At 32.9% G+C, this 72,089-nt stretch overlaps 2 protein-coding genes and 1 non-coding gene across 3 annotated transcripts; all 3 read left to right on the top strand.

Moving 5' to 3' along the window:
* Positions 1 to 8,876: 8,876 nt before the first annotated feature.
* On the top strand, positions 8,877 to 8,948 carry TRNAD-GUC (transfer RNA aspartic acid (anticodon GUC)). Its single transcript has one exon. It is a non-coding gene; the product is annotated as a tRNA-Asp (tRNA).
* A 3,780-nt stretch (positions 8,949 to 12,728) lies between these two features.
* Positions 12,729 to 49,639, top strand: LOC143239791 (retinoid-inducible serine carboxypeptidase-like). Its single transcript, XM_076481305.1, has 13 exons — positions 12,729 to 12,982; positions 23,383 to 23,519; positions 26,258 to 26,347; positions 30,740 to 30,895; positions 33,405 to 33,479; positions 34,716 to 34,826; positions 36,199 to 36,327; positions 37,813 to 37,906; positions 39,657 to 39,770; positions 42,725 to 42,787; positions 44,471 to 44,548; positions 46,514 to 46,671; positions 48,742 to 49,639. Exons 1-13 carry the CDS (start codon positions 12,931 to 12,933, stop codon positions 48,802 to 48,804), a joined length of 1,320 nt encoding a protein of 439 aa, XP_076337420.1. The 5' UTR covers positions 12,729 to 12,930; the 3' UTR covers positions 48,805 to 49,639.
* Positions 49,640 to 57,619: 7,980 nt separating this feature from the next.
* Positions 57,620 to 61,516, top strand: LOC143236957 (suppressor of cytokine signaling 2-like). The gene is made up of 2 exons (XM_076475691.1): positions 57,620 to 57,971; positions 58,477 to 61,516. The coding sequence occupies exon 2, from the start codon at positions 58,879 to 58,881 to the stop codon at positions 59,701 to 59,703; it is 825 nt and encodes a 274-aa protein (XP_076331806.1). The 5' UTR covers positions 57,620 to 57,971; positions 58,477 to 58,878; the 3' UTR covers positions 59,704 to 61,516.
* Positions 61,517 to 72,089: the final 10,573 nt, after the last annotated feature.

Genomic DNA, 72,089 nt, shown 5'->3' with positions numbered 1-72,089 from the left:
AGGGAAGGCAGCTTGTCATAACTACCTTCCGCCAACTCTTAAGCTACTCTTTTACCAACGATTTAACATCACTTTATAACGACACCACGGCTGAAAGGGTAAGCATGTTCGGTGTGACAGAGATTCGAACCCGCGACCCTCGGATTTCGAGGCGAGTGCCTTAACTACCTGTCCATGTTACTCCCACAAGGGAAATACACCCTAAATTCACATATTACCTCATACGTAAGGCACATCCTTAAACAATCATAAAAAACCCGCACTCCTTGCAAACCCTAAATCATCGTGTAAACCCAAACTTATGTACATCCTAAATCGTCATGTAAATCCACGCGTTATTGACATTCTAATATGTCATGTACACTCACACGTCATGTACAAGTGTTATTCTACAGGAATTAGGGTTAACATGATCCAGTTTAGGTATTTTAAAATAAATAACCAGTATCATAACTCCTATTACTTACACGAACGAGGTGCACGTGTATTGTTACCTAATTGAATTTAGACAACATGAGGAATACTGTCTAACTCTTCATACTTGAACCAATCCTTATAGCTACGAAAAAGATGTAAGTTGGGTTTGTTTAATTTCGCACAAAGCTACACGAGAGCTATCTGCGTTAGCCGTCCCTAATGTAGCAGTGTAATATTAAAGCGAAGGTCGCTGTTCATCATCACCCACCGCCAAATCTTGGGCTACTCTTTTACCAACGAATAGTGGGATTGACCGTATTGTTATAACGCTCCCACAGCTGAAAGGGCGAGCATATTTGGTGTGATGGGGATTCGAACCCAAGACCCTCATGTTACGAGTCGGGTCACTAGGAAGTATTATGCAATGAAGTACATGCAGAGACCAACCAACAAATATATCTATACTGTACTAGTGGAATTGTTGGTCACATTTTAAGAGTCCCCTGACTGAAAGGAAGAACATGCTCAGTGACTGGGATTCGAATCCGCGAAACTCAGATTGTGGGTCAACTGCCCCTAACCACTTGGCCATGCCGGACAGAGCATAAGCAAGGCTATTCTTTTATGAGATACATAGAATGTTTATTTAAAAGGTCAAGATTAAAGGTCCTTTAGTGGTCTAGCGATAAGTTTACGGATTGACAATGGTAACATCCAGGGTTCGGTTCTCCGTAACAGAGAGCGCAGCTAGCCTATTCTGTAGTTTTGTATCAAAACAAAGAAACGAGCTTAAAGGTCGATATTTTTTGGTAAACAGTGAAGAATTATTATAGATGTGTAACACCTGAACCATCGAAAAAAGACACAGAAAGAAAAAATTAATAAATATACGTTAAGCCATAAGAGCCTTGTTCTACCCAATGATAACGTACTTTAAAAAATGAAACTTTAATCGAGTACATAACAGAAGTGTCAGAAACCTATAGCACGACGTCATAATTCAAGCAACGATTTTCAGTTTAAATGGCATTGAGGATTAATGTAAAACCAGCTGATGCTTAAAAGGCATTGTTAAGTTCGTGTACCATTGTATACTAAATAAGTAGTGAACTAAAAAGTCCTTTGACTTTCTAGAAGACCCTAAAATTTGATGATAACGTACAATAAACTGGTTGATAAGCATATATATGTATAACCATGCTGTTTGTGAATAATTTTATAATATTACGCTACCATTATAAACGTCTATAATCAAGTATTTTGTTGTCTTGCTAATTATAGTACATTATATTGAAATATAACCAGTTTTATTAACCATAGAGCGCCATCTGTTATTGGTTTTAAGTGATATTCCAAACAACTAATTAATTCTAAGTTTTATATAACTTAAATGCATAGAGACTGTTACTCTTACCTATTCATAGGTCTTCCATTTTTTCGCTGAGATTTCAAAATAGCATGAAAATGTAAGAATTCGAATGGATTAATTATAATCTCATTGCAAGAAATAAAGAGCTTCGCGATTATGTTACATAGGTAAATGGTGATTGGAAGTGTGTGTTGTTGTTAACTGACATTGGGTAATACATAATGAATCTGTAATCTATTCGCGTGAAATAAAAAGTCCGAGTTCGAAAACTCAGAAAAGTTTGAGTTACACTGTATATATAATTATTGTTTTGAGGTGAAAATATTCAAATCAGTCGCGGAGATTTAGTTGAATACAAATTAAAATTAAAATCATATGACTAAACAGCAAAAACATAAAATATTAATATCAGTGATTATAATTAAAGGTTTAAAGACATCAGTTGTAGTTTTTAAGATTTTCGTATTTTAAACATACTGTCGTTCTTCAGTTTTTCCTCAGGTCTTCTCTCGTAAATTAAAGAAAAATCGTTTGTGCAACAGATTCTTGTTCTATACACACACACACACCTATATATCTCATACGAAAGAGTTGAAACAGCTTCTAGTAGAGATTATAGCTCTCAAATAACAGGTATAGGTCACACCTTCTATATAATAAATAGGAAGTTTATTATATAGTTTCTAAATAATAAGAGACCACAGTGTATAAACAACAAGTAGAAATTATAGTGTCCAAATAAGAGGTGTAAACCACAATTTCTAAATAATAAGTGGAAACTATAGTATCCAAATAGTACAAATATCATGGTTTCTAGATATATCTAGGTAGCCTTCTCTAATTTTAAATTGTTAAACTAGAGAAGGTAGCTAGTCAACAGCGCACACCACTTGGACTTCTTTTGACTGATGGAATAATGATATAAATGTGACTGTCACTCTTATTTCACATTCAAAGCTCTAAAATGCGGAGAATGCTTTGGCGACAACAGATCACAAACCATAAATCCTCGGATTCACAGTCCACGCTCATTCCCTGAGTCCTTGAATTATCTATCCTATGATGACATATTAATATATATTTCTGATTTGGAATAATTAAACCGGTGAAATATAAACCTAAAAGTTTAACAAAATATGAGTATCTAGGAATATATATAAAAATTACTCAAAACCTATCACGACCACTGTTAATCCATACGATAGTATGTATGTACATATTATTTATACGTGTGTGTGTTTACAAAGAAAACAGAAGATCGAAAGTGAACGCTGTTCGTTTTTGTATTTTATTTGTTTAACTATCCTGTAAAATCTGCTTTTATAGATTTTTTTTTTTAATAACACCCACTTAATCTTGTGTTTCTCATCTCAGTAACTACTAACGGTTAGGCCTATTAACTGTTTTTAAAGGATCAATCCGTGCACCAGGTTGTACGGCTTCCATTCTTAACAGTTTTCCTCTAACCTGAGTACACCTAGGTAAAATAAATCAGCTATAGCTCTGAACATTCTAGCTCCACATCAGACCCTGCCCACATGAATAATAGACATTTGTCGCTGCATATACTTCTCCGATTACCAAAATGCACAATATAACCTAGTTAATACTAAAGAAAAAAATCCCTAACAAAAAGAAATACTAGGCATTGCTCTTTCTTTGTCCACGGAACAAAATGCTGCAAATAAAAGATCTACATTTGAATGGAGACCTTACTTCTTCCTCGCTATTCAGACGGTTGCACGCTAAGAACAGTGGTCTTTTTTCGTTTTTCTAGATTTTTACTTCCATAGTTTGTCGGTACTTAAGATCCCCTTTTTTTATACGGTCCATCTTCATCTCTTGTTTTTTTTGTCCTCTTTCTTCACGGTTCACCTACACAACGAATCTCTTTTATCTTATTCATTGTACTTTTGTAAAAACCTTTCAACGGAAATCTGCACATTCAACACTTTTGTATCCATACGAGCGCGCGTATTTGTATGTTGGTTTTAAAAACGACCTCTACAGAATGGTATTATTTGTTACAGCTAATTTTACTCTTTTTTTTATAATTTATGTTTGTGTTTTCAGTGGGTGGAAGGATTGATAACATACAGAAAGCTCACGAATCTCTTGCATAAATCTTACTATAATAATTTAATAACTTTCAATTTTTCCAATAACAATAGTTATAAACAAATATATTTTTTAATAATTAAATGGTCGTACGTAAAAAAAAAAAAACTTTGACATTTTCACTTCACTTTTATTTGTTGAAGTATTCACCAACAAATATTAATTTTCTTCTCAAATTATCATTCAGTGTTAATAGTCTACTGGCAAAAAAATTTCCCATCACAATAAGGATCCCGGATTTTTCCTTTTGATGTTGTATATTACTGACAACAAACAGCACTCTAAACTGTACAAATTAGTTCTGTTATGAGAAATGTTGTTGTCCCAACAAGCTGTTACTTTACAAATTTATTCTGACTTATTTGTAGTAAAGCACAAAGCTACACAATGGGCTATCTCTGCACTGCCAAACACGGGCATAGAAACTCGGTTTCTAGCGTTGTAAGTCACGAGACATCTGTTCCACTGGGGGTTGGAGCTTCTGTGAATTTAAGAAGCATGACTTTCACTTACTTACTCATCAGTACAGATACTCTCGCTGGCTTTAGGGTGCCTCATAGCCACTATAAGGGTTAAGAACTGGCCTCTCAGAAAAGGGAAGGAAATATGCACTCAGAAAGGCTGTCCGTTGCAGGAGAATTAGCTGTGACCAAAGCAAATTCGATGAAAAATGAAGGAATATACAAAATAAGTTACTTCAACGTGAGCACTAGATAAACACAAAACGTTCAATAATTAAAACAATGACTGACTTATAGATATTTATTTGTTCTAAAGTGCAAAGCTACAAAATGGGTTATCTGTGCTATGCCCACCACTATTATGAAAACCATATTTCAGAATTATAAGCCCTCATCTCTGGAGCCATCCGATGAGTGGAGAGGAAGTGAAATATATTGAAAGATTGAAACGAATAAAACTCATGAGTTTTGTCTTTGTTTATTTGCTGTGAAGCACACAGCAATACAATGAGCTATCTGAGCTGTGCCCAACACGAATATTGAAACCTAGTTTTTGTTTTTAGCAAAGTGAGCCTATTGACTAATCGCTGAGCTTGTTTGTTTTGTTTTTCTTATAGCAAAGCCACATCGGGCGATCTGCTAAGCCCAACGAGAGGAATTGAACCCCTGATTTTAGCGTTGTAAATCCGTAGGCTTACCGCTGCGCTAGCGGTGGGTAATCACTGAGCTACTGAGGGACTAAACTTTGTCAGGGAAATTGTTAATCATGCTTAATATCACCAATTGAGTCGCCACTATTAACATTTATGGCAAATAATAATAATAATAATAATAAAAGAAGAACTTCTAAGTGAACATTTTGTTTAAATTGGTAAAACTCAAACACATACACATTAATAACTGAGTTAGGTTGTAGATGAACACAATTATTTGCTAAATTGGTAATCTCTTTGCACTTTGGCCCAAAATATTTTATTCGCAACTGTTGGCAGCTCCTCTTATACTCTTGTCATTTGTGCCTTCCAGTGATTCAACAGCAAGTTTGAGGGTTTATAACTCTAAATATCGTGATCGATATCCGTGATGGGCATTCAATAGATAGCTCATTTGGGAGTATTATGCTTATCAATACGACGTAACCCTTGCTGTTTCTGTTAGGCGTTGACATTAAGCATGCAAAATAATTTTCTTTCATCAGTTCCCGTCGCACTAAACGTGCTCACCCTTTCAGCCTGGAGGACGTTGTAATAATACGGTCTGTCCCACTATTTGCTGGTAAAAGAGTAGTCCAAGATTTAGCTGTGAGTGATATTGACTAGCTGCCTTTCCTCCAGTCTATCATCGCTAAATTAGGGACAGCTAGTGCAATGATATTTCGTCTAGCCCTAATTTTGAGCAGATAGACTGAAGGGAAAGCAGATACTTAACAATACCATGTGGGAATTCTCACTCTTGGCCTACTTTAATCGAACAGTGGGGTTTGATGGCCACTCTTATAACTATCCCGAAGTGCAGGGAAAGATTGTTTTTTTTTCAAAAATGGGATACAAATCACGATATCTTTAGATCCATGGTTCGGCACTCGAATCATTCCACGTCCAATAACTCTGACGAAAAGTACTGTAATTAAACAGTGTAAAAGTGGATTAGTTGCGGGAATTAGCGACGACCTTGAGCGTTCTTCTTGCGTAGAGGGTGCTGTCTGGACATTCAGGAATGAAACAGACTAGGTAAAGGGGAAAGAGCCTGTGGTCAGTCGCAATTATAAAATAACTATGAATTTTATAGCCTAATTAATAATAATAATAGGTAACCTTATAATCGGGCCAATACAGTCGTTGTAGGCCTACGTTTACAGACAATCATTTAATTTGCATATCATAATGCAAAAATGACATTACTTTTACAAAATGATTCAATATATGTAATAGCTAAGGCTTATCCATAAACTTAAGATATAGCAATTGATTTATGAGCTATAAAACGACTGTTATTGATCTTTCATTGTTTCATTTGCTTAGCAAATTGATTGGTTCATCCGTATTTATAACTTAATTCTTATTCTAGATATTTCGCAAAGCTAGTCATCCATCGATATACCCGAATATTCTTGAACTATCTTGATTTTACACGATGCCCCCTCTAGTCAACGTCAAGCTCACAATATTAAAATATATAGCTCGTGACAAAATGTTTAACGTTTGCACTTGGCAACCCGAAAACACAAATGTGGAACCTTCATTCATTTTTGCCTCCAGTGGCTCAGCGGCATGTCTGCGGACATACAACGCTAAAAACCGGGTTTCGATACCCGTCGTGGGCAGAGCACAGATAGTCCCTTGTGTAGCTTTGTGCTTAATTGAAAATAACATCATTTATTTTTTCTTTCGAGTTAGGGAGTCTTGTGTAAGTAACCTACATTTAAAGTGTTTTATACCATGTTTAGATTATTCACGAGTTTTTGAGTTATTTGTTAATTTTAATCATATTTTAAATTTCAATGTATTTATATCTGATTCGATCTTTCTTCATCAAAGGTCGCAGATAGCCTAGCTGCTTTGCGCTATAAAATGCCAAACCAACAATCTTTCTCAAACATACGCTTCACTTCAAACATACAAAAATCAATTGTTGCACGAAAATAATGCATAGACTATGTGTAATAGGTCTTCAAAAAATGTGATTTTGATTAAAGAAAAAAAAAATCAGATATAGACCCACAAAAACAAATGTGGGATTTTACTTATCTCTAACTTAATTTTAACATAAAACTGTAGCTCCATATTTATTCTGTTATTTAATACTGTGCGTAATTTTAATGACTTCGCATGAACTGTGATGTTATATGATAAGTTACTAGCCAATGGCAAACACTGAAACACTACAACCAAAGTCACGCATCTCCGTGCTACAAAACTGCCACCAGAAACGAAATTCCAGCTACTTTTCATCGTTGCTACTTTATATTATCTCGATATTTCATCATGGCTAGTCGAGACGTAAATACAGACTAGTGCCCTAACTACTTACTCACCGCACGATTTCCGTGGGACAGACAAGCGTTAACTTGGACAAAGCGTTACGTGAAATGCGATCACGCACAAGTGGACGAACATCTGCATATGCGGCCACGGCAACTCATGCAGGCATTACTCACAATGTTTGATTGTCTGTGTCTCTTCACCAAATGATAACTAAAGCGCTACACAAAAATACAATTAAACTTAACTACTTCATTCTTTTCAACTAAAGGAGAGAACTGTTTTCCTATTTTTATAAAGTGTATGGTATTTAATCATAATAACTTGAAACCAACCAACTGTTAATATACTTCGAAAAAAACTGTTCAACAGTTGTTTTTTTCGTGTTGTTATCACGTCAGAGCTATCAGCGTATATTACAAAATTGACAGGAATTTGTAAAATATTGTTTTTTCACTTGTTTGTTTTTGAGCAAAGAAACACGGGGCTAGTTGCTGAGTCCACCACGGAGAATCAAACCCTGGGTTTTAGCGTTGAATGTCCGTAAACTTGCCGCCGTCCCTTTGATGAAGAAAATATCATCCGTGTGATTTCATGTTAGACAACAGGCATTTCATAAAGTCCCAGGAACACCAAACAAATTTGTTTTACATCGTTATCACATAAATCTGGGTTCCAACATGCAGGTTAAAATTAGCTGATTAAATAAAAATCGTCCCTCAGTGGCAGAGTGGTATGTCTGCGGAATTACACTGCTTGAAACCTGGTTTCGATAGCCGTGGTGGTCATAGCACAGACAGAGTTTTGGGTAGCTTTGTGCTTAATAACAAACAACAACAAAAATGAGAGGCGTCCTTTTTACGAAGAAACCGACTGCTACTGATTAAAATAAACTGTACATATTTCTCACGGTTTGTTTTTTTATATATTATAGTATAATATAAGTAAGTAAACAACTTGTTTATATAAACAAGTGTAAACAAAAAAACGTTGGTTGATAACAGAAGTTAGTTTCGAATTTTAAAAGTTTAGAAAATCTAAAGAATAAATACAAAACATTTACTGTGAGAGATAAACTTAATTTGAAATGGTTAAAAATGCTTAACATTTAATTTGTCAAAAATCATTTACTTTGTAATAACAAAATGACATGTCTCTTCAATTCTATTCTCGAAAAGCACAAGAAGCACATGTTGCATGGTTTTAAGTGCCTGACGAAGGAATTTTGCTCGAAACATTGCATATAAATATAAAGTATTTTGACCCGAGTTCGAACACTTTTTTTTCATTTGTTCAAAACAATGCAGATTTGTGTGACAACAGAGTTATTCAGCATACGAAACTTTGGTTTAGAATACATTTTGTAGACCTAGAAGATAGTGTGTTGTATGATAATGCAATATATTTGTTAAAAATATAATAATTAAAATTTTAACATATAAAACAATGATATTTTCTCAATAAAAATAAAAGAAAATTAATTCAAAATTATTTTTAAAGATATATTAACATAAGGTAATTTTGTCATAATCCTCGGTAGTATAGTGGTAAGTATCCCCGCCTGTCACGCGGGAGACCGGGGTTCGATTCCCCGCCGGGGAGAAAATTGGTTTTTTACGACAACATTGTTTCGAATCAAAATTACTGGATCTAGTTTTTCAAAAAATATCTTTAATTATTTTCTATTACATTCTGCCAACGAATTCTGCTGTACATTATAGAACCACACATGACAATCGCAATATGTAAATATACATATAAATAAACGTAATCTGAAGTTACTGTGTTTGCATAGGATAATCTGATGAAAAATTAAAAAAAATAATATTTCAGTATCAATCGGTATTTATAACAGTCAATAACTTCTGTAAAAAAAGTTCTTTTCTTTAAAAAGTACTTGTTTACGTCCACCTAACTTTCTGTCTGTGATTTTCCACCATCGACAATTACTCGTATAGTCTGTTTCAAGTTTGTACACTTGGTGTTGACCCAGTGGGCAACAGAGAGCGATTGGCAGAACAGTACTTAAAACAACAACATTATTTGTGAAGCGTTGTAGATCAGTGGATCTTAACCTTTTTTGCCCTATGCACCCTTGTTACCATATGTCAAAATGTTATTGTCCCCTTTCTAAGATTGTCTGACTCAAAAGGTACATTCCAAATAATACGCGTATAATATTGAAAATTTTTCATTTTGTTCTATATTAGTACACACATATTTACTTGGATTATTTTATAATGTAATTTTACAAATTTAATAGCGATAGAAAATGTTGATGGATTTTAAAACTTGAATACAACTAGTTTTTTTTTTTATTCATAACTAATAACTTAACACACTGAAGTTACTGAAGCATACTTCAGTAAACAAATAGTTCAATTGAATACCAGGGTATTGTAATTCATTTTATTCTGATGAATATCACAGTCAATGAGAAACCTGTGATTGTTTTTCCGTTACCAGTCAAAACGCAAGTCATTTTCAACCTCCCATCTACTTCGTTGTTTAGCTTTCATTTGCAACAGAGTTTAAAAACCTGACGCATAAAGATATGTTGACACAAATGGAAGCAATGCAAGGAGGACTATTCCTGCTACTTTTAGATAAGAATCGCACATCAAGGGCCAAATCTGTGATTTGATTTCTCATGGAACATATCTCTTGTTCCCGAATCAGTTTTCAGCTCCAGAAATTCATCTTGACAATCATCAGGAACTTTTCAACTAACAATTTAAATGGATTTTCGTACTAAATCCAACTCCTTATCACTAAGTTCAGGAAAATATCGGCTGAATTCATTTTCCAGTGCTGTCAAATGTTGCAAAATTTCATTTTTTGCAAATTCTGGAAGCACTCGCTCTTCACCACCAGTAACAAGAATTTATGACCGTTTCTCAAACATTGTAATATTTTTTTATCTTGGCCTTTCTCTTAAATCTTTCAAGGAATCATGAATTTTATGATGTTTCTATTCCTTCCCTGTATCTGAAGATTCAGCTGCTCAAAAATGTCAACTAAATAGGCATGGTGCATGATCCATTCCTCATCATCCAGCAGGGCAAAAAATTTCATCTTACCCTGAACTTCAAAAAATGATTTGAGCTCACATTGTGGCCATGCCGGGCCAAGTAAAAAGGTGAAAGAACTAAACAATAGCAGGAAAAATATATAAAGTAGGGTGCGTCAGTGGATAAAGGATAAAAATTAAAATGTCCCAATTTTTTTGCTCAGTTGCTCAGTTGTGCCACTGCATGAGAAGAGAACATAGACAAAGTTTCATTTCAATCGCGAAGCATTTAGGGGTCGCGCATCCCTCGCAAAGTTCACTATTTTCCTTATATTTACCCTACATTACATTGTTAATGGTAATTAAATTATTTAAAGAAATTATTTAATATTTATTGATTATACAATTAGCAAAAACATAAAAACTTGAAAGAAAAATTTATTTCATTGAAGTTTTATCTTGCCTGCCCCCTTCGCATTATGTTCGCCGATGTTCTTCTGCCACCTGAATCATGTACTGAAATTGATCTTCGTTCTTGGTGCGGCCCTTTGATGTAAACTGTTGAATTAAAGCTACTCCTCTTTCAGCTGCATCATTTGTCACAAAAGGTTTCTTTACTCTGTCCTTTCCTTGTTTGTACTCTTCGGAGGCGCTCCACTCTTTTGGTGGTAATGATAAAAATGCGCTACTAATATCCAGATGGTAGAAAATTTTCTTCGTTGCCGAGGTAAAAAAAATCTGGAAGTTTTTTGGAAACAGCACTGCTTGCAGCATCAACTGTTAAACGTGGAGTTGGCCAAGGAGATCCTTTCACGGTATTCATATTTGAGACCATCTTGAGTTTGTCGCTATCCGTTACACCGTCATCAAAGAGCGCAAGCCCTCAGATAAATACCATAAATGCCGATTCATTGCCTTTGTACCAACTTCCTTAATCATATGATTTTCATGCAATGCAAGTTCCTTGAGTAGTGTAAGGTCCCTTCGAGCTGCCACGGAAGCATCCTTAGCTGTAAACCATGAGAGCAAGTAATGTTTAGTTATAAAGACACACAAATCATCAAGTTTGCTGCAGAAATGTGCGTCAAATGAAACACGAGATGAAGCAGGCCGTGGTTGCAGTCTACCAAACTCCTCTTGGAACATCCAAATTTTTAGAGAATATATTGCTCGAGCCATCCATCGTGCACGATGTACAGCACCAGAAGTACGGAAAGAAACTGAAGAACGTCCGTGTGGAAGAGATCCAAGAAAAATGACAGCTAATTCCAAGATCTCTTTATAATCGTCCCGTGGTTGATGAGATTGAAGGAGATTCTGACAAAATTGAATATCATCCTTCCAAGGCTGTATTCGGAGTGGCATTGCTTCCACTGCTGTTATGTACTTAGTTTTATTAATTTTAGGCCAACAATCTCTAAAGTTTAAAAACAAAGTAATATCTGGACTTTTTGATGTCTCTATCACGAGAGTAGAGAATACAGCGCTCAGAAGAATCTCCAAAATGTGATGTCTACAGGGAAGGTGCAAGAGCTTACGTTCAAGAAACATTTCAATCATCAGACAGACGCCAGATTTGGATCCTGTATTGATCGCCGTGGTGTCAAAGCAAAGCGATTTAATTTTATCTTTTACATTTCATTCTAATAAAACTGATCCGACCTCAGAAGCTACTGAATTTGCATCCCCACTATCAATCTTGGGCACTGAAAGAATCTTCTCTACACCTTCACCTGAAACTAAAATTGCCAAACGTTCGATCTTCTCTCTGCCAACCAAGTCAGGCATCAGCTTACCATCCCAATGTAATGTCAAAGGAACGTAAGGAGAAAAACTTTCCTTCAATTCAGCTGCTAGAAGAGTACAGTTAGTAATTCGTTTCCTCCTTATGGAACTTGGGCTAATGGCAAGATCCTCGATAAGAGCTGGAAAAGGAAGCAACATTTGCGCGGCTTTTCGGTCACTGATCTGGGTTCTGTCTAAAGCCGAAGCTAGCCTTTCACTAATGCCAACTTTTCGTTTGGTTCCGGAAGCACGTTGTTATTTTGTGCGCATTGCGCAACCCCTAAATATTAATGTATTGGATTGATTTTTACGCTAGCATATTATTTTCATTGAATGGAATCAAATTATAAGCGAGCGACTGAGTGTCACAACTTTTTGTTTTTTGACGCACCCTAATATAAAGGATAAACAAAACCATAACTAAAAATAAAATAAAAATCGATACTTCATAAGCTTTACATGTGATTCTAAAGGAATTTTATTTACACAATAGAATCAAAATCAAACTATGCTATTTTGATGTAGTTGTTCAAAGAATAATAATTTTGAATTCATTTGCAAAGTGTTTATGGAACTGTGAGATAATTTATAAATAATAATAGAATAATGCCTATAGATGACAGCATGTTCAAAACCAATAAGGAAATCACGTGAAACGTTGTTGAGAAAATTGGTTTATGTATTTGAGAATTCGTAAACAAGGAAGGAGGAACTGAAATTTGTTACATTTTGCATAAACTAATCCAGTTAAATTTAAAATAAATTCTTTTTTCTACTAAGAAAAATCAAATGCTTTCTAAAGTTTTATTTTGTATCGGTGTTGTTGTGATTTTTTCCAGTGGTAAGGCTCTAAGTGTAAATAAATTTATTGACAGTAGTATTAATATAAATGACAATGTGTTTGTGTAACGACTACAAAAATAATACTGATAGTATTAGTAAAGTATTACCAATAGTAATATTATTTATTAAAATAATCTATGGCGTTTAATAACATGTTATATTTAAAATAAAAAAATTGTGTCGACTTTATACTATACATTATAGTACGGAAATTGCAGTTAATTTATGGCACAGTGTCTTGCATCGCTTGTGTCATTATTAGTGATGTTTAATAAAATTGAAGATGGTGTACCGTATGCATGTTTAGATAGTAATGGCTGGTAACGCTATGATGTTTTAGCAACTAAAAAGCTTATTCTTTTAAGCTTGGTGCAAATGTCTGTTACATCTTTTTGTTTTACATTTCCAACAAACTGTTTACTGGTGGTACAGCAGTGCCAATTTACACTTGATGCTTCGTTGTGTAATTACGTAGTATTTAATGTAACTATATTTAAATACTACTACTATAATTTCTTTCAAATTACTCTTACCTGAATCATGGAAAAAATGTGATATGGGTATACACAGATTTTCAAAGAGCTTTTGTAAGGTGTCACACACGAAAATATCTTGGAAAATCACACTGATAGAGGTTAGGGAAACAGTAAACTGGATTGTAGGATGGTTGGATATGAAAGTAAAATGTTATTACTAATTTCTAGTCAGACTGGATCAGTATTACTTGTAGAGTGCACAAGGGATCAGTGCTTGAGGTTTTCCTTGTTTTTGTTAAATATATTGTTAGGGGTACGATTAGTAAATTTGTGAGGTTTGTAGATAACTGAACACTTGGGTAATTAAGGGTGTTAAGACAATAAGGAATGATTTGAAACATTTCACATATATTTGGTAAATGATGTTTAGACCTAATTATAGTAAAGAAAGATAATACATTTAGATTAATGTAATTTAGATTACTTGCTTAATATAGACTGGAACCTACTCAGTATTGTGACTGAAGAAAAGTTATAATAGATAGACTGTTTAGGTTGTGTTTTTTAGCTAGAATAACAAAGCTGATAAATAGAATTTAGAGTTTATTTATAATATTGCTGAATAATTAGTCAAAATTTAAATTAGATTTTGATTATTTAAACAAACATCAGTCAGATTTATGTGAGCACTTAATATCTACATTTTCATTTGATTGCTACATAAAACTGAGCACTGTCTGAATGATCACGTGAAGAGAAACATTCAAGAGCTACAGCTCATGTAAAGATTTTATTCTGCACTTACAAAACATGTATAAAAAATTTCAACTGTTGTAGGTTTTTTATGTTGATTATGCACAACATCAATGTGTCAGATTAATTGATTTCAATGAGTGAATGATATATTTGCATATCAGGTTGCTACAAGAGCTACAGTTGTAGCAAGCACAGAAACACATTCTTCTGTTTGAAATGCAGCTCCCAGAATTCACATTAAATGGATTTACAAGTTTTGTTGTTTTTTTAATTTGAAAATGCATTTGCAAACACAACACAATTTTTGAGTTCTTCCAGAATTGTTGGAGAGGTTTTCTCTCCTTCTGAATGTTGCTATAATATTTTTCATTGAATTATTAAACAATATTTTCATGGTCATTCACCTCAGATGTATTTGCAAATTTCTCCAAGCCCGTTCCCTTGGCTGTGGTTTCACTAGACAGTAGATAGGGACAGTGGGAATCTCATTAATCCATTCATGTGCATCACTAATTAGATGATGAGGCATTTGGCTACCTTAAGAAAGTCGGAGTTACTCCTGCTGTTTACTTGAGCTTAGTTGAATTTCTTCACTTTGACATTCCGAGCACTGGACAGAAATCACATCAACAAAGAATACACGATGACTGTCCTCCTGTTGTTGGAATGAATGTTGCATATGAGCATCAAGAGGAAACGTTCGACCTGAGACAGTGTCTTCTGGATACAGGTTATTATCCAAACATGTACAGGAGAGAACATCTTGGTGAAATGGGATCAAGTATTGGACTTGTTTCATATAAATGGATTAAAGCTAATGTTTTTCAGTGTACTTGCAGTGCTCTGAAAAGGATGAGTAAGCTAGTTCTTAGCAGTTTATGTTTTTGGACAAATACACGACTAGCGATCGTAAATGTAGTGAGAAATATTACAGTGCTGAATAATAACCTGCAAGTAGGACAAAACATTGTATATCACTATTCTTGAGGTCACAAGAATGTGTGAACCTCCATGAAAATTAGAGAGTGTTGTGTTTATTTGTTTTAAGTTTTTCCTCAAAGCTTCAAGAGGGTATCTGTACTAGCCATTCTTAATTTAGCAGTGTAAGGCTAAAGGGAAGGCAGTTTGTCATCACCATTCATAGCCAACTCTTTGGCTGCTTCTTTACCAATGAGTAATGGAATTGATTGTCACATTATAATTCCCCCAAGGGTGAGCATGTTTGGTGTGACAGGGATTTGAACCCATCACCTTCAAATTATGAGTTGAGCACCCCAACCACCTGGTCACACCAGATCACAAAAGGAAAAAAATAGTCCAAGTGACTGATGTACATTCTTTTGATGGAGATCTTGCAACCAAACTCCAAGATTCAATGAAACTGTGCTTCCCTGGTGGCTACAGAACCAGTCTGCATCATGTATTGTTCATGCTTGTGGTTCCAAGACTTAAGAATATTCACTTGTCTCTTGAAGAACTAGTTAATAAAAAATAAAAGTTTTTAGTTACAAAACGTTTGCCACATACTAACCCCCTTGTGAATAAAGGAACATCCAGTTGAACGTAAGACAAATACAAGGATTTCAATTTTGATAATGATATTTGGGCACACATTAAAGAAGCACAAATAACAAAATTTAATGAAGGAAGTCAAAGATGAAGATCAGCTAATATCTGCATGTATCAACAATTTCATATCAAAGTCAGCCGACTGGTTGGTGGCAATAAAACAATCATCTCTTTAAACTGGTTAAAGCATTATAGTCTCTGCTATTTCATCCAGCAACAGTTGTTCTTGGCAAATATTGTGACAGCGTGGAAGGAATCTGGTTACTAGTTTCTGCTCAATTTATTTCAGGTGGCAGACCATTTGCTTTGAAGTTTGAGTGCATTGCTCTGGCTGATTATACCTGTAAACAAATTTCATCATTGATATTTAAGTAGTATTATTTTCTAATACAGTTTTTAAAAAATAAATTATGCAAATAAATGTTCTTCTGAAATTCCAGAAGAAGGAAAATGCTCTCTTTTCCTTATCTGGTGGATGCTTTTGAAGCTGACATCAGAAACGTTTGCAAAGTTGTATTTATTAATGAGAATTTCCTTTACTAAAAACGTAAACATGTTTAACAGAAAGTTCAGTTACTTGCATTCAGTGTTTTCAAATCCCTGCAGGTCATAACAAAAGTTAAGGACAAAAAGGGACCTCCTATTGGTCCATCTAGGTAATCCCATCTACTATACAAAACTCTAAATTAAAACACTTAAAGCTAGCCCTTATCATTCAAATACTTAAGCTTTTCCTTAAAAGCATTGTTGAATTAACTGTCCATGACATCTGAATGCAACCCATTCCAAAGGTCAGCTACACTGTTAGAAAAATATAGTTGACTGAAGATGAGACATTCTCTGCCAAAATTTATATATGTATCCCTTTGTCATCTGAGTGTCACCAATAAGTACAAAAAAACAAGACACATCAACAATATCATTTCCCTTAATAATCTTAAACACTTCAATCAGCTCTCACTCTCTAACTCTTCATTTTATCAAGAGAAAACAATTTCAGAGATCTTAACCTGATCTCAAGTGACAACTTTTCTGTTCCACAGAGAAAACAATTTCAGAGATCTTAACCTGATCTCATGTGACAACTTTTCAGTTCCACATAGAAAACAATTTCAGAGATCTTAACCTGATCTCATGTGACAACTTTTCTGTTCCACATGAAAACAATTTCAGAGATCTTAACCTGATCTCATGTGACAACTTTTCTGTTCCACATAGAAAACAATTTCAGAGATCTTGAACCATAGAAAAGAATTTCAGAGATCTTAACCTGATCTCATGTGACAACTTTTCTGTTCCACATAGAAAACAATTTCAGAGATCTTAACCTGATCTCATGTGACAACTTTTCTGTTCCACATGGAAAACAATTTCAGAGATCTTAACCTGATCTCATGTGACAACAACAATTTCAGAGATCTTAACCTGATCTCGTGTCAGCTTTTCCATTCCACATAGAAAACAATTTCAGAGATCTTAACCTGATCTCATGTGACAACTTTTCCATTCCACATAGAAAACAATTTCAGAGATCTTAACCTGATCTCGTGTGATAACTTTTCTGTTCCACATGTTGCCCTTCTATGAAGCATTTCCAGCAATTCAGTGTCTTTCCTGTGGCCTAACCATTGATGTTTACAGTGAAATTATAACCTCTTTAGCCTCATATTTAGTATTTCTGTAGATACAACCTAAAATCTGATCTTCCCTTCCACTAGCAATGACACACTGCTTTGATGGCTTAAGAGATTGAGCAACCAGAATACCAAGATATCTTTCTTCCTTAACACTGTTAAAGTTATTCCTATCAAAATTGTACTCATAATTCAAATTGGGATATTTTGCATGCATTAGCTTGCATTTGTTATAATTAAAAGCCATCTATCAGTTATTCTTCAAGCTTACCAAATGATCCAAGTCCTTTTGTATAGTATTAATATCCTCCTCACAGCCAGTAATACAAAAAACTTTAATATCATCAGCAATTTTGAGTAACTAATTGACCATTCCCTAAGATAAAGTAAACCAGGAGGACTGACAAGTCCTGATGTATCCCACTTATCCAGTTTGACTGAGCCTGTATTTATAACAACACTCTCCTTTCTTCCATCTATCCAGTTTTCTATCCACTGAGCTAATGTAATCCCCATACTTATAGAGGTAACTTTTTTTTTAACACCTTTTATGTGGCATCTTGTCAGATGCTTTTTGTAAAATCCAGATATGCCAAATCTACACTTGTACCCTCATCTATGTAAGTTTTAACTTTTCAAAAAATGTCAGAACATTAGTAAGGGAAGATTTTCCCTACTGAAACATGTTGACTATTCTATAAAATTTTAAATATTGTTAAAATACTTTGAAAAACATCTTTGGCCAGGTGGTTAAGGAATTTGAATTGCAGTCTACTAAGGTTAGCAGGTTTGATTCCCTGTCCCATCATACATGTTTGCCCTTTCAGTCGTGGAGACATTTTAATGCTACAGTCAGTACCATTATTTGTTGGTAAAAGAGTAGTCTAAGAGTTTGTGGTGAGTGGTTTGACTAGATACCTTCCTCCTAGTTTTTCACTGCTAAATTAGGGACAGCTGGTGCAGATACCCCTTGTGTAACTTTGCCCAAAATTGAAAACAGATTAAATCAAAAGCTTTTTCCACTACTGATATAACACCAATAGGATTATAATCACTGGAAAAATTTTTATTGTCACTCTTGGAAAGAGGAATAACATTAATCAACTTCTATTATGTTGAAACATAACAATTATCAAAGGCTTACAAAAACAAATATTAGTAAGTGACTTCCATATCCATTCCTTAACCTCCTTCAAAAGTGTTGAGGATTATTATCTGGGCTAAGAGATTTATCATTCTTAACTCTTCATTAGTGAAAATTGAAGAAATAAAATTTAATAACCCAGTCTTCTCAGAATCATCAGGTGTGAGCCTTCCTTTATTATACCTTGAACATCCTATTCTCATCTTGACATTTTAGTTATCTTCAAACATTATTTTATATTTATATGAATATGTTTTTATTTATATTGTTATCAATTATTATTGTTCAGAATGTAGCTTGCAAAATGACAACTTTGGTCTTACCTAAAAAACGATACGAACATGTTGTAAGAATTAAGAGGAACAAGGTTACTAGGATAATTCTTATGATGAAAGGATTTTCATATAGGGATAGTTTAAGACCTTTCACCTATTTGCTCTTGAGGAAAGAAAGATAATGAGGGGGCCTTATTAAAGTTTACAATGTTATACGGGCAGGACTTCATCAGTTATTGGTAACATCCTGTACAAAATATAAATTATGTGCCTCTCCTTAAAAAAACTCCAATATATCCTTGCATTCAGAGATGCAAACTTGAAACTCCTAAGGATTGTCATTTTGTGTGTGGGTGCTGGCATTACCTTTAGTGTAGTTTTCTGTATGGGGCATTGACTGGATGAAGTTATGATGGTGAAATGAGTTACTGTTAGCAGTAACGGAAGCTATAAATCACTATATAGGAGCTAAAGTGTAGAATTGGTGATTTCCCTTAAAACAGTTTTTCTTTTATCAGGGGTGAGTCTGCAAACACAGCCTTGAAAAGGACCAAATGGTCACTTCTTGCCTCGTGTTAATTGAACTTTTCTTTTTTTTCTCTACATCTTTAAGAGTTTCAAAGAGTATATACTTAAGACATTTTTAACATCTTCATATGACCTTCAGTTATTGACCTTTCTGTAATGGTTGTAGAATGATTCCTGGTTAAAAAATAGTTAAGGAAGATTTTTAAATTATTGTAATTCTTTTTGTGAGAGTGTTTAAGACTAGGGGATGATTTACTTCTGGTCATGAAGATTGTTAGTAGTTTGAATGAGACACCAGTCTAAATAAATTTGTATTTCTAAATGTCAAGGATTTGAAAATGATTTGAATAATAGGAGCAATAATAATAATAATAATAGTGTTTGAAAACCTGTGGTCAGTTTTATTCACAGAATGCATAATTTTGAATTAATTTATGTGAAAAAATGATGTAAGTGAATGAAATGGATTCCTTCAAATTTACACTGGGTTTTTATATGAATGTAGAAAGTTACATTTACATGGGTAAGTATGTTATATATAGTTGTTGTGGAATGTTAAGTATTAATTGTTATTTTGGGAAGGTATATAACAGCCCTTTGTGGTACACTTAGATCTTAAATATATCTTTAAATTGAAGATTTGCAGTTTCAAATATCCCTCATTCTTAATGGCATTGGAAAACAAGTCATAACCTAGCCATGGTGAGTAAAGTGATGAAGTCTTTTAACTGTTGAGAATACAAGAATACAAGTGTTTGTGGTAAAAGCCATTCATGTGCCTCAGACATGCAACATAATCAAGCAAATCTCAATTGGAAAATGAGGTTGACAGGGTTCACCAAGATAAGTGTTGCATTCGTATTACCTTCCATTGAACCATTGCACACCTTGAAATAGATGAAGAATGAAACACGTATTTATGCTGTCCCATGAGTATACATTCCAGTCAACCTGCCTAATAAACAGTAACTTAGCTTGGACTCTTGAAATAGGTTCTGGAAAACAGTCATTGATCATACACTTGATAAATTATGGAAACTCTGCTAAGAGGATTGATGTGTTTTTGACATGACAACTTTATGTTTGAGCATTTTGCTTTGAAATAATGCCAAATGCCACAGCGGTGTTGTGAAGATAAATCGTCATCAGACATCAGATAGACCATGGTTGAGCTTGGCAATATGGTGCAAAATGACCTGGTGAAGCCAAAAATTATTTTGATATAATACACTTCTGTATTAGGACTAAAATTGCTGTAGGAACGAAAATTAGTTTTGTAGCTCAAGTCAAATTTATTTTATGTCATCCGAGATTTATTGATTACTTCTGTAAGCAAAATTATCAGACATACCTTGATTGTTTTTTATAATTTGAAACTGATCATTCAAAGTTTATCAAATGTAAATAAGAACTGTGTTAGAGCAAAGGGATGATATAACGTCATACTTATATGTAGTTTTATATTTATCATGATGGTACATACCACATATTTGCATGTCTTGTGATTTTTGTGAAATAATATGAGTGTCCCCTTACAGCAGGGGTCACCAAACTATGGCCCACGGGTCGGATACAGCCTCCGTGGTCATTTTGTCCAGCCCGCCAGCAGCTAGTCTCTTGGAAATAAAAAGTGACATTTCATCAAATGTCCGACTGTCATGACAAAATAAATCACACCAATGGTATCACTTTTAGCTGGTAAACACAAGACGTTACGATAAAAAGAAACAAGGCTGTCACGTGCATTTTTAACCAATAGGAAAATTATTTTTTCATCCTTGCTGCCCGTTTGTTCATATCGAGGCATGTATTTGTGAAAGCATTAGGATTTCAAAAACAAGTACAGACTTAACCCTCGTCCTATTGACTCATCTTGTAAATTCAGCGGCCTAGGGTTACTACTTATTTCTCTTAGTAGTCAGGTTATGCACTTTTCGTAACTCATTCTTAGGTAAGTGTTGTGGCAAACCTACTTTTCAATATATTTTGTTTGTGCATTCTTGGACCAGTACAATACTTTTCTCACAGCGTTCTGTGTTTTTCTTTTCCAGATCCTGTTTTTTTCACCCATCGTTATGGCTTCTTTTAAAATAAGAAAAGTGGACTCTGAGTGTTGTGCTTTCAATGAAGAATGGGGAGAAAAGCACTTCTTTGTGGAAACCAGAAAGTTACTTGTGTGATATGCACCAAAAGTGTTGCCGTTTTGAAAGTGTACAATCTTTGGTGTCATTATGAAACAAAACATCTATCAACATATTTGAAATTTTCAGGAAAGTTTTGTTCTGAGAAATTTGAATCCATGAAACATGTTTTTGAATCTCAAAAGAATCTCTTCATGAGAAAGTTTGCTGAAAATGAATCTGTCACTCGCACAAGTTACAAAATAATGTACAAGATGGCAGATTGAGGAAAACCTTTACTGACGGCAACTTCATGAAAGAGTGTATGATGGAAGCAGTAAATAAGCTGTGTCCTGAAAAAGCCAATTTCTTTGAAATTTTCAGCTTTTCAGCAACTTCAGTTGTACGGAGAGCAGAAGAACTTGGAGAGAACGTTGCATTACAAATACGCCAAAAAGCTAGAAACTTCCTATGGTATTCTCTCCCACTGAATGAGTCTACTGATCTCTAGAGTATGTCACAACTTCTCATGTTCATTTGTGGAGTTAATTTGGACCTTCAGATCATGGAAGAGTTGGCATCAGTTTGCAGCATGCATGGAAGAACAACTGGAGAAGACATTTTCATGGAGGTGTTTAAAAATTTGCAAGACTATAACCTTCAGTGGAATCAGCTAAGAGGTGAACAGTTGATGGAGAAAAAAACAATGCTGGAGTAAAGAAGGATCTGGTGGGGCTGATCAGGAAACAGTTGGAAGATCTTCAACTCCCAAGCACTCTGTTCATACACTGCATCATACATCAGCAAGCACTCTGTGGAAGACTTGGATATTTCTTGCATACTGAAACCAGTCATTTCTGCAGTGAACTTCATTCAGGGTCATGCACTTAATCATTGCCAGTTCAAGGCGTTTCTTGAAGAAATTGATTCGGATTTCTGTGACTTGCCTTATCACACAGCTGTTAGGTGCTCAGCTGCGGTAAAGTCTTGTCTTGTTTTTATAAGCTGAGAAGAGAAATAGATATATTTCTTATTGAGAACTGTGGAGCCGATTCACTTCTGCTGGATCCAACCTGGTTGTCAAAGTTGTCATTTTTGGTTGACATCACATCCCACATGAATGAATTGAACTTGAAACTTCAGGGGAAGAATAACCTTGTCTGTGATCTCTATAGAATCATTAAAGGATTTTGGAAAAGCTGTCATTGTTTGAAGCACATTTGGAAGGATGAAACCTCTTTCATTTTCAGTGTTTCAATGAGTTTCATGCTGGAATCACAGAAGATGTCAACCTGGAGTTTCAGAAAAAGATTATTGGTGATTTAAATAAGCATTTTTAGAGAGATTTTTGGATTTTGACAGAATCGAAAGTGACATTCTCCTTTTTCAGAATCCTTTTGATTGTGTCATTGATGACGTGCCAGTGGAACTTCTGTTGGAGTTCATTGATTTGCAAGGAAATGACTTGTTGAAAACAAAACACAGAGAGGGGCAACTTATTGAATTTTACAGCTGCATACCTGAAGATGATTTTCTAAAGCTGAAGCAATTCGCATCTGGTATGGCATCAGTGTTCGGAACAACTTATGTCTGTCACCTTCTTTGATAACCTTTTGGTAAATAAAAATGTTGGTTGTATTTCTGTTTGTTTTTTATTACATGTGTATATTGCATGCTACTCCCACATGGCTGATGTGGCATCCTAAACTTAGTGTTAAGTCTTTTACAGAGAGCTTTCGTTCTAACTTATGAGTATTGAACATATAATGATCATGCGGCCCGCACTTCTCATTCCTCAAGTAATCTGGCCCCTGTGAAAAAAGTTTGGTGACCCCTGCCTTAGAGGAACATTACAAGAAGTAAATAATTTTACAATTTTCTTTTTGAAATTATTAGGAATACAGAGCTACACTGGGAAGAATGCCTGGGGTTATGTGAATGTTAGAACAGATGCCTACATGTTCTGGTGGCTGTATTATGCAGAATCTCCTAAAGAAAACTACAATAAATCTCCACTGGTATTATGGCTTCAGGTGAGGTTTCCTTTTCGGATTTACATTGTGATAAAAGATATATTTGTCTTTGTTGGTGCTGACATTTACTATGAGTAATAAATTATCATTATTGATTATCCAATCATTATAGAGCTTTTTATTTTTATTGTAATAAAGCCAGTTAACAAAATTTACTATAAATCAGTTTCTTGTTATTTAAGCCTTTTCTGAGTGGTGAAAATATCAAAACTTTATTTTTAATGACAAATACTTTTTGATGTAAATGTTCAAAAGTATTTGCCATTAAAAATAATTTTTTTGATATTTAACTTGTCCTGCCATAAGTATAAGCCTCCTGCTGGTATAGGTCTCAGATTCTTTAAGTCATCCCACCATATAAAGCAATGCCAATAATACATCAACACGTGTCATAATGAAAGGTCAGATGAAAGAATACTTCATTGCCCTACAGGTCGAAGGTCGTACTGAAGCTAGCAACATTGCCTCATCACAAACAAGTTGTTATGGAAACAGCAACGAGAAATGCTGAACCTCTTTGGCATACTAAAAGCTTACAACCCTAAAACATAAGGATGATTAGTTTTAGTGAAAGTCTTTTGGAAGCTAGCATCATGAAAGAGAGCATCCTGGACCCAAGAACAAAAAGCAGGATTTGGTACTTAAAGTGGCAGAAACATGTAGAAAGTGTGCAGGAAATAGTGTCTTAAATAAGAAGTGAAAAAAACAAAAACACCCAAGATTGGGATTCTTGGAATAAACAGACTTAGGAAGATTGGCAGTTAGCACACAGGCACTATTTGAAACAGGTTAATAGTCAGTCTTTTTAACATGTAATTGTTGATTAATGAAGCATACATAATAATAAATAAGGAACAGAACTAAGTAGCACTGATGTTTCATTTAGAAAATTAATATAATATTCAGTTATAACAAAGTTATAAGAGAGAAAGGGTATTATTATAAGCCACTTATTTTTTTAACAGTGCTGTTTCTCATATGTGGAAGCACATTATGCTAATACAATAATAAACAGACAAACAAATTACAAGCATAGTAATGTATATTCTCCAAAACAAAAACACTATTATGTTTGTAAGTCATTGTTTACAAGTTTACTATTAATGACATTGTTGATTTCTTACACTGGTGTTCTGTTTTTGGCATCAAAACTATTATATTTTTGTAGTTATTTTATCATAAAACTTCTATTGTATATTGTACACTATGCATTCAATATATTTTATTTAAGCAATGCAGCTCTTAAATATGCACCCACCCACCCCACCTCCAGTACTTCCCAACAATGGTCCACTTACAGTGCAAGGAAGCTGTTTTGTGTAACATTTTGGTGGTGTGTGTGTGTTGTTTTATGCAACAACCTTTACTTACGTTATGAACATTGAACAAATCAAAATATTACATTTTCCATACTGTGGACATTTAATGTATAGTTACTGCCCAAAAAACCTTTTAAAAAGGTTTCTGTTACCAAAAGGAAAAAGAAAAAATCTAATATTATTTGAATGTTGCCTGGCAAACCTTCATACACAGTCTTAGTATGCATGCTCATATATGTATATCACTTCCCATTAGTGTACATAATTTTGTTAACATTCAGTAACTATTTTGTATGAAAAGTTAAACAGAAATTCTTTCACTGAAATTATGAAGGAAATAACATTTTACAGGGTAATAATTGTTTTAACAGCCAGGTCTTTATGTCTGAACACAAGTCATGAATTTTCATAGGTGTTCTTTGAATTTGATGCATGGCCCAAGGGTAATCATAGGTTAACCTGTGTGCCAGACTTTTAAAATAATTCAAGAAATATTACATCATGAAGGAGTAATAGTGATCATGTGAATTTATTGTTTAACTCTAAATTTTTTGTAACACAAGTTAATGAAACAGAAGCAAAATTTTCTTTTATTTTTAAATATTTTTTCAAAAGTCAAATCATTATTAAACTGACTAATAAATTTTCTTTGTAACCATTACATCTGCAAATTGGGTAACATATAATTCTTGTACCTACTTTATTAGTTTAAAATTTATTATGGCATTTCTCTTTGTACAAGCCTTTTTCTTTCCTAAACTGAACTTTCTTGATGAGTGCATTAGATTAATTTGGCCAAAACACAGAAGTAAAAAAACTTTATTTTGCAGTAATTTTGAATGAAAGGACATGGGTCATTAGTACTACAGATCATACATGTTGTATAATTTTATCTGAAAAGGTGTGCCATAGAAAATGTTGTGAATAACACAGTGAAGACATCAAAAACAATACCACTGCTTCAAAATGCAGGTTTGCCCTACCACTTAAAAACAGGAAAATTTATTAGTATATTGTATGTGAAATGCACCAGAGTTATCTGTGGTGGACACTCACATATGACAGAAATAACTGTACGAACTGCAATTTATAGGTATCATATCTGAGGAACTGCAGTGTATGTTTTCTGATGATACAATATTTCTGATGTTCTGCTCCTTGTAACCTTCATGCTTTGGCAAGGTAACTTGTAACACACATCATGCATTAATGTAATTAAATACTTCATGCATTTAAGGGTTAATGTTACATTAAGTATTTTTGTAATTAGAGTTTAAACATAATTAGCAGTTTTGTAAATTTGTATAAGGGAAATGCAAATTAATTAACAGTAAAAAAAGAAAAATTGAACAATAATTTTCTAGTGATTTTAAAAATTTGTTCTTAATTTTTAAAATAAACTGCTTATTTCTTTCAAAGGGTGGACCAGGAGCTTCTTCTTGTGGTTATGGAAACTTCATGGAATTGGGACCTTTAGATGTGAACTTAAAACCACGTAACACAACATGGGTAATCTGTGTTTTATCTTCTATGAGCTTAAGTCACTTTTTTTGTCTAATGGTAAACCAAAATTTTAGGAGTCTGTACAACAAGCCTTGTTTAACATTATGCATTTTTTTAAAATTGGCCATCAGTTGAAAAAACATTTCTGAATTTTGATATTGTGTCTCTTTTTTCAAGTTACTTTATCTACTGAAATTTGAAAGATAAAACACTGAAGAAGCATAGATGTTTAAAGCACTTAGGTTAAAGCTACAATATTTGTGACAACACTTTTTATGGAGGATATATATAAAAGTGTCTACTCATGCAGGATGAAATTTTATGATCATCAAATTAAATCAGATGCTCAGTTGTTGGACTTGTTAAATTTACAACAGCATTTGTTTATTGCTCTTACTTAATTATTCAAATTAATTACCTAATCACATGACAAACAACAAATCCTTTTCATTCCATGACCTTACACATCTTTTGAAATTTCCTGTTTTGAGTTGTGATGAATACAGTAAGATTTCTCCTGTACCTGAATAAAATCTATACCTGTTTAGAAGGCACTCTCCTTCATGTACAATAGTCTCCTTTTGCTCCTTGCTCTTTTTCTAGTTACTTTTCCTAAAACTTTATATCCTACTGTTTCCAATTTTATTTGTATATTTTCCCACAATATTATTTATACATTTTGTTTTATTTTATTTGTATTTCTGTTTCAAGTTTATTTATCTTTAAAGTTGTATTTCTATCTCATACCTATATCAATCTTTGGTACCTTCAACTTTTACCTTCTTGTTTTGGTACACCATTTTATTAGTGTTTTGCCATTTTGTTCATGTGTTTTACTAAATTTGAATCAAGCTACCTCTTCTTATGTTTTCTTTCTTCAGAATTGTGTGGACTTGTCCTGCTTGGTTTCACGTGTCAATTTTCCATTTCCTTATGACTAATATTCTTCATTCCAATACTTTATTCGTATGATTTAAACCAGTCTTTAAGGCCTTTTGAATGTGTTATAAGATACCTCTGAGTAAGTTGGACTTTCATGTTTTTTCATATTTCATTTGCATAACTTCTAGATCATAAATGAATATCAAAACTTTTTTTTTTTTAGGGAGAGGTTTGCATTTTATTTGTTATTTTCTCTGTCTTACACACTAACTGTAGTTGAATCATGAATGTATAGTAAATTTAAATAAGTGTGTACCTTTTTCTTTCAGTATATAATTCATTGCAACATCTTGAGGTGATGATATTCATAGTTTTAGTTCTTTACTTTCTCTCATATTGTTTAATTTTGTAGTTTTATTGCCTGGCTTGTGTAAAATATGGCTCATTCACCACTGAAAACAACACATCAGTGAGAAGACATCAAAAAATTTGCATAAGCTTGCCGTTTGCATGAAGCTCCACACTTATCACTTGTGGGCTAAGCCTTGTTAGAATTTTTATAATTTATTTTGTGACAAAAAATTGTGCCTTTCAAATATGCATTTTAAAACATAAGTAATACATAAATCATTAAAATAGAATGTTCAAGAACAACTAATTTGATTGTCTTTTTCTTTTAACTAAAATATAATAGATTGAAAAATTGTTAAATGCTGGTCGTGCTTAGGCACACAAACTCAAGACTTTTATATTTCTTGCCACCAATTTTAAAAGAACTGTAATGAGCTTACAATTGAAAGCACACTCTTTCTATTGCTTATTAACATGTATGTCAAATAAAATGAAATGGTTTTGTAAACTGTCTTGAAAGTCAAGGAGATTGGGAAAATTTATTGATATATCAAAGATGAAGCTAGGAAATTGAAACTGTATGTTTGAACCTTGAAATTGTTTATAGGCTGCATCTAAATAACTTAAATAATGTAGGTGATACACTTGGACTTTTACAAGACGAGAACTAACGAAGCCTTTATTCGAAGTGACAATAAAAATAAATTAGACAATTTTATAATATTCTTTTTTGAAATTTAAAATTTTCAAATTTAGATAATATAAAAAATTTTAATTATAAACAAAAATAGTTGATTCATTTTCTGTTAACCATACATTAATGATGAAGTTCAATTAAATTTTCAATATCTTCGAAACTGTCGTGACATGCACAGCAAAACCCTGGCCATACTTAAAGGTTTAAGTAATGGGCAACTTTGTATCCTTGAGAAAACAACTGCAATCTTCCCAGTGATTGCAATACAATAATTAACTAAATTAACATGTAATTTCTAATCCGTATTTATGTTATCAGGCCCGGCATGGCCAAGTGGTTAAGGCACTCGACTCGTAATTTGAGGAATAGCCCTTGAGTAGCTTTGCACAAAATTTAAACCAAATCAATTTCTGTTGTCAGAAACATCTCATGGGAATTATATAAAATTTATTATATTGCTAGAAAATACGTAAATAATAATTTGCTACTGCTATTAGATTAGAGGTAAGTAAGATAAATTGTAATAATTTACAACACTATTTACACACACTGATTTACTTCTTGATATCTGCCTTACAAGCTTATTTTTAGTCTACTCAGATAGTTTTTTTTAAATCAATATAAGGAATTTTATTGTAGGATTTAACTATAGCCATTAAACACAGGTTGATTATAAAGTTTCATTGTTTGGGGCATCCTTTATCACAAATGGTATGTCACAAGAAGGTGAACTTGAAAGTGTAACATGCAGATGCAAAGGTCACAATGCCATTTCTTCCCGATGCCACATTAGTCACAACATCCATATATGATAGCAACAACATTATGTCTCAACTGGTAGGGTATACATTTGTATCCTTTGAGTCTAGAATTGTGCAAGGCTGGTTGAATATCCTTCTCCTACTACAAACTTAAAGTACTAGATCCACTGCTGTCTGGTTTTGAACCAGAAATGTCAGCTTGCTGTGACTTTCTACAGTCCTACTATCTGATGGGTGTTGGTAATATTTCCAGTGTGTGCAGTTGGTGAAAGACTTTGATATGGAAACTTGTCTTCCCAACAAATTCCCATTTTTAAGTTAAGAGTTATGTCGTCTCCTATCTGACATGGATCAGATATACCATTCCAGATACTGTCCGGTTCTGAATGAGGTCAAACTGTGTCTATGGTCTGTCACAATCTAGTCTCTCAATACCCAGGAGTACCATTTATCAGTTATACACATTCTAGGATTATTTTATGTTTTTCTGTCTTTTATGTTTGTGACACTGTTATATATGAGCAAATAATATACCTAGATCTGATGGGATATATGATGTTTTTCTCTTTTGGTTCTACACCTCCTAGCTTGTCTTTGAGCACTTCCTTAAGGAGGATCTTTCTTGTTTTGGCCCTCCACCAGTTCAGTGTAGGATTCTAAGTATTCTATGAATGGAGTTATGATATTGTAACAGAAGTTGAAAATGTAGTTTCAATGGATACCTATCTCCACACACACTTCCCACCCAACCTCCCTATTCCCGATGATATACTACAGTGTAGGTCCTCTGACCAGTCTTGATGGAATTAATGAGTGCAGATATGAAGAAGGTCCTGGTTATAATAGTAGTGGTGGTGTCATGCTCCTATTGGTTGACAGGTGCAACACAATCATTACCATGTGGATATACAAAAGAGGGAGGTGGAAGGTTAGTGGCATGCATTGAAACTTTGTGCCAGTAAAGAGCAGCATTAATCAAGAAAAGCTATTTTGTGAGAGGAGGTGTCGATTAGAAACACATTAGGGAAATGCTAACCTGCAGCATTTGCACATCTGTGATGTCCTTGACATCATTTCTGTGAAATATCTTCTCCTTGTGTCATACCATTTGTAAGATAGAACACAGTTAACTGCAAAACTTTCTTTATAATTAGCCCATGTATGGTAATACAGTACGATGATCAAACAGTTTGCTGGATGCTGATTAGAAAGAGGTGAGAAACAAAAATCAAGGTTCCCTTCTTTACAAAGAATAAAAGTGACAACATCGTAAGTTACTTCTTAACATTTTACGATGAAAAATATTTCTTGTGAAAATGTATTAGTGAAATTTTTTTTTGGAATATAGCTTTGAAATGTATTAGTTAAATAATAACTTTCATCAGTCCTTTTGATTTTTATTACTGTTGCACAAATACCATTAGCATTTACCAGTTAGATGCTCCTTAGACCTCTAGAAGACTGCAGCACAGAAGCCAAAAGACTGTTTCACTATAGAAGCAGTTAGGAGCAGTCTGTTAATACCAAAATTCTGATGAAACATGACTTTAAAAGCATGGAAGATATTTTATGAAATAACCAGTTTTATAAAACAAACATGATTATACGTAAATCTGTGAATTTTATGCAATTCTTTTTCTTTTCTAAATATAAACTTGACCCTGAGAATGAAGTGGTTGTGTAGGTCAAAATGGTTGTGTTTTATAGGTCAAAAATACAAATGTCCTTTTCATTGATAATCCAGTTGGGACTGGATTTAGTTACGTCAAAAATTTATCAGCTCTTACAAAGAACAACTCTCAGATAGCTGATGACCTCGTGACTCTCATGAAACACTTCTTCCAGAAAATACCAGAATTCCAGGTACATTCCATTGAACTTCCTCGTGTTTTGTTTGTTTCTTCAGTGCTAATGCCATGTTATACCTTTTGAGAATTAGTTATGAAGACCACATTCTTGGATCTTATTTGTTTTCATGGTAAAAGTTATTTTAAAAATATCTTTTAACCCTCAAATTATTGACATGTTTTTATTATGATCATTGTCAGTAGAGTCAGCATATTGCATTATATTGAGTAATTTTAGTTTTAGCCCATTACAACACTCAGTGTAAAGAATTGTATCAAAAACTTAGTTAAAATGAGTCGTTTTTTTTATGTAATTTGTTGGGTTAAATATGCCAGGTATGGTTTGGTATTTTTGTTTAGATTTTTTATGACTCATGTCACTGAGGTCTAATAACAAACAAGTCATAAACTTACCAGCAGTATGGTGTCTTGAGGGCACAGTTTCACCATTGAATTAAAAAATAAATAAAAAATGTGTAGTCGTATTTCCATACTTTAAAAAAATTTCAAGAGTTGAAATGTATTTCATAAAACAAAGTTTTATTTATTTATTTTAGGATGATTCTTAGCACACTTCCAAGAAAAATCATTAGTGTTTGAAAATCTCTTATTTTTTTCTAATCATAATATGATGTTCTTTGAGCCCGCTAGTGCCACAGTGATATGTCTGCAGACTTACAGTTCCAGAAACCTGTTTTCAATTCTCATGGTGGGCAGAGCACAGATATCACATTGTGTTACTTTGTGCTTCATTACAAACATAAACATAATAGCTTCAAAGAAACTAGTAGTAATTTTGTTATAGTAACTTGAATACAATTGTTTTACTGATTTTTGACAATCACACTTTTTCAGTCATGGTTGTCAGGGTGTGACACAGCTCAGCTTTAAGAAGCTATAGGCTACTGATCTAAACATGTCATGAAATCTGTTTTTTGTGTCTTACTGCAAATTGGAGTGAAATGTATTAATGTACTTATATGTATACCTGTCCTTAACTTGTGGATGAAGTTCAGATCTAAAGATTAGATTTTAATGGCACTTATGCAGTAGGTAGTGCATACAAAGATATAGGCCTGACTATCTATTAAAAGTAATTGGTCAAAAGTCACTGATACAGAAAAACCTATCCCAATCTTGTTGGCATAATATCAGAAAGACTGAAAGAATATATTTTAATTAAATGTATACATTAAAGATGCATGGCTGTTTCATTACCACAACTTGTACTTGTTCCATTTATTTGAACTGTAAAAGCAGTAATGCTTTAGTACAGCAGTGATTTGCATAGAAGTTAAATCTAAGTGGCAAAAGCTTACTTTGATGATATGCTGTTAAAAAGAAAGGTGCCTGTGAATAATTACCAATTCATTTTCTTTTGAAGTTGGTGAAAAGCTTGCATTTTCTTTTTAAACTTTATTTGAATTTTAATGTTGACGTACAATAGGAGATACTTTTTGAGATACAGAATGGTGTAGACTTAGATTACTATGCACTTGTCTTTATTAAGGTTGTTTTTGCCTAAAAATCCACTGCATAAGACATTGTTTGCATGAGGCCATAGATCCTGGTGGTTAGATCATTCAACTCTCAATATAAAGGTCACAGATTTGAATCCACACCAACAAATATGCTCACTCTTTAAGTGATGAGAATGTTATAATGTGACAGTCAATCTCACTATCTGTTGGTAAAAGAATAGCCCAAGAATTGGCAGTAGATAGTATTAACTAGCTGCCTTCCATCTAGTCTGTTGCTGCTAAATTAGGGACAGCTAGCACAAATAGCCATTATCAAATTTTGTGTGAAATTCAAAACAAAACAACTGGATAAGTGTTTTCTAAATAGGTTTAAAACTTTCTTCATATATTAAATGAAATTTTCTGATTTATAGTAGAAAATAATAATAATAAACTTGATAAAAAGTTATTTTATTGTGTGGCAGCTATTGTAAACATAGTGAAATTGTATTCCTTGTATAGCAAATCAAATAAACTTAAGCTTCGTGAAATAAAAAACATACAACACATTTAAAATAATGCGAGATGATTTACATATCAATTACTAAAATCAAGAGGTTTTTAAAGGTTTCTTAAGAGAAAACCTATTTCACTGAAACTTACAAAATTTGAAGTCTATGAATCTTACAGATATCAAAAAAATAAGTTGTTATTTACAAAATATATGTAATCTATAGAAATGAAGTTTCAAGTTATTTCATCCATTTTTTTTTCACAATGCACTGTAACAAACCATGCAACTGTTATATTGAACCAAGTTTGATAGTGCATTTAATTTTAGTACTTTAGAGTTTGCAAAGATGAAATTTTTTCAATTAATTGGACCCAATTTCCAGTGCCCTACTACAGAAAAAGTCAGTGATTATAATTTAATGTACTACCATAAATGAGCAAATGCACAATGTGATATCTCAAACACAAAACTTACATTTTATCTGTCACTGGGCTTTATAGTATTTCATAACTAAATACTTGGCAAATGGCATTGTTGTCTTCTGATTTCAGAAATCTCCTCTGTACATCTTCTCAGAGTCTTATGGTGGAAAAATGGCTGCATCTTTTGCCCTAGCACTTTATAAGGTAAATAGTATTAATATAAATATGTTTAATGAGTTTATGAATGATTTACCATTTATTAAAATAAATTTTATTAATAATGTTTTTTGGCACATTGAAACCTGGGACTTCATTATGTGAATATAGATTCTTTTTTGATCTATATATTTGTCTATATTTAATGTTGTTGTTAGTTGTTATTTTTAATCTTATTCTTTAAAAAGTGTAATGCAAGTTAAGAATCCTTCTATATTGTAGAACTACAAATGAAACTAATTCATATTTGAATGTGTTTCTAGTCAGTACTGTACTATTTACCACAAGCAAAAGCATCTATCTCCAGTGACTGGAAAAGTTGAAGTTAATCTACCAATTTAAATTATTTTGTGGACTTTGAGAAAGTTAAATGGGTTGCAATCTTGGATTACATCAGAGCCAAAGCTTTGAGTTACTTGTACTGGACACTGTGAAAAGTAATTGTTGAGCATTTCAGTCATGCTAAGAACTGCTGAATGGTAAATCTACATTTTTATTAAAGTACATCACATTTTGAAATGTGAATGACAGTGTGATTAGTTCTTAAAAATTTAGTGTTGAATGCCTGCTTGAGAAATAAAATTTTCCATCAGTATTATTCATGTCTGTTCTTCTGTCATTTCAAAAGTGAGCATTGGACTTTGCGTGTGCAACTTTTTAAACAGGAGACAGATGAATTCTCAGAGACAATGGTTCGCATTATATTCAAGATTAATGGTACATGTGCATTTAAATGGCTCTTTTATTGTAACTGTATGGATGTGAGCTCAAAAGACGTTAAGTGTTGTCAAAATGTTTATGAAATGAAATTTTAACAAACACGTACTGTAGGCTTAATGTTTTTTAAAGGTTTAGAAGAAGTAAGCACTAAGTCTTAAAGTACTCTCCAAGAATATTTATGTACACGTGAGAAAACTTGCAGCATTCAGAGTATAATTATGTAAAAGAAAAAAAAAATGGTTAGATTAAGTTGAAAGCTTGGATTTATTGTAATTTATGAAAAAGTTGATAGTTGTTATCAAAAAAACATTTTATTAAATCTTTTTTTTTTCCTGAAGCTTTTTTGAGATACTGTGTGAAACCATAAAACACATTTATTGTAATTAAGAATGAGTAATACCAGTGCTTTAGATGTTTGTAAAACATTCGGGTTGTAACTTCTAAATGCTAATAAATAACTATAACTAGATAAACTCTGACATGTACAGTGCATTGTCCATATAGGCAGTGAAGTCTGGAAAGATATCTTGTAATTTTCAAGGAGTTACATTTGGTGATTCTTGGATTTCTCCTATTGATTCTGTAGCAACCTGGGGTCCATATTTGTACACTGTGGTAGGTGCTTTTGAAATTTTAAACATCTGAAACAATATATGTATTTAATTGTGTTAATTTTTTTGGAAACATATTTTTTAATGTAATTTTGAGAAGAACAAAGAGATATTTTACTGTACTCTAAATAGTATGCAATGCATGCATACTTTATTTCATTTATGATAACTCACAAAACCCAATAGTTACATTTAAAACCCAAGTTGAAATATAAAAAAAAAATATTATGAAGGCTGTTATTTTAGTTTGAGATTCTTTGTTAGGGTTAAGGAATGAAGAAAAGTAGTCTTACAGCAAAGCATTTAGTTAGAATGATGCATCAGGAACAAATATTTGACAGTTTTTCTAAAAAGCATTCTATTTGTCATAAATAGTAGCAAAGAAAAAGGAAATAAATTTGGTGTTGAAAACAAATAGTCATTGTTGTGTTGTACAATGTATAGTGATGTGTAACAGCTCTTTGACATAAATTACTATACGCTCTTTGGAAAAAAGTTTGGCCAAAATTCAGTGATGTACAAGTCAATAACACTAGGTTTAGTAGAGATCATAATAGAAATTGAAAGAACTTTTGTGGTTGTATTACAGCATCATATTTTATATAAATGCAAAATAAATAATTGTAATTTGTGTGAAAAATGTTTTTTTAGGAAATTATGTGAGTTACTGCATTAGCCTAATGTCAGCCAGAATAAAGGCTGGTAGTTTGCTAAGATTGTTCATGATGGCTTTCAGGTTTATTTTCTATGTTAATCCTTCTGGAAAACAAATATTTAGAATTTTTTTGCTGTTTGATTTTAGAACTTCTTTAAAACAACTTAAATTTGTAATATTTATACTTTAACAATGAGTTATCACATCTTGTTAAGCCTAAGCCACCTGTCAGTCCTAGTTGAATTCATTTGAAGCATCTGCATGATGTTGAGTCTCAAAACTTAAGTTAAAAAGTTTGGTTGTCTATGAACTAAAACCCCAAACATTTTTATAAATAATGAATGAAATCATGAATATGTATATAAAGAGCTTGTACTATTTGTCTTTTGCTATAAATCTTTATATATATGTATAAAGGTTTATACCTAAAGACAAAGATATAAAGCCCTTATATCAAAAGTTAGGACTGCTTTTATGATGTAGTAGCAGTTTTTTACTATTTCAATTACTGTATTAAAATCCAGTTTGTTTGTATTTTGTGTATGTCAAGAAAAAGTTAAAAGTATTTTCTTCATTCTAACACAGTAATGTGTTTTTATTATAGTAGTGTAGTATCACTGCTAAATATTTTATTTTCATATAAAACAAACTAGTAATGTAGTTTTTTTCTCTGCTGTGTAGAAAAAGAATACTTAGATACATTTTAATATTGTTTTCTCAGTCTATGGTGGACAAGCAAGGACTAGAAGTGATTAATGCTAGTGTACAAGACATCCGTCAGTCCTTAGCCAAAGGTCAGTATGTGAATGCTACAGAGTTATGGGCAAGAACTGAAGATATTGTGGAAAAGGTAAATTTCTATAAGTAAATCAATAGTATCTTGTGCCTGAGAAGGTTTTCATGGGAGGAGGGGAGGTCTTACACTTCTAGGCAAATTTTAATTTGCAGTACTTTTATTAATTGTTTAAATGCTCTACTTTATTTTACATTCAGACAGTAATGTATTGCTTAATTTTGTAAAATATTAGTTATTTAACTCAGCATGTGCAGGTCAAGGCATTTTTCACTCCCTTAGTTAATCACACTTATTAGTTAGAAATAATGAAATAAAATTACATTCACTCAAGGGAAAACTATCAGGAAGATTACATTCCTTCATATGAAGATAGATTTCCTCATGAATCATTTTTTTGTATTTAATTCATGCAATACATTCACTTTCATTTGTCATAACTTAAGGAATGTAGATGGATCGTGCGTTCATGATTGGGGAAGTCAACTACAAAGATGAAATTCAAGCAAAATTAAATTACTTGGAAACATAATCTTTTAATCCCTGCTGATAATTCTAACTCATTAAAACTTTAAAACTACTGGTATTATATTAAAAAAAAAAACAGAATGAAACTCATTAGGCTTAAACAGTAATTATGACTCTGAATGTTTTGTAGTAACTATTTAATAATGCATAAATATAAACTTTTGTTTTGTTAAAAATGTATTGCCACACATTCTAAGACAAGTAACCTGTACTACATATTTATGTGGGAAGTAACAATTATCGGCATGCTTATGTGATAAATTTGATGTCTTCAAATGGTAATGACTGAAGCCTAAATTGGTACAAGTTAGAATACAAATTGATATTAACAACACTTTTTTTAATTATTAAACTTGATAAACAATCAAATAGCAAAATGTAGAAATATATTGGCAAACTAAACGAATTTTTCTCTATGCATACGTGAAAATGGATAAAGAAGGTTAACGTTAAGTGGTTATTAAAATGGACTTTACTACAATGACAGATCAGTAATCAATCAAGACAGTGAATTCTCAGGTTTAGTGACTACTATCTTTTGAAGTAACTACAGGCTGCAAAAGATGCTGATTTTATGATGGAAGAAGTAGGAATTTTTCAGTGAGTGGTGAATTATTTTGTCATGTGTGAGAAATAACAAAAACTGTCTCCCCAACTAGCAAGAGAGCTAAACATCTAAGCAGGAACAAAAGTCACTTTGCTTGAAAGACTTGGGATCACCTGATGTATAAGGGAAGGAGGATGTATTTTATTGGTTGAAATGCTAAGTACATCTTAACATCTTTGTGTTAGATTTAGGTTTGTACTCTACGTATTTTAAACGCTGAAGTTATATATAAAATTAATATACCCTGTGTGTCAAGTTTTATCAACTCAAAAATATTATATCTAACAAACTTTAATTCTTCACTTATTACATATAAACTAACAAAAACATTGGATTGTATTTTTTAAAATAGGAAATAACATTATGTTGTTGTTAAAGTGTAATTAACAACGTATGTCACTTTTCAGTACACCAATGGAATTGACTGGTATAACATATTATCCAATGTGGGTGAACAATCGAAACCTGTGGTTGGAAGTCTTCCTCCAAACCATATACTGCGTAAGTAAACAGAATGCAATACCGTCTTGTGTAAAGCAGATACATTTAACTCATATAACTCATTATGTATTGTGTTATGCTTTATTTCTTAAAATGAGAGGAATCATAAAAGCCAAAATGCATTTATCCAAATACAATAGTTCAATTGCTGTCTGCCCATTATTATTTTAGATGCAAGGGCCATGAATCCTTATAAGAGTAGTGAGTGTTGGTACTGTAAGTGTAAGGTAAAGATATGGGTTGGAATCACCTAGTCCTATAGCTAAGTGCATGAAATGTGTCTTGAAAGTAAAACCATTGATTGTTAAACTTAAATCATTTCTGAATTTAGCTTTTTTTTGTTTTATGACCAACATTTTAAATAAAAACAAACAAACCTCTTTAATCAATGGGAACTCTAAATTAAGAAATTAACAAATATTTTTCCAGCTCTGTTATTTATACATTTTATACTTTCAGTAAAAAAACCTAACAACAATATTAGGTTATACTTTTGTTGCTAAGCAACATGACATAAAAGGCATTGTTGAAACATAATGTTAACAAAATGCATTGGCTTTACTGTATATTAGAAATTACATTTTAAAATACCATGACTTATTTTAACCTTTAGAGATGTTACGAACAATCTAACATCGGCAGATAAACCACCTTGTTAAACTTTTCTGGGCTTTATTGTGTCATTGATTTTTCTAAACACTGCTGGAAGAGAATGAATTCATTTTCTGTTTACTATCAGTGATAATGTTTATTAACTGTTGTGCATCATAGTGCCTTTAATAAATGATTTTTCTGGTAATTTCACTTAAGGATGAAACAGAAAGCCAAAACCTTTGGAAGACACACTGTATTTTCAATGTAAAATAATTATAAAAAAAAATCAAATACAGAGATGAACTACATGTTGTAGTCTTTTTATGTTTATTAACTTAACAACAAGCTAACAGAAAATAACTAACTAGCAGTTGCGAATCCAGCATTTAGTTATTGATAAAATTTAAAGAGCCTCGGAAAACTGCTAAGTCCTGTAAACCGAAAAGTGTGGTAACTGTGAATTCACATAATGTCAGTTAGATGTGTAATTATTTCGAATACTTATTAAAATATATTTCAACTGGTTCCTGAAAAAGTCTGTTGTAGAATACAGAAGATTTTCAGCAGTTAATAACGTTTTAATGCATTTGAAAATTAATAGAATTAAAATTGACAAATATTTATATTATACCTGTTTTATGACTATTATTATAAATTACTGAAGTTTGTATTAATGAAAATGTATATCTGTACCTAAATTGGGTTCTCATAATTCTAATTGTACTAGCACTTTGTATTTCTGTGTTAGATCTAATCATGTAAAATTATAATTTAGTTAAATAATTAAAACCCTATGTGTGGCTTCTTTACATCAAACAATGAAATAAGATAATACAATAAATAACAACAATGTTCTCTTGAAACTTATACTTTGGAATTATTGTTATTTTTGTAAATAGTTTTATCATAATAATCCTGCAACATAACTACTGCTCTGTAAACTAGTTTTTATTACAAAATATATTAAATGTGTTTTACAGTAAGTTGAATCATCTAACTCTACAAAAGTCTTGCTGAGGTTTCATTTTAAGAGGTTTTTCAAGTGGTGCAGCCTACAGTCATCAACTTTCTAATAATCTGTGTAAACAAAAAATTGTTTGTCTTTTTTACCTTGTAGATATATCCTGAATATTCTTTATATCTTTATTATTACTAGACAAATCCTACATGCGACATGTGGGTAATTTTAACGGCGACCCTTTATTCGAGTTGATGAATGGAAAAATCAAAGAAACACTTCGTGTAATCCCAAAGAATGTAACGTGGGGAGGTATTAATTTTTGTTTTTCCTTTTTTTTTAAATCTCTTAAACTACTAATTGCTTTTATACCAGTCTGATCCACATACTGTATTGTATTGGGTAGTTTTATGTTTGTTTGTTACAACATTCATTGTAGAAAAAACAAAAAACGATGAAATTCTTGAAATCACCCGTTTTTGATGTAAAATATGTAGAGAACTAATCAGTAATTAGTAAGAGAACTGTAACCAACTTTGTTGGTTACAACATGATGCATTTTAAAAAACGTGTTTAAAATTCATGTAAGGTCCACATAAACCCTCCATCAGTAATTCAATACTGAAGAAAGGCCCAGCATGGCCAGGTGGTTCAAGGCATTCGACTCATAATCTGAGAATCATGGGTTCGAATCCCTGTCACACCGAACATGCTTGCCCTTTCAGCTAAGTTAGAGATAGCTAGCATAGATAACCCTTGTGTAGCTTTGTGCAAAATTCAAAACAAACAATACTGAAGAAAGCATTCAAAAATTATAAGAAATCTTTAGTTTTATAGAGTCACACAAGTTTTTCTCATCAAACAGTATCATTTATTGCTTTTAATTATTTGTTTTTAATTTTATCCACTGTTTTATTGAATGTTAAATTGTTTTATGCATGTCCATCACTGCTAACAAAAAATTACAAAACCCTACAGCTGGAATGCTTTCGAATAGTAGACTGTTTACTTACTGCTGACGAAAAAAAAAGTTTACTTTTTTTGAACAAGCTTGTGTTATGGAGTTTTGTATTTTATCTTAAAATGGTTTTTTTGAAGATGTATGTTTTTCTAATATCAGGAATGAATATACTTGCAAGTAGTTAAAATGTGAAGAACTCCTAACCCAGCATCCAAAATTATCCAAATATGTTTTCGTGACTTGATTTACGTGGAGCTTATATTATTATAGTGTGTATTGATTGCCACTACAAAGACCAAAACCAGAAAAAAAAAACAAACGGTATTTTCAATCAAATATCTCGTGAACCTCTTTTGCGTTAGATATAGGTCTTATATTTTCTACATGCAATATTCCAAATAGCTAATAAGAAGCTAACATACCATCTAATGTTTTTGTTACAAGCATTCGACATTTTTGGTAAAATACAAATGAAGGCATAATTGTACTTAAATCTTTCAACACAAGCTCGGTCAATTTGACCAACCATGTGACCATTCTTTGACCTCATTTAAAGTCCTTAATACTTCTCTTTTTTTTTTGTGTAATGTATACATCTTCACAAAATTTTGCAGTCTTTCAGCTAATATTATATCTTTAATATGCAAAAAAAAACATTTTTACTGTGGTATTTTTAATAAAATAAAGATTTGTCCATGCATATATTGAGTATTTGTTTCAAATGGTCTGTGTGAAAAGCAATTTTCGTGTTAAGATTTTGGTACTTTTTCTCAACTAAAAACTCTCAAATTTCATTTGTATAATTCATAAAACCTCTCCAATTCATTTCAAATGTTCTTTTTAGTAAAACTTGTATTTTATCTTTTATTCTCTCTACCCTAACTGAAAACAGAACTGGTCAATTTGACTGACTTCATAAGAAAAAAAAAAAATTTAATTGCCTGTTTTTTCAAACCAAACTAAATTAAACTAAATTCATTTATCATTAAGTAGTTTTGAACTCATGACTGTATAAATATATTTATAATTAAATTTTATTGTTTCATGAATTATTGCCCTTTTAAACCATGTGTAACAACTCTCTGCACCATTATAAGTTGTAAATCAACTGGAGAATATGCCTCATGTCACATTTTTATTACATTAATATCCTTTATTTTACCTAATAAATCTTAACTAACCTAAAAAGATCCCCATTTTTATGTTTTAGTTATTTATAATGATAAATAAGGAATACAGAATAAAAAGAGGCCTGGCATTGCCAAGCGTGTTAATGCGTGCGACTCGTAATCTGAGGGTCGCGGGTTCACATCCCCGTTGCGCCAAACATGCTCGCCCTTTCAGCCGTGAGGGCGTTGTTATGTGATGGTCAATCCATTGGTAAAAGAGTAGTCCAAGAGTTGGCGGTGGGTGGTGATGACTAGCTGCCTTCCCTCTAGTCTTACACTGCTAAATTAGGGACAGCTAGAACAGATAGCCCTCGAGTAGCTTTGTGTGAAATTAAAAAAACAAAAAACAAACAGAAGAACTTACCCAACCTTCTTTTTTTCTTGTTGAGTACATTTAAGCCTATTTTTTTTTTATACTAATACAGTGGTATACACAAAATATTTTTTATTTAATTAAACAATGCACCAGATAACATGCAGAAAGTAGACAATTTCCCCTACCTCTCAGTTTTTCTATGATACAAGAGCTATTACAAAGTCATCAAGTTTTCCACTGGAACATTGCATGTATGCTGAATGAAACTGATTATTATTTGTTCAGAACACAGCATTATGCAATATGTCATTTAATAGATGAAAACCTTGGCTTTCTATTGGTTATATTTAATATATTATTAAATGTAAGAGAACTATGAACACGTCCCAAGAGAGGGAGGATGTGACATGTGGGTGTGGCAGGAAGGGTTTGATTTTTCATTGATAACTATATAATCAAGCAAAATTGAAGGCTATAAAATTGTGGTTTGTCTGAGCAATAACAACTCCTCAATGAGTACTTTATGTTTAATTGTTTACTCTTTTATGGGGTGGTGGAAAAATAGAGAAAATATGTCACGTGCGTCATACTAGGGAGAATTCAGAAATTTTTTTAATATTTCCTTGTTGAGTTTGGAACTTAAAATGTATATACCATTAAAATATGGATTGCTAGCTAATATTTTATGCTTTTCTAATTGGTATAACGTAAAAGAAAAGTAGTTTATTAAAAGTTTGAATGTAAGAAACTTTGTTATGTAGAGTAAAGGTTACTGGACTGAAAACATTGAACATATTATGTTTAATAAACTATTTCACAGGTCAGTCAGGGGATGTATTTGATGCCTTAAAAGGAGATTTCATGAAACCTGTCACTGCCATTGGTGAGAAGTTTTAAAATGTTATATTTTTTCCACAAAAACCATGACATTATAAATAATATACCAGATAAAAACAAAATTAATATTTGTCAAAGAAATTGAAAGCTATTTGAGCACCCACAAATGTAATTTCCTCAGGAAGGAAACTTAAAAAGTGCTTGGAAGCCTGTGGGTTTAAATGAATTTCAATATTTAAGTGCAATGTATAAGTTGACTGCAAGAAATCTCATTTTAACCTCATTATATATATTCACATCTGGAAATTAACTGCAAGTTATATAGCTAAACTATATAAATAGCTCTAGAATAAATACTAGAATGAACATATACTGGGCCAATTATTTTATACACAAATTGATGATGTATACAACATTTGTGGCCATATCAGTGGTACAGAATGTATCAGAACTATGTTATGAAAACTTTATGCAACAGTCTTTTCAATGGAAAACATTCTTACACTTGGATTGTAAATATGTGTACAGAGTGGGAATTTAAAATATCCAAACTCAGATACTGCTTGCACTTAATAACATTGGAAATCAAAAGAACCAGGACCATTCAGAAAAAGAATTGCAACAAGTTGTATCCAAAGCATGGTATAAAAAATGCAGCATCTTGTAACAGATGGGACTCCATAAACACAAAAGACAGCAACTACCAAAATATCTCGCACAACAGAATACAACATAATCGAGGATCGCACGGTATGGATTCACAAAAACCATCCACATGTCACAAGCAGCAGTAATAAAAAAGGATCTCTGTCTAATAAAGTAATACAGGTTGCTTCTACAACATATCTATTCAGCCATCACATACCTCAAATAACTGGTGAATGAAATAAGTATTCATGCTATTCCATACAAAGGCATACCAGTCAAGTCACCAGAAGCAGCACCCATGGATTTCTGTGCAATCAAACCTCTGAACCAGGTGCTCAAAAACTCTTGTCATCATCCACCAGGTGCATTATGGAAAGCCTTCAGAGAGAAGTGGTATGATTTGGATGTGACATCATTTTGATGGAGTTTTTTGCAATGGAAAATATGCTGCAGAGTTATCATCAAAGTGTATAGTCATCAAATGGAGAATGACAACATGGTCTGAAATGACACAGGGAGGCTCCAAAGCTATTTTAATACAATATAACTTAATCTCTTGTAGCAGGTATTTGTAGAATAGTTATTGATTAGTTTTTTTGCAATAAAATTTTAAAATAAATGGTTTTAATATGTTTTAAAACAGTTTCAATACCTGTTACTGTTTCACGTTGCTGTAGAAATACCAAGCTCGTGTAATTGGTACATAAAAGTACTTTTTCTAGCTTTCATTTATAAGATGACTTGCTATCTTAAAATGATACACTGTTAAAGCCATGTAAGTTTGCCTCTTGGGCAGAAATATAATCTTTGTTCACAAAATATTCAGCTACAGCTCTTTTTTGTGGAACTCTTTGTCAGCATGTTCTAAACAATATTTTCATAAGTAATTGGGTAAGAAGAAAAAAAAATTCCATCATTATGCCATCAAAACATCAACATGCACCTGAGATCCAGCTTATCAACTCTGGAAAAACTAACAAATTTTATCAAGATGATTCACATCATTACAATATAATCTACAAAGGTGCAATTGAAAACTTCTTATAATGAAATACTTGTCTGTTTTGTTGTCCTATTCTAGTGGACATTCTGCTAAACACCACAGATTTGAAAGTTGTCGTATACAATGGTCAGTTGGATCTGATTGTGGATGCTCCAGGTGAGTGTTAATAAATTATGAATCCTTTAAAACATTTTCCAGTTTTAAATATGTTTAGAGACAGCATCGTTGTTGTTATTTGGTTTGTTTTTTTTTTCAAATAAAAATTATATTTGAAAGTTGTATGCGACTCTCATGTACAAAGTTATAAGCTAGTTTTTATGGATGTTTTGGATAAGTTTCACTAAAATATTTAATTGTAATATGGTTTATGGTTGCTGAACGTGTTTAGCAGAGCTCAGTTCTCTAGGTTAACAGTATTTGTTAATGCTATTTATTTCTGAAGATATGGGAAATAAATACTGTTGAACATTATGCGTCATTTGGTCACTTTGGAACTCTCACAGCATACCAATCAACCCTTCATAGTTCAATAAATGTATACTTGATATGTGAAGTTCAATGACTTCAGAAATTATGTAAACAGATAGTTGTAGTCTTGGTTCATCCTCTCATCTGTGATTGACAGAAAGAACTCTTTATTGCTTATTTTACTTGCACGCAAAAATAAAACATATTCAAAATCTTTCTTTGTCTTTCAATCCCACACTAAAATGACACATTCTCAACATTTAAATGTTTTGAGTGTTACTACTGCAATCTTTGACCAAACAGAATCAGGTTAATTCATTTTCTTGATTTTGCTCATGGCATATCACATGATAACCAAAAATTTGCCTGTTAGTTTATTTTAAAGATGGGCTTAAATCTGAAAATGTCAATGGTTAACAAGGGACAAAGTTTAATTTTCAAAAAATTCTGGTAAGAATGTCAGAAAAATAACTAGCAGTGATAAAGGAAAAACTGAGATAATTCATTAAAAAAATCCATTCTCCAAGAAAATATTTATCCACAATATGCAACAAAATTAGAAAGCATGCTTCACAGAGTTGCTCTATAATTTTTATACATGGATCCACTAAAAAAATATATATATATATATTAAATCATAAACTAATTTTGGCTAATTTACTTTAAAAGTTAAGAGTGACATTTGTCACATAGATATTATAAAAAAAAAAAAAGGAAGTTATACCAGAGAACTTCTAATCTTCAAAACTTTTTCAGAGGACAATGTTGTATGGCACAGTATTGTACTCAAAATATTTTATGATTTTTTTTCCTTCATCCCACAAGCTTATCAGTTGTGGGTTTGTGACTATGAAAGTTTGGGTTTGATTTCTCCAGTGGGGACAGCAAGAGAGTCTATTGTGCAGCTTTGCAGTGAAAACAAATAAATGTAAATGTTATTGATTTTTATGTTTCATATGTGCATATTTAATATACATATATTAGTGAAAATTAGTATATTTTGATAAAGTAAACAAAATCACAAGGAAGGACTGTGTTAAAAACAACAAATCCAAACTTCTGACTAATTATATTAATTTGCTAAAATTTAAAAAACAAACCAAAACAAAAATAAATCGAACAAAAAACACTGCATTAATTGTCTGTGATGACGAGAAAAACCACTTATAGAGAAAATTATATATGTAAAAATGGTTGGTATGGGTGGGGAAAGCACTAATATAGGAGCAAACAAAACAACATTTCGACCTTCTTTGGTCATCGATGACCGAAGAAGATTGAAACATTGTTCACTCCTTTATTAGTGCTTTCTCTGCCCATTCTAGCTGTTTTCAAATATATGATTTACTGCATTAATTGAAAAGATCCCAGGGTACAAATTTTTATGTGGGATTATAAAATGTATCCTAGCTTTTTGTTTATTATTGTATCAGCTTATGTTTTAAGTTATAACAAACTAATATATATATATACACACTAATTGTAATTAATTATTTTTACAAATTGTACCATACAGTGTGTAATTTGATTTCCTAGCTTACTTTACAAGGTAAAAGTTTATTATCCCAAACTAAGTAATCAAATTATGAGGATAACTAAGCCTGTAATATAATTAAAAGATTAACATTCAATTCATAATCATTGCTTGACAAGGTACATCACAGTGGATTGACAGTCTCAAATGGCCAGGTATAAGTGGTTTCAAGAAAGCTGAGCGTACTCCGATCATTTTGAAAGACCAATACACGGGAGGTTTTGTCAAGTCCTTCAAGAACTTCCACTTTTTCCAAATATTAAAGGCAGGTCACATGGTGAGTTTTCTGATGAGGGTTATTGCTTATGATAAAACTTTTAAAACATTTCAAATGATTAATAATTCATTTGTTTCAATTATCAGTTAGTGTGTGTGTGTGTGTAATAGAAGAGAACATTTTATTGTTCACTGTTGAATGTTTGGTTTGACCTATTTGTCATCAGAAGAAGGACAGTAAAGTTCAACTTCTGGAAATTAAGACCTAATAGGCCTAACAAAAATGTTCTAATTTCACTTTCCCTATCCCTGTCTGTAACTATTGTTACATTATAGATTAAACGTATAGTGTTGTGTATTATCTTTAAAATATATTGTTCTTCACAACTCAGACTATTAGAATTGCATGAAATGTTGTCTCAGTTCTTTGAGTATTTAACACACCTTGTTGAAAACCACATAAAGTATATGACTTATAAAAACATTACATATTTCCTTGGGTCTTTACTAACTGCTTGAAGTGATTTCATATTTTTTTTAATATCATGATTGCTCTAAAATCCACAGTGTCGATTACTTCAAATTGTATCACAAAGTCAACTAAATGTTATTTATTGCTACTGAAATCACAGTGTACCAAAAAAAGACTTTCAATCCCGAGTCAAAAATAGCTTTACATGAATCGTGTTCATAATTTCTTTGGTTATACAAAAGTTCAACTGCGTGTGATTCTCTGTATGAAATCATGGTAGAGTACCTTCTAAGCTTTTGCCATAAAAATAACTCTCTTTTTCAATCAGTAGCTATTTTCAGTATAACTGTTATACAGAGTAGACCACAGGAAGAACTGTGCAAACTTTGTATTTGACACCCCTATCTCTGTAAAATTGTTAAGAACTGTTAATTACAGTGTTAATTTTGATGCCCTTTGTGTTGAGCACCTTATGCAGAACCAGACTTCACATTCACAAATTCTCAGCCTTGCTACTATAACATGAAAGCATGTGAAATATGAATCCTTAGCAGTATAACAAATAATAGATGCTTAAAATACAGTGAATACTTTAAAAAATGCTGAATTTAAGGATGCCAACAGGCTGTTTAACAAAAGTCCAAATTACAGTTTATAACTTGTTCTAGTTGAAATATATGACATAGTTAGCTCTTAACATGGATTAACCATGCAAATGAAATTAAAGTATGGTGAAGAACCCACTATACTAAGAGTCTAACTGGCAAGAATAGTGGAGTGAACAGACAACATACTAAACATTTACAAAACATACATTAGACCAGTAAGTTTATTAGAAAATTGTTCAATTTTTTAAAATGTTAGTTGTTAGAACAGACTTGCAGATATTTGATGTGTCCTTGAATATACAACTTGTAAAAGACGCCGAGATTTCAACTGAGTTTGTGGAATGATTCACACTGTGACATTTATACAACATATTTTAAGAGCAGTGTTTCTTATTGCAGTCCCAGAATTATAATATTTTCTTCATGACTTATTCAAATAGAATTATTGAACTAAAAAGTAGAAAATTATTTATTTTCATAAAATAGGAAAACATTGAAGTTGATTATGTTACATTAAAATAATTTTGGAATCACCTTGCTACTATTATTTCCAAAGCATACCACTCCCTGCATGCTCCAAGTTCATCCATATTTCTTTATTTTCCAGTACTAATAACTACAAGGGATGTTTCCATTTTGGAAATTCTAAAACCCTGATATGAACATCCCTTTCCAAAGTGATCAGACTGGTGCATCACACAACCTTTGTGCTACCATACAAGGGTAAAACATAGCCCTGATAACTTCCAACACAAATTTATATTGCTGTAGTTGTTAGGTAACTTTCTCATGTGCATATTCAAAATGGTATTAAATAATTTGAAGTTTCAAGATACACACATTTTTAGACACTTTACAAAATATACATGATTTTTGTAAGAAATCAAAACATTCCTTTAATAGCCAAAAGAATTATTACTGAAGCTGACAGTAAGGTTTTTTGTATGTTTGAGGACATTTAAGAAAAACTTGCATAATAATGTTTCTGTAACCTGTAACTATTACTTTAAAATACCAAATATAGGTATGTATTTATTCTCAACTTTATTAGGTACCAGCTGACGCTGGGGAAGCAGCTTTGAAGATGCTTACTATGATAACAAGGAACAAATAAAATATATCAGAATTCATTGTATGAGAAGGACTAGACTTATGTCTATGAAGAATGAGAAGTTATACTTAGGACTACATCTTTTTTTTTGTCCCTACTTAAAATGATTGTTGTTTTATAAATATTTTTTGTCTTGTGTTACTTTGGTATATACCAAAGAAAGAACATAAAAAGAGCTTAAACCAATGTTTTAAATGTGTAGAAGTAAACGTATTGTTGCCAAAGATTGTATAATTATATATCAGTGTGATTTTTCTTTTCATTACTTGTATTTTAAACATAGGGTTACAGTATTTATATGAAAACTGTTTTCTTTCTTTATGGTGCTTGAGAATTATCTGAAATATAAACTTACAAAACACTTATTTAAGCACAATTTTTCTTAATGTGATTTGTACTAAAGGCTTTAGAAAATTTGAATATATTATAAAGATAATGACAGCGGTATAGTGTAATTAGCATCAAATATCTGAGTTGTAAATTTTAATTAACTATTTATAAGCTTCTTGTATGTTTTCAGTGAAATAAGAAGGAGTTTTGATTACATACAAAAGTTATTTTAAGAGTAGTTGTGTATTATCCCAAACAGTATATAAAAAGTTTAAAAGATTTAAAGAAATGTTCTTCAGAAAATGTATTTATATCTTTGAACATCTGTTTTTTTTAAAAGAATTAAAACTTATTAGGGTATATTTTTTATAATAATTTCAAATTAATTGCATGTTATTTCTATAAACATCATTCAAAATGTTTGAATGCTGAAATTTCTTATGAAAATGTATCAGAAGAAAGTTAATAAAAAAGTGGCTTCTAGAAATACTGCCACGTAATATTAAGATTTCCTGTCTCACCTGAAGTTCTTGCTGTGCTTTGGTTCCCTTCTGTGGACTCGGCAGATAGCCCAACGTGGCTTTACTGTAAGTAAACATAAACGTTTCTTGCCTTGCACAGTTTAAGAACACACATTGCTTTGTTACTTCACAATTTTAAGGCATGTTTTTATGATGTAACTGTACTTTAACGTTTCCAAATGATGTTACTATTTATTTATTATTTTACTCTAAAATGTACTTTCAGTTTTTTTATGTGAAAGGTATGTTACTTCCTTGAATGATAAAATATAATCTCAATTGGTAAAATTATGAAAGAAAAAATTGCACATTTAAAGGCAAGGTTAATAAAACGCTGATACAATTCAGAAGAATCCTGACATATAAATGTCACTGAAACAACATAAATGGTAGAGAAAAACACAGGATGCCAAGACAAATGTTCATCTCCCATAAACCATCAATATATATGTGGCCCAGCATGGCAAGGTGGTTAAGGCAGATGACTCGTAATCCGAGAGTTGCGGGCTCGCATCCTCATCGCGCCAAACATGCTCACCCTTTCAGCCATGGAGGCATTATAATGTAACAGTCAATCCCATTATTCATTGGTAAAAGAGTAGCTCAAGGGTTGGCAGTGGGTGGTGATGACTAGCTAGCTGCCTTCTTTCTAGTTTTACTGTTAAATAAGAATGGCTAGCACAGATAGCCCTCATGTAGCTTTGTGCAAACTTCAAAACAAACCAATATTTATATATATTGTTTCTGCATAGGATTGTTATGAAGTGTAAACAATTCAACAAGGAGTTACAACTAATACATTCTTCTTCCAAGTAACACTTCAAAAAGTTCATAAAATATTCATGTTGATAGTCAATGAAACTATTTATCATTTCATTGTAAGAAGAATTACAATTATCTGAATACAGGATTACAATTACATGCAAAAGTTACTTCACTAAACAGAGAGGGCTGTTCATGATTCTCTCAGTAACTTGCTGAAAAACCAAGTTACAGATACCATCACTATAACGGTTAAGAATTACAATTATCTGAATACGGGATTACAATTACATGCAAAAGTTACTTCACTAAACAGATAAAGCTGTTCATGATTCTCTCAGTAACTTGCTGAAAAACCAAGTTACAGATACCATCAATATAACGGTTAAGATGAACACCCAGTATTGATATTACAGGAGAAAATAACAAACAACAAAGATACCCATCTCATTAAATAATGTATTCTAATCTTTGTAAATAGAAACATAAATATATACATAATTAGGTATGTTAATTTTCAGTTTTTTGTTTTTTTTTATACACATGTGTAACTTGATCTAATGCAGAAGTTAAAATGTTTATGTTCCAGGGAAAACCTGCTTATTAAAATTAAATTTCAAAGACTCACCTTCAACAAACTAAAATATTCAAGTTTAATTCCTTTTTAAACTGTCTATAGTTAACTATATTTTCCAAATCCAAAAAAATATTAGCTAATAAGGAATATTTTATTAAGTTATTACAATTTCTAACAGGCAAATTTTCTTCATAAACCATGAATCATATAATGATTTCTTGAAGTATTTATATCCAATGAGGTTTTAACATTATACAGAGAAAAAGCTCCAATATATTTGTAAAATTTTAAGCGTTCTATACGTGGACAGTAAAGTAATGAAACATACCAAGAGAAGTCATTTTGCAAGGTTTGAATCTAATGAGCTAAGTTTGACAATCTGTATAAACGATTTTTGCAGCATATCGGTCTCGTGAAAGTATAACACTTTATATATCTCTTCCTACACATTTATAAGAAGGTACAAGATTATATTTATTATTATTTTGTTGGTAAATATCCAATAAATTATAATTTGTAATACTTCTGTAAACATTCGGTAATTCTAAAATAATCCATGTGAAAGGCTTGGACATACAATTGTCAAAAGTTGGAGAAATCATTACTGGAGACTGTACAAACTGAAAACAATACCTCCTGTTCAACTTGTTTGTTTTTGAAATTTGCGCAAAGCTACACGAAGGCTATCTGCGCTAGCCGTCTCTAATTTAGCTGTGTAAGACTAGAGGGAAGGTAGCTAGTCATTATCGCCAACTCATGGACTACGTTTTTACCAACGAATAGTGTGATTAACCGTAACATTATCACGCCCTTACGGCAGAAGGCACGAGCATGTTTGGTATGACGGAGATTCGAACCCGTGACTCTCAGAGTGACTTAACCGCCTGGCCATGTCGGGCCGTTCTACGTGCAGATATGGTAATTATGAAACCATTACTTTGTTCAGTATTTGCATGTATGGCATAAGTCATCAATGCCATTAATTTATCTTCCATCATAACGTTTGATAAATGTTAACAGTAATTTTAACGAATGTCTTTCTTATCTTATATTTTAAGTTCAGATAAAAACTTGTGTTTCTTATTTTCAAATAAAGCATTTTATCTGACTGACTGATGGCCTTTATTGTTATTTAAAAAACAAAACATTCTTTGATTATCTCCAAAATTAACTTTCCAAAACTCCACATCTGATTTTGTCTATGCCACACAAACTGTTTTCCATTTTTTAAAAATACTTATTGAACTAATACAAACGAAAGCAGTACATAACAAAGATAATAGTGAATATTTATTCAATGTTGATTGAACGTTCCTATCTCACATAAATTATATTCACGTCAAATTTCTAACTGGCGCATACAAAAGGGATAGAAACTTTAAAAGGCACAGCCTAACATAAATGTACATACTCGAAACATGAAAAAAAACGAACTAATATTTATCATGGTTTGTGAAGGGTTAGATCACACTCGATAATTGCAATTATCTTCAGGATAAATACATGTACTATTTCCTTAATAACAGAAACTCAACTGATGATTGATTGATACATTCTGTTACACCAAAAGCAAAACGAAACGTACAGTACAATCTTAAGTTACGTAAACTTTCCATATGACACTTCACAATTTCACAGACACTTTATTCCTACCTACGTAAAACCGACTCACGCACACCACAAATATACGGCATCGCCAAACCTCATAAACTAGATTGTCCATTACGACCAATAATGTCCACGTATGAATCGTTTAATTACAATCTTGGTAAATACATAGCATGGGCATTCTCCAAATATGTAACATCAGCCAGCTCATTCATCAAAGACTCTTTTAATTTCAAGTCTAATCTAAATCAACTTAATCATAAAGCCTTAATGGCCAGTTTCGATGTTATATCTCTCTTTACAGAAGTTCCAACTACTGAAGCCTGCAAGATAGCCTTAGAACTGTATATCCGAGACCCTAATCCAACTATAGACATTCCCAGCAACCCTCAAAGAATTCACCACGATAAAGACAAACTTCATGTTCAACAACCACAACTATATACAAACAAATGGCCTAAGCATGAGCAACCCAGTATCACCAGTTCTAGCCAATATTTTTATGACACAAGTTGAAACACAGCATTACATCCACCACTATATTGGTACAGATATGTAGATGACACGGTTGCGGAATTCTGATCTACAGAACACATACTTAATTTTTTCAATCACATTAACTCTATACATCCCAACATTAACTTCACATGTGAACAGGAAGAAAGCAATCAAATATCATTTCTTAACCTCAAAATTACATGAACCAACACACAACTCAAAACAGAAATCCACCGAAAAATCACCCATACTGGACTATGCATTCCTTGGGACTCAGCACAGGAAACAAAACAAAAACTCAACATACTAAGAAACCAAATAAACACAGCCATAAAACTATGCTCACCAGATAAAATTAACGATGAATTAGACAAAATAAAACAATACTTCATCAACATCAATAAGTTTCCTCCACACACCGTAGAAAACATTATACATACACACCTAGACAGAAAGCAAAATCAACCAACAAAAGTAAATATATCTCACGAATCAAAAAATCACGAAACCATATACTGCTGCATACCATATATTCCTGACATCAGCAGACAAATAACCAACATTTGGCAAAAACTAGTAACAAAATATGACATTCCAGTTAATACCAAATTTATTCAAAAACCAGGCACAAAACTGAGGTCTATACTATGTAAAATTACACTGACAAACACCACACCAACATTATTTATAAAATACAATGTGATAACTGCCACGACTTCTATATTGGAGAAACAAGTAGAAAAATGGAAACCAGATTCAAAGAACATAAAAAGTCACCTTCACACGTTTTCGAACACTGCAAGTCAAATAAACACAACATAACCATAAAAAAACACTCAAATACTAAATAATGAAACAAACATAAACAAACGCAAAATTAAAGAAGCCTTACTTATACAACAACTCAAACCCATAATAAACCAATATAAAGGAACGTCTTTATACCTATATTAAATATAATAAAATAAAATTATATATTCAAACATCTAACACGCCCTCTACATTCTGACACTCAGTTACACAACCCCTTTCAAACATGTGGTCAGCTTCCGGTCAGGTACCTCTGTCTTTCTTTGTGAACCTGACGATGATCGAAGAAGGTCGAAACGTTGTTCGCTCTTCTACGTATAATATTTTCTCAACCCAAACGAGCCGTTTTTGCATATATAGTTCTATGTTACCACACCGTTGTTATTGAAAACAAAAATTTCGTGTTTAACTTTCGCCAGTAAGAAAAACTATATTTTGATCTTCAGTAATGTTAATTGCATTACTCAATGAGCGTTATCATATTTTGTCTTTGAACTACTATAACACTCGAGCGTTTCGGACAATTACTTATACCGGAACAAACACTTCACATAATAATACGGAATTTCTTAGCAGTTGCAAAGGCGCTATTAATATTACCAAGTTATTAATTTGCTTACTTATTACAATACTCGAGCAACTGGACATGATTTTCATGTAGATGGTTTAGCTGAGTGTTCAAAAATGGTTTTAACCTGTTCAGTGCCGCAGACGATATAACTCGCCAAGCTGATCGGTAACACTGTGCCACGAACGAATTAATTTGTTCTCAATAATAATTAACTTCAACGCTAGATGTCAGCACCATATATGCATTTGATCCAAAATGGCATTACGAAAAAAGTTACAAAATGAAGAAGCTTTAGAGTTGTATTGTAGCTGCTGAAATACTTGGCAGTCAACAGGTTAATAAAGCTTAAATTTTTTTCACTCTACTATAACTAATAAATCTAAGAAAAAGTGTATGGCTGCCCTCTCACAGTGTAACAAATTATACATATAAAAAGATGCATAAACGTCGCATGAAATGTTGAATGGAGTAAATTGCGAATATTCAAATAATTGTAGCAGACAAAATAACTAAGCTACAACTGAGTGTTTTATAATTATTGCAATATTTAATATTATTATAAACATAATGTGACAGCTTCCTGGTAGATAGTACAATAACATTCTTCAATAGTCATTTTAGTTGATTGGTTCGACTTTAATGCATTGAGCTATCGTGACGAAACGAGGTTTCAGATTATGTAAGATTAATTTACACATTATTATAACAGATAAATAATAACATTTAAATAATAGAAATCATGGATGGCAACAAGATATTTCTTTACAGATATAAAGGGTAAATAATGAAATCAGAAAAGTTTCGATACGTATTTAAACAAGAAATATTTCGAAAATCACGCCTTTACTGTAGAATATTCAACCTTAATTAACAAATAGGCCCGACATGGCCATGTGGTTAAAGCACTCGACTCGTAATCCAAGGGTATCGGGCCTGAATCACCATCACACCAAACATGCTCGCCCTTTCAGCTGTGGGGGCATTATTATGTGACGGTCAATACCACTATTCATTGGCATAAGAGTAGCCCAAGAGCTGGCTGTGGGTATTGATGACTAGCTAGCTGCCTTCCGTCTAGTCTTACACTGCTAAATTAGAGACAGCTAGCGCAGATAGCCCTCGTGTAGCTTTACGCGAAATTCAAAAACAAACAAATTTAACAAATAAAGAACGAACTAAAGTTTATTATTAATGTGCAATTTTAATTAGTTGAGGAACCAGACTTGTAGCTAACTTTGTCATTACTTTCAATCCCTCTCTGGTACAGCGGTAAGTCTTCGGATTTATAAGGCTAAAATTAAGGGTTCGATTCCCCTCGGTGGACTCAGCAAATAGCCCGCTGTAGCTTTTTATCAGAAAAAAAGCACAAACCCTTTCAATAGTGGTGGTACTCTAATAATTAATTCTCATAATTATCAAAAGTCTGTGACTAAAACACGCATGAAAGGGTGTCAGTAACCTACACAGATAACATTTTTCAGGTTGTTGATCTTTGAATTTTGTTGTTGTATTCAAAATTTGTAATGCATACAAAAAGAATTTAGACACTTTACCAATAAAGTTGGAAAAGACGATCTCTTCTCTCCATACAATAATAAAAATTGTTTTTTCTTATTATTTACTGGGGAATGAAGGTCTTTTTTTAGTTACGTAAGTATAAATAACTTTTGGTAGTAAAGTAACAAAAAAAATTGGATTTGTGATTGTAAAATTTAATATTTGGGTTTCGTCATCAGAGTCTTTTTCCATAATTCTTCGTAATCACGCCAATAACCCACAGTCACGTGATGACGTTTAAATCGAGCGTCTTTACGTAGACTGCTCACTGGTAAATAATAAAGAAACATAAAAATGTTTATTGTGGATGGCGCGCTTTGTATAAACTATTTAAAAGACTGTTGGTAAGTTTATTAACACTTTAAGGAAAGAAGTGGGTAATTTTTTGACTTTCAATATTAAAGAAAAATTAGAATCGAAGATATAAAACTTTTTATAGCTATTTGGAAACAGTCGACGGTGTTAACTAATTTTTCTCTTGTCAATCTCGGAGAACGTTTCACAATAATTTTTTTAAATCTTGATTTCAATTGTGTTGGTGATTTTTTTTTTGTAGACAAGGGCTCAACTCATTTATCAACTTATAATTGATCTAAGTTTACCATGTTCTCAATGGAAATCGTGTTATTAGTTACAATAATAAAATCTCAAAATATTTACTGAATAACTACATAAGCTTAAGTGTATGGGTTCATTTTCATCGTGCCTGGAATCTACCTCGGTTGGAGTAGAGTGAATAGCTAGCTGTATCACAATGTATTCTATTATTAAAGAATATATTTTGTTTCCCTTAAACGTATGCAGCGTCAACAAAATGCAGGTGAGCAAAGCGAGACAAATCTGAATGTGATAAGAAAAGTATAATATTTATTTAACCGACAGACATAAATTTTATATTAAATCTATTATTATTAAGCGACTTTTATTAGTGTAAATTACAACCACGATCAGTTCAACAGTAACAGGTTAGTTGGGCCTTGTCCACAGATCAGTTGTGGAGAATCTATTAGTGTTTAGATATAATTAGGAATGCTTATATATTACAACGCTTTCATCTTCCTTTAAATTTCAAACTATGTAAAATACTTGTCATGATAAAATATCGATTCGAAATGCATGTATATACCAGTTACGCTAATAAGAACTATAAAGAGAAAAACATCGTGAAATTTAAGAAAAAACAACAGGCACTTATAAAAACAAAATTAGCAGTTAGAATTAGTGTTCCAAACGATAACCTGAAGATAACTTGCTATAATTCAAACAAGTAATATTTATTTTTTTAATTCATGTAAATTGTATTTAAATAAACCAGTAACCCCTTTTTGTTTTTTTTCGTTAACCGCAACTTTATAACAGCGTAATTCGAGGCCACTGGCGGTACCCTTGTTTCTACAAGGTCATGCTACAGCTTTTGCTCTCGTCACTGTGGTACTAGTGTCTGAAAAGCACAATATATGAATGAACGTTAGTTCAACCAATCAACAAAAAATATCTTTGCTCACGCAACGATGGGTGGTTCTGTTACCATATTAGGCTCGTCATTACCAAGAACTCTGAACGAGAGTAATGCGCATGCCTACCCTACGAAACAAGTCAGTTCGACGAAAAGGTCTCGGTGTCGAATAATCGTGGTCTCCCAGGAATTCTTAGAAACGGGAGGCCACCGCGATCGCAGTCCTGCTGGATTCTAAGTAAAGGGCTCAACATGCAGCGTGACCATGCCAACTGTGGAATTGCTAACTTAAGAGCAGTGGTGTGATGTTGAACTGTTTCAGTTCTCGCTTGTCGATTAAGTCAAGAACGTATGAGAGAGAGCTACGTTGAATAACGTGGACACTTAATGACTTAGTTAAACGTTATTTTAATTTTTAAGAAAGAGTCGTTGTCAAATGTTAAGATTATTTATAGTTCAGCTTTTCGCTATAAAGAATGGGTAAGCGGGTTTTTATATAGCATATAAAACTGTTACTTTAATACAATCTTTAGGTTTGTATTTTAAAAGTATTGACTGTTACTGTTTCCAACGTTAGGTCTGAATTAGAGTAGGCCTAAGAATTATTAAACGTTGTTAGTTAATTTAGCTAATATACCGTAATTAAATTTCGATTTGGACTTGGTATTAGTGCTATTTCTCGCTGGTCTGATAACTTTTAAATATAGTAGTAGATGGTTAGCTTAATATTTTTAAAACACCCTTGTTAAGTTGTAAAACGATTTGAAGTTGAATGCGTTACTGTTTAATCTTTTAAAATTTAGCCATTGTTTAATATCATACCACTGGAAAGCTCTGTATAATATTTTTAATGGTTCAAATTTATTCTAATGTTCCTCATACATTTAGATTAATTTTATAGGTTACTTAACTTTTTTTTTTGAAACCTCATTTTTTACTTGTTTAATATATTATTTTTATTTATATTCGTATTAATATGTCGCAGGTGTTGGAGTAACGAATCGACCTACAACTTGTTCACCCGAAATTCGTATCGAAGTAAACTGCAATACAAAAATGGAGCGAATGTAACCAGATTGTCCGAAACTTCTGACGAATTGTAGGCGGTGTCTGCAGAGCCATTGACGGCACGTACTGCCATTATTTTTACTGCCTTTTACTTAGACCCAAATTTTTAAACAGGCAAGTTTTACCGCTTGAAAACTCTTACAGTGCCAAAGGGAAACTCCAGTAATTTAATAAAGAAAGTTAAACTTCGTTTCATCTAGCGGAGTAAACAGTGTTTGAAGTTTTCTTCCAAGACCAAGTGTAGGCAAGATCTTCAGGGTTAGGCCTAACAGGCAAGTTCTGTGTAAGCCTAACGTTTAACGACAATATAGTTGCAGATATGTTAACCCGGCTTTCAGTCCCGGATTCCTTCGCACAGAATACTCTCCCGTTCCCTGGATTATTTATTGTACCTTTTCCTGGTGCCGAATTAACTGTTAAAGTTATTTCAAACAAAGAATCAGCATCGGTAATTAAAGCCGATAAGCCACAGGTGAAAAGCTTGCCGAAAAGTTCTCCGCCTTCCCCATCGGCTACCGGCTTTCCTTCGCCCACAGTCTCATACCCTACTACGCCTACTGCTGATATGGACTTCTGTCTTAATGCTGATTTTCAACGTATTAATAGAACCGTTCATAGATTAAGGACAAGTGGCTATTATTATGAAAGTTTGTCTCAGCAACAAGCATCGGTTTTACTCCAGAATAAGTCGGTTGGAACGTTTCTGCTGCGGGACAGTTCAGATCCACGTTTTTTGTTTTCCCTCAGTGTACAAACCGAACGTGGACCAACAAGTGTACGAATTCATTACGTAGGCGGTCAATTTAGGTTAGACTCGGAAGAATCCATAACTGTGTTCATGCCATTGTTTGACTGTGTGGTACAGCTCGTAGAATATTACGTACAGCTGAGCCAGTCAACTAAAGGGTCTTCTTGTGTGTGGTTAGACGGTACAGGAAGAAGGAACGTCCCAATTCGTCTATACCAACCTTTGTACGAAAAAGTGTTGACCCTTCAACATCGGTGTCGATTAGTGATTAACAGGCAGATTCAGGCCAGGGCTAATCCACTGTTAAACTGTAGTATAAGAGACCACTACGTCAATACACTAAAGCTTCCTAACTCGGTGAAAGCATATCTCAGGGATTATCCTTACGGCCATTGACCTAGAGACTGCTGTAATTACTCGTGTGTATATAATGTTCAAAGGCCAAATTTACTGTACAGATATTTTATATCGTTTTGTCAGAATAACTGAAAACCGATAGCACTAATACGTGAGGGACCAAAATAATATTTAACTTGTATTTAGCACTAAACTTTTTCTTTTTTTTTTGAAAGTTCTGGACGAACGTTTATAAAGAAAAATGTCGGTACAATTCTGAATAAGAAATACAAGTTTTCCTAATAAAATTTTAATACTTATTTTAAAATGTATTGGGCCAGACTGACCTACTTATTAATTTGTGTATGTGATTAAAAGAGGCCTAATGTATCAACGCCATATAAATACCGTAAATCAGTATTAGTTTAATTGTATGTGGAACAGCTTAATTCCATACATATGTATATTTATTATATATTTGTAAAAATTCGTGTGTTAAAATAAGATTTCAGGGGGGGGTTAGCTTCACAAATCGTTTGAAGTATACTTACCCGTCTTGAAATAGTTCATTATTGGCAAATTTCGGAGCCTTTGTTTGTGCTTTATGGCGTGCGTCATGTAACAAGTGTTACTGCGCATGACCATCAACGATCAAAATCCATCCAACGATTGAATTGAGGTGCACCTGGTGGTTAGGTTCACTCGCAGAATGTTTTCTGATCGTGATAAAATAGAAACTACGTATCACGAAAAAATAGTATTCTTAGAATCGGCGGCACGTGATATGTTTTAGCGTAACAAATGTTAAAATTTTCTTGGGACTTTTTATGCTAAGTGAGACACAATTCTTTCCTACCTTAAATATAAATAAAGGATTATTTTATATTACAAATACAACTAATACAGGTATAGTCAAAGGTCACTTTTGTGTAGTAAGTTTTCATTTTAGGTAGTGGCTGTGGTGTATTCAGTTCGTTCTAGTTACGTTGGATGTATATTATTATATCCAAGTTCTTATTAGTACTGCATTTCAAATATTTAAATAACCAATAAATGCGACGTGTCATTCGTACGTAGAGGTGCTAAATGAACACGATTTCATAATCACGCTCTAAGTCCTTTCTGTATTCAACAAAACCTTTAACCTCTGCGAATTAGCATGAGATGTTTTATTGTAATTATAACTGTTTTGGAGCGTACGTAATGTTCGCCAAAACAACTAGATATGTTTTAAAATCAGCTGATAACAGATTCCAGTATTTAGTCATATGCTAGGTTTTATTTTCTTGAATAATTATAATTAAAAAAAAAAAGTGGATTAACATTTTAAAGCGATTGGTTTTATATTCTAAAAATGTTCATCTTTGAACCTGAAATAATCCATTTTCAAACGTATCTAAGTAAAAGGTAATGGAATGTCATAAAACATGTTTCTTTATGTTAAAATATTGTAGAATCTTGTATTATGTGGGTTGCTTTATTGTGCTTTCTGGTACTTAAAATATCACGTGCTATTTGAAATCTTCCCTTTCTCACGTCAAACTACCATGTACAGCTGTAGAAACTTGGCCTTTTGCCAAGAATGTAAGGCCAAAAATGACGAATGATGCTATGTGCCTTTTCCTGGTATTTTCCCACCGATATGCGACTCTTTTTCTATCAAATTTGTTTTCTCTCTTTCTCTCATTTTAATTACAGGATTGTCCCAGAAGTAACATTTAAAATTTTGTCACTGTGGTCTACAGCATGGCTAAGGCACAAGTTCAGAATGTAAGGTATTTGTATATATTTATTTAAATTTACTGTGGCTTTCAGCATTGTTAGTATGTTTTAAATCGTGAACAGTCGATCAAATAAAAAGTTTCTATTTAAATCCACTGGTGGGTTATTTCAGTCTGTAAACATTCACTTGCTTCTACAAATTTAAACATTGAGAAAATAATAATATATGGTTTATTTTTCTCAAAATGTGTTTCGTGAGGGGCAACATGTGTAAGAGAGAGTTTCATTGAAAATGTTGAGAAAACATTTAACAAAAAAGTTACAACATAGCACGCCAAGTTGAGCATGACAGCCATGCTTATGTAATTCATCATTAATTATCTGTATATTACATGTACTTCTGATTCATTTATAAAGAGTTCAAACGTTTTCTGAACATACGTAGTCATTTATTTATTTATCACCATAACACGCACAATTTTATGTGCAATAAAAATTTGTTGTAGTTTCTAATTTCGCCGAGCACGTGCCGGAATCGATCCTTTTTTTCCACTGGTTAATTAATTGATAACATTACTGTGTAAACTACGTATTTGTCACGTGTAAGGAGACACGAGACGTGTGTAATTGCTTAACTAAAACTCGTGCACTAATGTAAATTTTTAACATTATTCCCTATAATCGTATATAAGATCATAAAACAATTTTCGTTTTTTTTTTGTTGTTTTTTTATACTAAGTGTAACAGTTTAATAGTATTTTAATAATAGTTCGCAAGGTGTATGTCACAAAAAGGTTAGGCCAGTTAATATTCAGTAAAGGTTGTAGGTTTTGTTTCTATTTATTTTTCGACCTCATTAATAAATAAGCTTCAAAGGAGCTGATGTTACAGATATACGTGATGAGCCATAAACGTAATCGGTATCTACAAAGATAAAAAGGATATTTAAAGTGAAAACAGTCCCAGTGTCAACGCACCTAAACTGCCATTAAAATGCTTTCTATTTCTCTCTGATACGGCGGTAAGTCTACGGATTTACAACGCTAAAATCAGGGGTTCGATTCCCCTCGGTGCACACAACAGATAGCTCGGTATGGTTTTGTTATGAGAAACACATACTGAAGCCTAAACTGTGTCTTGGTTTGTTATTAACAAAATAAGCTATCTGGGCTTTGCCCACCTGCAAACAGGTTTTTAACGTCACAAGCCCTCAGACTTGCCAACGTGGGGCAGTTAGAAATGAATCATGCTTGTCAGAAATGCGCATTCTATATCTGCGGTATTGAAGGGCATCGTCCCCCCCCCCCCAATCATTTTTACAGTCTGAGTGACATCCTTCGTCCATTTTGATACAGAGCAGGTCGACATGTGGATATAAAGGAAGAAAACATTCAACCGAAATCAATATGAAAATAATTTTAATGGTCAATTTATATCACCTTCTGCGACCATTTGTTTCCACCTGCGAAATTCACTTCGTGATATATCATCTATTTAGAGTGAGTCAATATTTTTAAATCAGAAGCTGAATGCTGGGAGAAAAATCATAAACTTGTCGAAACGTATTGGATGGTCAAATCGGATGTTTTATTCCCGCTGCTTCGATGTCTTCAATCAACATTAAAACGTCCCGTTCAGTCAGCTGTAGAACACATTAGAAAAATGAGTTACTTCCATAGGCGGTGGGTGTTGCTGATTGGTTGTCTTTTGTTTGGCCAGTAGCTCAACGCTAGACACAACTGTACCTGACCCGGTTGAGTGTAGGTTTGCAATTCTGACGCTGGAAAGTCGATTTTTATCACCATAAAGATTAATACACGTATTCGTCATCGTTTATTTATAGGTGTATGAAATTGATTCAGACGTGGTTCGATATATTTCACTTCCTCGGATCATACGATCTTACATACATGCAATTACTTTTGAGTAAATATTATATATGCGTGTATGTAAGCAGCGAGATAACAGCATACCAGAGATAAAAATGTATATAAAATAGGAAAATATATCACTGTTTTTGTTTTACATAACGAAAGTAACGCAGTTTACCTATACCAAGTAAACATGCCCACGCACGTTAAAATAACACTTCAAAATATGTCTATTAGTCTATCAATCTTCAAATTGTATATTTATTTAATATAATACACCTTGTCGGTGGATTAACGGAATGTCTTAGAGCTTAAAATTTGAGGTTCAATCCTTCTTTAACCAGATTTTAAAGGTTAACTCAATTCTTTATAAATATGACAATATAAATATTTAACCTTTATTTTGATTAGCAACAGCGAAACGTTTAGGGTAATGCCCTCCACCACTGCTTCGTATAACACAGCTTGCTTGCTTATCGTTCACAGAAATGCACTTTGACACTGAAAATAAATGTGAACGTATAATTAGAAAATTATTTGGAGCCTGTAATTTCTAGCGAACGGAAACAGAATATATTACGTTAGGTTTATCGCGATAGAAACATAACACTACATTAGACAACGTGCACTTTAAAACACGCACATGCACTTAATTATATCTCGTAGTGCACAGCCTGGTTTAGGCGCCAAGACAAGCGTGGTCCTCCCGTTCGAGAAAATTTCACAAGCGTCTATAAAAAGCTCATAATGAAAGACCTTGTATCCCAACGAGAAAACCCGGCGTATGACGTCAATCTTTCCAACCACTTTGCGTCACTTTCAATGATGAACTATAAAGAGTTGTTCTTCGAGGTAAATCGATGTTCAATTTCACGGCAGAGTCAATATGTATATAGAGACAAGCGTCTTTTTTAACAACATCCTACAATGCTGTCAAGTGTTATTAGGTGAAGGGACAGGCGGTTTATTTTAGTGTACTTTTTCAATACAAATGTTTAATGCAAGTTTCATCAATAATAAGTGTATGTTTGAATATGCAACGTGAAAAATAAGTATACCTCTCTTAGAGGACTTTTCACCTCAGTAAACTACATTAATATCACATTAATATGACTTAATTGAATAGTGCGTTCGCTTCAGTTTGTGCAAGGCGGTAGCTAAGTGAGGTCAATAGCACGAGTTATAATTATCGAATACACACAAATAACGCCCCGGCATGGCCTGGTGGGTTAAGCCGTGTGACTCGAAATCTGAGGGTCGCGAGTTCGAATCCCCGTCGTACCAAACATGCTCGCCCCTTTTAGCCGTGGGGGCGTTATAATGTTGCGGTAAAAGAGTAGCCCAAGAAGTGGCGGTGGGTGGTGATGACTAAATTAGGGACGGCTAGCGCAGATATCCGTCATGTAGCTTTGCGCGAAATTAAAAAAACAAAAACAAATCTTTATTCTAATAAGAAATGTTTAAAAGTATCGTTTTGGAAGTGTGATTCCATTCCGACAAATCACTATTCTTCTGAAGTTCACATCAATTTCTTTTTACTTTCCATCAATTCATTAGATATTTGACTTTTCGGGTTTAACAAATATACCCTTGTTTCTTTTTCTTTTTAAATAAAGTTAAAATACCCCATTATGTCCATGTCAGTAAAAATCATTTTAAGAAAAAAAAGACCTTACAAAAAGTTTAGAGAAAATGACAATACAGAAAATATTGCATAAATGTTAACTTGTTTTACTTTATCACAAATAAAATAAAATATAATATAAAAATGTTTAATAAAATACAGATGTTTCCAAGTCAGAGTGTTTAATAAACTACAGATGTTTCCAAGTCAGAGTGTTTAATAAACTACAGATGTTTCCAAGTCAGAGTGTTTAATAAAATACAGATGTTTCCAAGTCAGAGTGTTTAATAAAATACAGATGTTTCCAAGTCAGAATGCTTAATAAAATACAGATGTTTCCAAGTCAAAATATTTAATAAAATACAGATGTTTCCAAGTCAGAATATTTAATAAAATACAGATGTTTCCAAGTCAGAGTGTTTAATAAAATACAGATGTTTCCAAGTCAGAGTGTTTAATAAAATACAGATGTTTCCAAGTCAGAGTGTTTAATAAAATACAGATGTTTCCAAGTCAGAGTGTTTAATAAAATACAGATGTTTCCAAGTCAGAATGCTTAATAAAATACAGATGTTTCCAAGTCAAAATATTTAATAAAATACAGATGTTTCCAAGTCAGAATATTTAATAAAATACAGATGTTTCCAAGTCAGAGTGTTTAATAAAATACAGATGTTTCCAAGTCAGAGTGTTTAATAAAATACAGATGTTTCCAAGTCAGAGTGTTTAATAAAATACAGATGTTTCCAAGTCAGAATGTTTAATAAAATACAGATGTTTTCAAGTCAGAGTGTTTAATAAAATACAGATGTTTCCAAGTCAAAATATTTAATAAAATACAGATGTTTCCAAGTCAGAATATTTAATAAAATACAGATGTTTCCAAGTCAGAATGTTTAATAAAATACAGATGTTTCCAAGTCAGAGTGTTTAATAAAATACAGATGTTTCCAAGTCAGAATGTTTAATAAAATACAGATGTTTCCAAGTCAGAGTGTTTAATAAAATAGAGATGTTTCCAAGTCAGAGTGTTTAATAAAATACAGATGTTTCCAAGTCAGAGTGTTTAATAAAATACAGATGTTTCCAAGTCAGAGTGTTTAATAAAATACAGATGTTTCCAAGTCAGAATGTTTAATAAAATACAGATGTTTCCAAGTCAGAGTGTTTAATAAAATACAGATGTTTCCAAGTCAAAATATTTAATAAAATACAGATGTTTCCAAGTCAGAATATTTAATAAAATACAGATGTTTCCAAGTCAGAATGTTTAATAAAATACAGATGTTTCCAAGTCAGAGTGTTTAGCTGTTTGACTATAAAATACAGATGTTTCCAAGTCAGAATGTTTAATAAAATACAGATGTTTCCAAGTCAGAGTGTTCAATAAAATAGAGATGTTTCCAAGTCAAAATATTTAATAAAATACAGATGTTTCCAAGTCAGAATATTTAATAAAATACAGATGTTTCCAAGTCAGAATGTTTAATAAAATACAGATGTTTTCAAGTCAGAATGTTTAATAAAATACAGATGTTTTCAAGTCAGAATGTTTAATAAAATACAGATGTTTCCAAGTCAGAATGTCGGGCCCAGCTTTAAGCTTAAAACGAAAAATTTATAATTCGGAACTTTGTTTTTCAGTATAAGTATTGTCAGGAAAACATTAGTTGTTCATTGTACTCCTTTCCTACGTGGGTTAATTGTACTCCTTTCCTACGTGGGTTAATAATAAGAATTGGTTAGGCCAGGCAAACTATGTTGTTAGTTTCCTCTTCGAGTTTCCATAAAACACTCGTGAACATCACAGTGCAAATTTTACAAGGATCTAATCTTTATTTATCACAGTTGTTAATTACCACCCTGCGCAATGGTGTTACCCACATCAGGGATCGAGCCCCATACTTTAGCGGTATAAGCTCACGAGCTCAACGCCAAGCCATCGAAAAGGCACGCGGCTGAATATAAACAACACATTTCAAGATATATAAGAAAACACAGTCTTTCTTACAGCCCTCTGGTGAAGGTCAAAGTGACACAACGAACACTTTTATGTCTCTCGTAGACGCCTAACTGTTTGCCTGTTTCACTGTACCTTATCTCAAGATATAGTTTGCCGGTTTTTATTTACAGAGGTCACCTTATGTGTGTGTGTGCGTGTTTTTTTGTTTTTTTTTGTATTATAACTAACCCTGAAGCAGTTGGTATAACTAGAAACATACTGAATCAGCATTATTTAACAAACAGGCTGTTTACCAAATTTGAACGTGTTCCTGTAAATGCAGAATTTGAGTTGTCACTGACATAAAAGAAATTATCTCGGCCGACTGACTTGCTCCTCATAACGAAGTACATTTACTAATATATTTTTTTTCTGTTAAGACAAGGCCTACAAACTTGAAATACTTAAGATATAAAATGAGGTTTAATATAAATTATGTTTTAAAACACAAGCGACAGGCCCGGCATGGCCAGGTGGATAAGGCACTCGACTCGTAATCCGAGGGTGGCGGACTCGAATTCCCATCATACCAAATATGCTCGCCCTTTCAGTCGTGGGGACGTTATAATGTGCGGTCAATCCCACTATTCGTTGGTAAAAGAGTAGTCCAAGAGTTGGCGGTGGGTGGTGATGACAAGCTGCCTTCCCTCTAGTCTTTCACTGCTAAATTAGGGACGGCTAGCACAGATAGCGCTTGAGAAATTTTGCGCGAAATTCAAAACAAACCATAAGCAATTTTTACTATCGAATTTCGTACTTTTGTAATGTATTGTTACTCATTTGAATGAAACACTCTCGAAAAATGTATGTTGTGTACTCGATGCAATTTGATCAAATTTTGGTTGAAACAAAATAAGTAGAAAAGTAGCTTTAAAAATCGTTATGCACACACGTAGAAATATTATTAGTCCATTTAACATGTGACGGTTGGTGTTTTCACTTCTATGTGCATGCGTGAGTGATATAACTCCAAATGTGTTCATCTTAATTTGATCAGTTAGTTTTCAATTGTTGGTCAAGACCTCAGAGAAGTGACACCTCATAGTTCCAATAAGTGTTCATCTTAATTTGATCACTTTTTTACAGTTTTCAATTGTTGGTCAAGACCTCAGAGAAGTAACACCTCATAGTTCCAATAAGTGTTCATCTTAATTTGATCAGTTTTTTACAGTTTTCAATTATTGGTCAAGACCTCAGAGAAGTAACGCCTCATAGTTCCAATAAGTGTTTATCTTAATTTGATCACTTTTTTACAGTTTTCAATTATTGGTCAAGACCTCAGAGAAGTAACACCTCACAATTCCAATAAGTGTTTATCTTAATTTGATCACTTTTTTACAGTTTTCAATTGTTGGTCAAGACCTCAGAGAAGTAACATCTCATAGTTCCAATAAGTGTTCATCTTAATTTGATCACTTTTTTACAGTTTTCAATTGTTGGTCAAGACCTCAGAGAAGTAACACCTCATAGTTCCAATAAGTGTTCATCTTAATTTGATCAGTTTTTTACAGTTTTTAATTGTTGGTTAAGACCTCAGAGAAGTAACATCTCATAGTTCCAACAAGTGTTTATCTTAATTTGATCACTTTTTTTACAGTTTTCAATTGTTGGTCAAGACCTCAGAGAAGTAACACCTCATAGTTCCAATAAGTGTTCATCTTAATTTGATCACTTTTTTACAGTTTTCAATTATTGGTCAAGACCTCAGAGAAGTAACACCTCACAGTTCCAAATTGGTTCATTTGATTTTTATTACATTTCGTACACATTCTGAAAAAAAATGCAAAAACTATTGTATAACAATTTGGTGAATGTAGCTGGAAAGTTAAAATCACACCGAGTTGCAGTGTTAAAAAACTAGGACTTTGTACCTGATGGAACAGCAGTATCTTTGAGGGTTTACAATGATAAAACTCGTTCAGTTCATCGCATTGAACAGATCGCAGATGACTCATTGTTTGTTTCGCTTTTTGCTAAAAGGCGAATAAAGGAAAAAAAAAAAAACCCGTGATCTTCAACAGTGGTCGAAATTCGATAACAAACTGAGATAGATAAAAAAAAACAACTAAAAAACGCATCTTGACACCGAGACAGATCTGTACGTTCTTGAGAGCAAGGATTCATTCGGTTTGTATTTTATGTTGATTACAACAAAACTGAAAAGAAATGCGAGACAGCAATTACACTCTTGGAATGCCCTTTGGTTGGAGTTGTTAAGGCACTCGACTCCCCGTTACACAAAACTTGCTCGTCCTTTCAGTCACGGGAGCGTTATAAGGCAACGGTCAATCTCACTATTCGTTGTTAAAAGAGTAACCCAATAGTTGGCGGTGGGTGGTGATGACTAGCTGTCCTCCCTCTAGTCTTATACTGCTAAATTAGGGACGGCTAGCGGAGATAGCCCTCGTGTTGCTTTGCGCGAAATTATAAAACAAACAAGCAAACCCTTTGGTTGGATTGTTTTGTTTTTAAGAGCGAAACTTCATATTGGCCTCCATGGAAGTAAGTTACTGCACCTTGAGCTCAACTGAAAGTCCCCAGCGTATGTACGTAGATATTTTGGACATGCGTATTTTTAATTTTTCTTTATCTAAATGCGCATGCGCACACACTTGATTCAACGGATGTAAACAAAAGTTGGATATAAACATACTTTAGTAGACATTTTGTACAAGGCACTGTTAAAAGCATATCAAAATTCTAAGAAGGGTTCTGAGGTTAGGTCGTAGAATAACATTATAAGTTTATTTAGCGATAGTTGTAAATACGATATCGTTTTGTTCTAACAAAACTAATGCTAAAAACGAACACAAGTCACAGAGTTAATTTATCTCTCTATCGTACGTAAACCATAGTTAAACAAGGCTTAGCTAATGTTAGGCTTAAGAAAAGAGAAATTATGGATATCAGTGTTTACGTTTAAAATTATTTTATTATGATTCTAAAGATTCTGTACTTAAAGAAATATTGCTGCACCAAAGATACTAAACTGACTGCAAATGTTTATCGGGTCTTTACTGGTTTATTTTAACTTCCTGAATATCATTCTGTCCAATCTGTCTCAGAAACAATCCCAAATCATGTCGCAAAGACGTCACCAGAGTTAGCCCTGTAAAAGAAAACAAAAAAAAGATATATTTAAATCAAACATTTTTACTATGAAAATTTAACGACTATATGTATTTATAAATCTTTGCCTCATACCAAATATCTATTTATTTAAACATAAACAATCTAAGACAGTTTTGTCACCTAATATGTGAGGAAATTATGCCCTCTTATTAGCCAAATAAATGTTACTTTGTACTGATCAAGGATAAAATGTCACAATAGTACTATCACGTGACTTTGAAATGGAAATTTGGTTTGGTTCGAACAAAGCTACACGAAAGCTATCTGCGCTAGCCATCCCTAATTTAGCAGTGTAAGACTATAGGGAAGGTAGCTAGTCATCATTACCCACCGCCAACTCTTGGGCTACTCTTTTTTTTTCCAACAAATAGTAAGGTTGACCGTCAAATTATAACGCCACACGACTTAAAGGGCGAGCACGTTTGATGTGATGGGGATTTGAGCCCGAGACCCTCTGATTACGAGTGGAGTGCCTTAACCACCTGGCCATGCCGGGCCTTGAAATGGAAATTCGACTATGTTGTGTTAGTGTTTGTCTAAGATATTGTTGCTATAAGTTTGAAAATTACATATATAATTTATTGGTGTGACTCTGAATTTTGTGTAAAGCTACGCAATGTCTAAAACGAAGGAAGGTAATTGACACAGTCATTCACACATTAGGATGTTCTTGTTTGACAGAATAGCTGGATCGGACCGTCAATCCTTAAAGCACACCCAAGGCTCCAAAGCAATAAGATTTGGTGGCAAGATTCGAATCATAAATCCGAGTACGTTAACCATTATAGTAGACTTCAAAAACGTGCGTGCAAAATCAGTTTTACTGCATATTATAATTGAGTATCGTTGACAAAAACTTGACGTTCATTTTTTTTCATAGGAAATGACGTTATGAGATGTAGAACAGTAGAACATCTCCAGCAGTGCAAACTTCGAAGTTCCTGTATTTGTACAGTAAGCTGAACACTCTCGTGGATTCCCCTTTCTGTTTTATTGGTACCCTGATACCAAACTGTATTCTCGAAAATCCGTTTTAATAAAAATTCTCACAAACTAATAAATGTCGTACAATGCTAGACCACTATCCTTTGCTTTATTAGATGAATTTATTAGGCGCTATAGTCAGCAATGTACGAATTAGGACAAGTTACACTATGATATCATAGTATTATGCAGCTTGTAGAAGTATCGGTGTGGTATGTTACTTTTTTTTATTGTTAGTAAGTATAAAGTTACACAATGGGTTGTCAGTGTTGTGCCAACCATTAGTATCGAAACCTGTCTTCTAACAACGCGAGCTCTCAGACTTACATCTGATCCGCTGGAGGTCTTCCGTTTCAATACAGCGATTACGCATTTCATCCATCCACAACAATCGTTTTCTTTACTTTTTAATTATTTTTCTTATGACATTCTGCAGAATTAATTTAATATATGGATTTAGGACTAATCTAAGCTGGCCAAATCTAGTGAAGTATTATTAGGAATATATCCGAAAATGTCGCCATCAGTGAGGGCACCCACCAGATTGATACATTCTAAGAATAATGAGTGAAAACGGTACATTAGGTCAGCTGTATTTTTTGTTGGTTTAATCTCATTTCTAATTTGCGTACTGATTTCTCTTGATGTGAAATAGACGGCAGAATTTCCTTTCGTCAGACTATATATTCAGAGAATCATCGAAATGAACCGGAACTGCTATGTAAGATCACTGTGTATCCAAAATGCCTTTCATAAACTGGACTTATACGAAACATTGTTCATTCGTGCACAATTGAACAACCGTTTCTCAGACACACAAACAAAACATTAAGCAATCCATTTGACCGGATCGATGTAAGGTCATTAGAGGGTGAAGTTCTGTTTAGGGCACTGTTCCGTCCTCCTGTTGAATGTTTAGGGTCAAATACTATAGTTATTTTATGAGATCAGCGAAACGGAGTTAAATTCGTTAGCCGCATCCTTCTTCCCTCTTCTGCCAGGTGGTAAAGGCACTCGTCTCGTAATCTGAGGGTCGCGGGCTCGAAACCATGTCACACCAAACATGCTTACCCTTTCAGCCGTAGCGACGTTATAAAGTGACGGTCAATCC

This window comes from Tachypleus tridentatus, chromosome 13 (genome assembly GCF_004210375.1).
Source record: "Tachypleus tridentatus isolate NWPU-2018 chromosome 13, ASM421037v1, whole genome shotgun sequence".
Taxonomy (NCBI): Eukaryota; Metazoa; Arthropoda; class Merostomata; order Xiphosura; family Limulidae; genus Tachypleus; species Tachypleus tridentatus.
Note: the sequence above shows the minus strand (reverse complement) of the source record. Positions and strands in the feature narration are given on the sequence as shown.

Excerpts from the sequence above, each read along its gene's own strand:
- LOC143239791 (XM_076481305.1), top strand. The coding sequence starts at position 12,931 with ATGCTTTCTAAAGTTTTATTTTGTATCGGTGTTGTTGTGATTTTTTCC. Across the intron at positions 23,520-26,257 it reads CACTGGTATTATGGCTTCAG|GGTGGACCAGGAGCTTCTTC; the intron begins GTGAGGTTTCCT and ends TTTCTTTCAAAG. Across the intron at positions 33,480-34,715 it reads TTGCCCTAGCACTTTATAAG|GCAGTGAAGTCTGGAAAGAT; the intron begins GTAAATAGTATT and ends TTGTCCATATAG.
- LOC143236957 (XM_076475691.1), top strand. The coding sequence starts at position 58,879 with ATGTTAACCCGGCTTTCAGTCCCGGATTCCTTCGCACAGAATACTCTC.